The 72,089-nt window shown below is 37.1% G+C and overlaps 1 long non-coding RNA gene across 1 annotated transcript; it reads left to right on the top strand.

The window, feature by feature from the left end:
- The first annotated feature begins 33,087 nt into the window (after window positions 1–33,087).
- LOC128743970 (uncharacterized) lies at window positions 33,088–51,331 on the top strand. Its single transcript, XR_008412344.1, has 3 exons — window positions 33,088–33,142; window positions 43,600–43,669; window positions 51,262–51,331. It is a non-coding gene; the product is annotated as an uncharacterized LOC128743970 (long non-coding RNA).
- Window positions 51,332–72,089: the final 20,758 nt, after the last annotated feature.

The following is a 72,089-nucleotide window of genomic DNA, read 5'->3' as shown; positions in this document are numbered from 1 at the left end:
ATGCTCAGTTTGTACAGCACATGTGTGGCTATCATCTTGCGAAAATTTCGTTTTTAAAATCCGTGCCAGAGCTGAATTATTTGAGTTTTTCTAAGAAATTTCGAGCTCGTTCAAATATTTGATGTGTTTATCTTTACAATTACGTGTCCAAACATGTCAAATACATCACTGAAGTTATGCTCAGTTTATGCAGCATATCTGTGGCTATCATCCTGTGAAAATTTCGCTTCAAAAATCCGTGCCAGAGCTGAGTTATTCGAGTTTTCTAAGAAATTTCGAGCTCGTTCAAATATTTGATGTCTTTATCTTTACAATTACGTATCCAAACATGTCAAATACGTCACTGAAGTTATGCTCAGTTTGTGCAGCACATCTGTGGCTATCATCCTGCGAAAATTTCGCTTCAAAAATCCGTGCCAGAGCTGAGTTATTCGAGTTTTTCTAAGAAATTTCGAGCTCGTTCAAAAATTTGATGTCTTTATCTTTACAACTACGTGTCCAAACATGTCAAATACGTCACTGAAGTTATGCTCAGTTTGTGCAGCACATCTGTGGCTATCTTCGTGCGAAAATTTCGCTTCATAAATCCGTGCCAGAGCTGAGTTATTCGAGTTTTTCTAAGAAATTTCGAGCTCGTTCAAAAATTTGATGTCTTTATCTTTACAATTTCGTGTCCAAACATGTCAAATACGTCACTGAAGTTATGCTCAGTTTGTGCAGCACATCTGTGGCTATCTTCGTGCGAAAATTTCGCTTCAAAAATCCGTGCCAGAGCTGAGTTATTCGAGTTTTCTAAGAAATTTCGAGCTCGTTCAAATATTTGATGTCTTTATCTTTACAATTACGTGTCCAAACATGTCAAATACATCACTGAAGTTATGCTCAGTTTATGCAGCATATCTGTGGCTATCATCCTGCGAAAATTTCGCTTCAAAATTCCGTGCCAGAGCTGAGTTATTCGAGTTTTTCTGAGAAATTCGAGCTCGTTCAAATATTTGATGTCTTTATCTTTACAATTTCGTGTCCAAACATGTCAAATACGTCACTGAAGTTATGCTCAGTTTGTGCAGCACATCTGTGGCTATCTTCGTGCGAAAATTTCGCTTCAAAAATCCGTGCCAGAGCTGAGTTATTCGAGTTTTTCTAAGAAATTTCGAGCTCGTTCAAATATTTGATGTCTTTATCTTTACAATTACGTGTCCAAACATGTCAAATACATCACTGAAGTTATGCTCAGTTTGTGCAGCACATCTGTGGCTATCATCCTGTGAAAATTTCGCTTCAAAATTCCGTGCCAGAGCTGAATTATTCGAGTTTTTCTAAGAAATTTCGAGCTCGTTCAAATATTTGATGTGTTTATCTTTACAATTTCGTGTCCAAACATGTCAAATACGTCACTGAAGTTATGCTCAGTTTGTGCAGCACATCTGTGGCTATCTTCGTGCGAAAATTTCGCTTCAAAAATCCGTGCCAGAGCTGAGTTATTCGAGTTTTTCTACTAAATTTCGAGCTCGTTCAAATATTTGATGTCTTTATCATTACAATTACGTGTCCAAACATGTCAAATACGTCACTGAATTTATGCTCAGTTTGTGCAACACATCTGTGGCCATCATCCTGCGAAAATTTCGCTTCAAAAATCCGTGCCAGAGCTGAGTTATTCGAGTTTTTCTGAGAAATTTCGAGCTCGTTCAAATATTTGATGTCTTTATTTTTACAATTACGTGTCCAAACATGTCAAATACGTCACCGAAGTTATGCTCAGTTTGTGCAGCACATCTGTGGCCATCATTCTGCAAAAATTTCGCTTCAAAAATCCGTGCCAGAGCTGAGTTATTCGAGTTTTTCTAAGAAGTTTCGAGCTCGTTCAAATATTTGATGTCTATCTTTACAATTACGTGTCCAAACATGTCAAATACGTCACTGAAGTTATGCTCAGTTTGTGCAGCACATCTGTGGCTATCATCCTGCGAAAATTTCGCTTCAAAAATCCGTGCCAGAGCTGAGTTATTCGAGTTTTTCTAAGAAATTTCGATCTCGTTCAAATATTTGATGTCTTTATCATTACAATTACGTGTCCAAACATGTCAAATACGTCACTGAATTTATGCTCAGTTTGTGCAACACATCTGTGGCCATCATCCTGCGAAAATTTCGCTTCAAAAATCCGTGCCAGAGCTGAGTTATTCGAGTTTTTCTAAGAAATTTCGAGCTCGTTCAAATATTTGATGTCTTTATCTTTACAATTACGTGTCCAAACATGTCAAATACGTCACTGAAGTTATGCTCAGTTTGTGCAGCACATCTGTGGCTATCATCCTGCGAAAATTTCGCTTCAAAAATCCATGCCATGCCATGCCTTTACAATTACGTGTCCAAACATGTCAAATACGTCACTGAATTTATGCCAGTTTATGCAGCACATCTGTGGCTATCCTGCGAAAATTTCGCTTCAAAAATCCGTGCCAGAGCTGAGTTATTCGAGTTTTTCTAAGAAATTTCGAGCTCGTTAAAATATTTGATGTCTTTATCTTTACAATTACGTGTCCAAACATGTCAAATACGTCACTAAAGTTATGCTCAGTTTGTGCAGCACATCTGTGGCTATCATCCTGCGAAAATTTCGCGTCAGAAATCCGTGCCAGAGCTGAGTTATTCGAGTTTTTCTAAGAAATTTCGAGCTCGTTCAAATATTTGATGGCTTTATCTTTACAATTACGTGTCCAAACATGTCAAATACGTCACTGAATTTATGCTCAGTTTGTGCAGCATATCTGTGGCTATCATCCTGCGAAAATTTCGCTTCAAAAATCCGTGCCAGAGCTGAGTTACTCGAGTTTTTCTAAGAAATTTCGAGCTCGTTCAAATATTTGATGTCTTTATCTTTACAATTACGTGTCCAAACACGTCACTGAAGTTATGCTCAGTTTGTGCAGCATATCTGTGGCTATCATCCTGCGAAAATTTCGCTTCAAAAATCCGTGCCAGAGCTGAGTTATTCGAGTTTTTGTACTAAATTTCGAGCTCGTTCAAATATTTGATGTCTTTATCTTTACAATTACGTGTCCAAACATGTCAAATACGTTACTGAATTTATGCTCAGTTTGTGCAGCATATCTGTGGCTATCATCCTGCGAAAATTTCGCTTCAAAAATCCGTGCCAGAGCTGAGTTATTCGAGGTTTTCTATGAAATTTCGAGCTCGTTCAAATATTTGATGTCTTTATCTTTACAAATACGTGTCCAAACATGTCAAATACGTCACTGAATTTATGCTCAGTTTGTGCAGCACATCTGTGGCCATCATCCTGTGAAAGTTTCGCTTCAAAAATCCGTGCCAGAGCTGAGTTATTCGAGTTTTTCTAAGAAATTTCGAGCTCGTTCAAATATTTGATGTCTATCTTTATAATTACGCGTCCAAACCAGTCAAATACGTCACTGAAGTTATGCTCAGTTTGTGCAGTACATCTGTGGCTATCATCCTGCGAAGATTTCGCTTCAAAAATCCGTGCCAGAGCTGTGTTATTCGAGTTTTTCTAAGAAATTTTGAGCTCGTTCAAATATTTGATGTCTTTATCTTTACAATTACGTGTCCAAACATGTTGAATACGTCACTGAAGTTATGCTCAGTTTGTGCAGCACATCTGTGGCTATCATCCTGCGAAAATTTCGCTTCAAAAATCCGTGCCAGAGCTGAGTTATTCGAGTTTTTCTAAAAAATTTCGAGCTCGTTCAAATATTTGATGTCTTTATCTTTACAATTACGTGTCCAAACATGTCAAATACGTCACTGAAGTTATGCTCAGTTTGTACAGCACATGTGTGGCTATCATCTTGTGAAAATTTCGTTTTTAAAATCCGTGCCAGAGCTGAGTTATTCGAGGTTTTCTATGAAATTCCGAGCTCGTTCAAATATTTGATGTCTTTATTTTTACAAATACGTGTCCAAACATGTCAAATACGTCACTGAATTTATGCTCAGTTTGTGCAGCACATCTGTGGCCATCATCCTGCGAAAATTTCGCTTCAAAAATCCGTGCCAGAGCTGAGTTGTTCGAGTTTTTCTGAGAAATTTCGAGCTCGTTCAAATATTTGATGTCTTTATTTTTACAGTTACGTGTCCAAACATGTCAAATACGTCACCGAAGTTATGCTCAGTTTGTGCAGCACATCTGTGGCCATCATCCTGCGAAAATTTCGCTTCAAAAATCCGTGCCAGAGCTGAGTTATTCGAGTTTTTCTAAGAAGTTTCGAGCTCGTTCAAATATTTGATGTCTTTATCTTTACAATTACGTGTCCAAACATGTTGAATACGTCACTGAAGTTATGCTCAGTTTGTGCAGCACATCTGTGGCTATCATCCTGCGAAAATTTCGCTTCAAAAATCCGTGCCAGAGCTGAGTTATTCGAGTTTTTCTAAAAAATTTCGAGCTCGTTCAAATATTTGATGTCTTTATCTTTACAATTACGTGTCCAAACATGTCAAATACGTCACTGAAGTTATGCTCAGTTTGTACAGCACATGTGTGGCTATCATCTTGCGAAAATTTCGTTTTTAAAATCCGTGCCAGAGCTGAGTTATTCGAGGTTTTCTATGAAATTCCGAGCTCGTTCAAATATTTGATGTCTTTATTTTTCCAAATACGTGTCCAAACATGTCAAATACGTCACTGAATTTATGCTCAGTTTGTGCAGCACATCTGTGGCCATCATCCTGCGAAAATTTCGCTTCAAAAATCCGTGCCAGAGCTGAGTTGTTCGAGTTTTTCTGAGAAATTTCGAGCTCGTTCAAATATTTGATGTCTTTATTTTTACAGTTACGTGTCCAAACATGTCAAATACGTCACCGAAGTTATGCTCAGTTTGTGCAGCACATCTGTGGCCATCATCCTGCGAAAATTTCGCTTCAAAAATCCGTGCCAGAGCTGAGTTATTCGAGTTTTTCTAAGAAGTTTCGAGCTCGTTCAAATATTTGATGTCTTTATCTTTACAATTACGTGTCCAAACATGTTGAATACGTCACTGAAGTTATGCTCAGTTTGTGCAGCACATCTGTGGCTATCATCCTGCGAAAATTTCGCTTCAAAAATCCGTGCCAGAGCTGAGTTATTCGAGTTTTTCTAAGAAATTTCGAGCTCGTTCAAATATTTGATGTCTTTATCTTTATAATTACGCGTCCAAACCAGTCAAATACGTCACTGAAGTTATGCTCAGTTTGTGCAGCACATCTGTGGCCATCATCCTGTGAAAGTTTCGCTTCAAAAATCCGTGCCAGAGCTGAGTTATTCGAGTTTTTCTAAGAAATTTCGAGCTCGTTCAAATATTTGATGTCTTTATCTTTATAATTACGCGTCCAAACCAGTCAAATACGTCACTGAATTTATGCTCAGTTTGTGCAGCACATCTGTGGCCATCATCCTGCGAAAATTTCGCTTCAAAAATCCGTGCCAGAGCTGAGTTGTTCGAGTTTTTCTGAGAAATTTCGAGCTCGTTCAAATATTTGATGTCTTTATTTTTACAATTACGTGTCCAAACATGTCAAATACGTCACCGAAGTTATGCTCAGTTTGTGCAGCACATCTGTGGCCATCATCCTGTGAAAGTTTCGCTTCAAAAATCCGTGCCAGAGCTGAGTTATTCGAGTTTTTCTAAGAAATTTCGAGCTCGTTAAAATATTTGATGTCTTTATCTTTACAATTACGTGTCCAAACATGTCAAATACGTCACTAAAGTTATGCTCAGTTTGTGCAGCACATCTGTGGCTATCATCCTGCGAAAATTTCGCGTCAGAAATCCGTGCCAGAGCTGAGTTATTCGAGTTTTTCTAAGAAATTTCGAGCTCGTTCAAATATTTGATGGCTTTATCTTTACAATTACGTGTCCAAACATGTCAAATACGTCACTGAATTTATGCTCAGTTTGTGCAGCATATCTGTGGCTATCATCCTGCGAAAATTTCGCTTCAAAAATCCGTGCCAGAGCTGAGTTACTCGAGTTTTTCTAAGAAATTTCGAGCTCGTTCAAATATTTGATGTCTTTATCTTTACAATTACGTGTCCAAACACGTCACTGAAGTTATGCTCAGTTTGTGCAGCATATCTGTGGCTATCATCCTGCGAAAATTTCGCTTCAAAAATCCGTGCCAGAGCTGAGTTATTCGAGTTTTTCTACTAAATTTCGAGCTCGTTCAAATATTTGATGTCTTTATTTTTACAATTACGTGTCCAAACATGTCAAATACGTCACCGAAGTTATGCTCAGTTTGTGCAGCACATCTGTGGCCATCATCCTGTGAAAGTTTCGCTTCAAAAATCCGTGCCAGAGCTGAGTTGTTCGAGTTTTTCTGAGAAATTTCGAGCTCGTTCAAATATTTGATGTCTTTATTTTTACAATTACGTGTCCAAACATGTCAAATACGTCACTGAAGTTATGCTCAGTTTGTGCAGCACATCTGTGGCTATCTTCGTGCGAAAATTTCGCTTCAAAAATCCGTGCCAGAGCTGAGTTATTCGAGTTTTCTAAGAAATTTCGAGCTCGTTCAAATATTTGATGTCTTTATCTTTACAATTACGTGTCCAAACATGTCAAATACATCACTGAAGTTATGCTCAGTTTATGCAGCATATCTGTGGCTATCATCCTGTGAAAATTTCGCTTCAAAAATCCGTGCCAGAGCTGAGTTATTCGAGTTTTCTAAGAAATTTCGAGCTCGTTCAAATATTTGATGTCTTTATCTTTACAATTACGTATCCAAACATGTCAAATACGTCACTGAAGTTATGCTCAGTTTGTGCAGCACATCTGTGGCTATCATCCTGCGAAAATTTCGCTTCAAAAATCCGTGCCAGAGCTGAGTTATTCGAGTTTTTCTAAGAAATTTCGAGCTCGTTCAAAAATTTGATGTCTTTATCTTTACAATTACGTGTCCAAACATGTCAAATACGTCACTGAAGTTATGCTCAGTTTGTGCAGCACATCTGTGGCTATCTTCGTGCGAAAATTTCGCTTCAAAAATCCGTGCCAGAGCTGAGTTATTCGAGTTTTCTAAGAAATTTCGAGCTCGTTCAAATATTTGATGTCTTTATCTTTTCAATTACGTGTCCAAACATGTCAAATACGTCACTGAAGTTATGCTCAGTTTGTGCAGCACATATGTGGCTATCATCCTGCGAATATTTCGTTTTTAAAATCCGTGCCAGAGCTGAATTATTCGATTTTTTCTAAGAAATTTCGAGCTCGTTCAAATATTTGATGTTTTTATCTTTACAATTACGTGTCTAAACATGTCAAATACGTCACTGAAGTTATGCTCAGTTTGTGCAGCACATCTGTGGCTATCATCCTGCGAAAATTTCGCTTCAAAAATCCGTGCCAGAGCTGAGTTATTCGAGTTTTTCTAAGAAATTTCGAGCTCGTTCAAAAATTTGATGTCTTTATCTTTACAATTACGTGTCCAAACATGTCAAATACGTCACTGAAGTTATGCTCAGTTTGTGCAGCACATCTGTGGCTATCTTCGTGCGAAAATTTCGCTGCAAAAATCCGTGCCAGAGCTGAGTTATTCGAGTTTTTCTAAGAAATTTCGAGCTCGTTCAAATATTTGATGTCTTTATCTTTACAATTACGTGTCCAAACATGTCAAATACGTCACTGAAGTTATGCTCAGTTTGTACAGCACATGTGTGGCTATCATCTTGCGAAAATTTCGTTTTTAAAATCCGTGCCAGAGCTGAATTATTCAAGTTTTTCTAAGAAATTTCGAGCTCGTTCAAATATTTGATGTTTTTATCTTTACAATTACGTGTCCAAACATGTCAAATACGTCACTGAAGTTATGCTCAGTTTGTGCAGCACATCTGTGGCTATCATCCTGCGAAAATTTCGCTTCAAAAATCCGTGCCAGAGCTGAGTTATTCGAGTTTTTCTAAGAAATTTCGAGCTCGTTCAAATATTTGATGTCTTTATCTTTACAATTACGTGTCCAAACATGTCAAATACGTCACTGAAGTTATGCTCAGTTTGTACAGCACATGTGTGGCTATCATCTTGCGAAAATTTCGTTTTTAAAATCCGTGCCAGAGCTGAATTATTCGAGTTTTTCTAAGAAATTTCGAGCTCGTTCAAATATTTGATGTTTTTATCTTTACAATTACGTGTCTAAACATGTCAAATACGTCACTGAAGTTATGCTCAGTTTGTGCAGCACATCTGTGGCTATCATCCTGCGAAAATTTCGCTTCAAAAATCCGTGCCAGAGCTGAGTTATTCGAGTTTTTCTAAGAAATTTCGAGCTCGTTCAAATATTTGATGTCTTTATCTTTACAATTACGTGTCCAAACATGTCAAATACGTCACTGAAGTTATGCTCAGTTTGTGCAGCACATCTGTGGCTATCATCCTGCAAAAATTTCGTTTCAAAAATCCGTGCCAGAGCTGAGTTATTCGAGTTTTTCTAAGAAATTTTGAGCTCGTTCGAATATTTGATGTCTTTATCTTTACAATTACGTGTCCAAACATGTCAAATACGTCACTGAAGTTATGCTCAGTTTATGCACACTCAAAATAATCCACACGTCCTTTCCACGTGAAAAATCACGTAAATTTCTCTACAGGGATTTACGTGACTTTCAGATGATTGTTATTGGAAAAAATAATAACATCTATCTGATTTTCACGTTAACGCATTAGTATGCGTGCGAACTACCTGAAAATCACGTAAATAGTACAAGAAAAGCTGGGTGGAAAATATTCACATAACTTTTCAGGTAACTTCGACGTGAAATATATTTTGAGTGCAGCACATCTGTGGCTATCATCCTGCGGAAATTTCGCTTCAAAATTCCGTGCCAGAGCTGAGTTATTCGAGTTTTTCTGAGAAATTTCGAGCTCGTTCAAATATTTGATGTCTTTATCTTTACAATTTCGTGTCCAAACATGTCAAATACGTCACTGAAGTTATGCTCAGTTTGTGCAGCACATCTGTGGCTATCATCCTGCGAAAATTTGCATCAAAATTCCGTGCCAGAGCTGAGTTATTCGAGTTTTTCTGAGAAATTTCGAGCTCGTTCAAATATTTAATGTCTTTATCTTTACAATTACGTGTCCATACATGTCAAATACGTCACTGAAGTTATGCTCAGTTTGTGCAGCACATCTGTGGCTACCATCCTGCGAAAATTTCGCTTCAAAATTCCGTGCCAGAGCTGAGTTATTCGAGTTTTTCTGAGAAATTTCGAGCTCGTTCAAAAATTTGATGTCTTTATCTTTACAACTACGTGTCCAAACATGTCAAATACGTCACTGAAGTTATGCTCAGTTTGTGCAGCACATCTGTGGCTATCTTCGTGCGAAAATTTCGCTTCAAAAATCCGTGCCAGAGCTGAGTTATTCAAGTTTTTCTAAGAAATTTCGAGCTCGTTCAAAAATTTGATGTCTTTATCTTTACAATTTCGTGTCCAAACATGTCAAATACGTCACTGAAGTTATGCTCAGTTTGTGCAGCACATCTGTGGCTATCTTCGTGCGAAAATTTCGCTTCAAAAATCCGTGCCAGAGCTGAGTTATTCGAGTTTTCTAAGAAATTTCGAGCTCGTTCAAATATTTGATGTCTTTATCTTTACAATTACGTGTCCAAACATGTCAAATACATCACTGAAGTTATGCTCAGTTTATGCAGCATATCTGTGGCTATCATCCTGTGAAAATTTCGCTTCAAAATTCCGTGCCAGAGCTGAGTTATTCGAGTTTTTCTGAGAAATTCGAGCTCGTTCAAATATTTGATGTCTTTATCTTTACAATTTCGTGTCCAAACATGTCAAATACGTCACTGAAGTAATGCTCAGTTTGTGCAGCACATCTGTGGCTATCATCCTGCGAAAATTTCGCTTCAAAATTCCGTGCCAGAGCTGAGTTATTCGAGTTTTTCTGAGAAATTTCGAGCTCGTTCAAAAATTTGATGTCTTTATCTTTACAATTACGTGTCCAAACATGTCAAATACGTCACTGAAGTTATGCTCAGTTTGTGCAGCACATCTGTGGCCATCATCCTGTGAAAGTTTCGCTTCAAAAATCCGTGCCAGAGCTGAGTTATTCGAGTTTTTCTAAGAAATTTCGAGCTCGTTCAAATATTTGATGTCTTTATCTTTACAATTACGTGTCCAAACATGTCAAATATATCACTGAAGTTATGCTCAGTTTGTGCAGCACATTTGTGGCTATCTTCGTGCGAAAATTTCGCTTCAAAAATCCGTGCCAGAGCTGAGTTATTCGAGTTTTTCTACTAAATTTCGAGCTCGTTCAAATATTTGATGTCTTTATCTTTACAATTTCGTGTCCAAACATGTCAAATACGTCACTGAATTTATGCTCAGTTTGTGCAGCACATCTGTGGCCATCATCCTGCAAAAATTTCGCTTAAAAAATCCGTGCCAGAGCTGAGTTGTTCGAGTTTTTCTGAGAAATTTCGAGCTCGTTCAAATATTTGATGTCTTTATTTTTACAATTACGTGTCCAAACATGTCAAATACGTCACCGAAGTTATGCTCAGTTTGTGCAGCACATCTGTGGCCATCATCCTGCAAAAATTTCACTTCAAAAATCCGTGCCAGAGCTGAGTTATTCGAGTTTTTCTAAGAAGTTTCGAGCTCGTTCAAATACTTGATGTCTATCTTTACAATTCCGTGTCCAAACATGTCAAATACGTCACTGAAGTTATGCTCAGTTTGTGCAGCACATCTGTGGTTATCATCCTGCGAAAATTTCGCTTCAAAAATCCGTGCCAGAGCTGAGTTATTCGAGTTTTTCTAAGAAATTTCGATCTCGTTCAAATATTTGATGTCTTTATCATTACAATTACGTGTCCAAACATGTCAAATACGTCACTGAATTTATGCTCAGTTTGTGCAACACATCTGTGGCCATCATCCTGCGAAAATTTTGCTTCAAAAATCCGTGCCAGAGCTGAGTTATTCGAGTTTTTCTAAGAAATTTCGAGCTCGTTCAAATATTTGATGTCTTTATCTTTACAATTACGTGTCCAAACATGTCAAATACGTCACTGAAGTTATGCTCAGTTTGTGCAGCACATCTGTGGCTATCATCCTGCGAAAATTTCGCTTCAAAAATCCATGCCATGCCATGCCTTTACAATTACGTGTCCAAACATGTCAAATACGTCACTGAATTTATGCTCAGTTTGTGCAGCATATCTGTGGCTATCATCCTGCGAAAATTTCGCTTCAAAAATCCGTGCCAGAGCTGAGTTACTCGAGTTTTTCTAAGAAATTTCGAGCTCGTTCAAATATTTGATGTCTTTATCTTTACAATTACGTGTCCAAACACGTCACTAAAGTTATGCTCAGTTTGTGCAGCATATCTGTGGCTATCATCCTGCGAAAATTTCGCTTCAAAAATCCGTGCCAGAGCTGAGTTATTCGAGTTTTTCTACTAAATTTCGAGCTCGTTAAAATATTTGATGTCTTTATCTTTACAATTACGTGTCCAAACATGTCAAATACGTCACTGAATTTATGCTCAGTTTGTGCAGCATATCTGTGGCTATCATCCTGCGAAAATTTCGCTTCAAAAATCCGTGCCAGAGCTAAGTTATTCGAGGTTTTTTATGAAATTTCGAGCTCGTTCAAATATTTGATGTCTTTATCTTTACAAATACGTGTCCAAACATGTCAAATACGTCACTGAATTTATGCTCAGTTTGTGCAGCACATCTGTGGCCATCATCCTGTGAAAATTTCGCTTCAAAAATCCGTGCCAGAGCTGAGTTATTCGAGTTTTTCTAAGAAATTTCGAGCTCGTTCAAATATTTGATGTCTATCTTTATAATTACGCGTCCAAACCAGTCAAATACGTCACTGAAGTTATGCTCAGTTTGTGCAGTACATCTGTGGCCATCATCCTGCGAAAATTTCGCTTCAAAAATCCGTGCCAGAGCTGAGTTATTCGAGTTTTTCTAAGAAGTTTCGAGCTCGTTCAAATATTTGATGTCTTTATCTTTACAATTACGTGTCCAAACATGTTGAATACGTCACTGAAGTTATGCTCAGTTTGTGCAGCACATCTGTGGCTATCATCCTGCGAAAATTTCGCTTCAAAAATCCGTGCCAGAGCTGAGGTATTCGAGTTTTTCTAAAAAATTTCGAGCTCGTTCAAATATTTGATGTCTTTATCTTTACAATTACGTGTCCAAACATGTCAAATACGTCACTGAAGTTATGCTCAGTTTGTACAGCACATGTGTGGCTATCATCTTGCGAAAATTTCGTTTTTAAAATCCGTGCCAGAGCTGAGTTATTCGAGGTTTTCTATGAAATTCCGAGCTCGTTCAAATATTTGATGTCTTTATTTTTACAAATACGTGTCCAAACATGTCAAATACGTCACTGAATTTATGCTCAGTTTGTGCAGCACATCTGTGGCCATCATCCTGCGAAAATTTCGCTTCAAAAATCCGTGCCAGAGCTGAGTTGTTCGAGTTTTTCTGAGAAATTTCGAGCTCGTTCAAATATTTGATGTCTTTATTTTTACAATTACGTGTCCAAACATGTCAAATACGTCACCGAAGTTATGCTCAGTTTGTGCAGTACATCTGTGGCCATCATCCTGCGAAAATTTCGCTTCAAAAATCCGTGCCAGAGCTGAGTTATTCGAGTTTTTCTAAGAAGTTTCGAGCTCGTTCAAATATTTGATGTCTTTATCTTTACAATTACGTGTCCAAACATGTTGAATACGTCACTGAAGTTATGCTCAGTTTGTGCAGTACATCTGTGGCTATCATCCTGCGAAAATTTCGCTTCAAAAATCCGTGCCAGAGCTGAGTTATTCGAGTTTTTCTAAAAAATTTCGAGCTCGTTCAAATATTTGATGTCTTTATCTTTACAATTACGTGTCCAAACATGTCAAATACGTCACTGAAGTTATGCTCAGTTTGTACAGCACATGTGTGGCTATCATCTTGCGAAAATTTCGTTTTTAAAATCCGTGCCAGAGCTGAGTTATTCGAGGTTTTCTATGAAATTCCGAGCTCGTTCAAATATTTGATGTCTTTATTTTTACAAATACGTGTCCAAACATGTCAAATACGTCACTGAATTTATGCTCAGTTTGTGCAGCACATCTGTGGCCATCATCCTGCGAAAATTTCGCTTCAAAAATCCGTGCCAGAGCTGAGTTGTTCGAGTTTTTCTGAGAAATTTCGAGCTCGTTCAAATATTTGATGTCTTTATTTTTACAATTACGTGTCCAAACATGTCAAATACGTCACCGAAGTTATGCTCAGTTTGTGCAGCACATCTGTGGCCATCATCCTGTGAAAGTTTCGCTTCAAAAATCCGTGCCAGAGCTGAGTTATTCGAGTTTTTCTAAGAAATTTCGAGCTCGTTCAAATATTTGATGTCTTTATCTTTATAATTACGCGTCCAAACCAGTCAAATACGTCAATGAAGTTATGCTCAGTTTGTGCAGCACATCTGTGGCTATCATCCTGCGAAGATTTCGCTTCAAAAATCCGTGCCAGAGCTGTGTTATTCGAGTTTTTCTAAGAAATTTTGAGCTCGTTCAAATATTTGATGTCTTTATCTTTACAATTACGTGTCCAAACATGTTGAATACGTCACTGAAGTTATGCTCAGTTTGTGCAGCACATCTGTGGCTATCATCCTGCGAAAATTTCGCTTCAAAAATCCGTGCCAGAGCTGAGTTATTCGAGTTTTTCTAAAAAATTTCGAGCTCGTTCAAATATTTGATGTCTTTATCTTTACAATTACGTGTCCAAACATGTCAAATACGTCACTGAAGTTATGCTCAGTTTGTACAGCACATGTGTGGCTATCATCTTGCGAAAATTTCGTTTTTAAAATCCGTGCCAGAGCTGAGTTATTCGAGGTTTTCTATGAAATTCCGAGCTCGTTCAAATATTTGATGTCTTTATCTTTACAAATACGTGTCCAAACATGTCAAATACGTCACTGAATTTATGCTCAGTTTGTGCAGCACATCTGTGGCCATCATCCTGCGAAAATTTCGCTTCAAAAATCCGTGCCAGAGCTGAGTTGTTCGAGTTTTTCTGAGAAATTTCGAGCTCGTTCAAATATTTGATGTCTTTATTTTTACAATTACGTGTCCAAACATGTCAAATACGTCACCGAAGTTATGCTCAGTTTGTGCAGCACATCTGTGGCCATCATCCTGCAAAAATTTCGCTTCAAAAATCCGTGCCAGAGCTGAGTTATTCGAGTTTTTCTAAGAAGTTTCGAGCTCGTTCAAATATTTGATGTCTATCTTTACAATTACGTGTCCAAACATGTCAAATACGTCACTGAAGTTATGCTCAGTTTGTGCAGCACATCTGTGGCTATCATCCTGCGAAAATTTCGCTTCAAAAATCCGTGCCAGAGCTGAGTTATTCGAGTTTTTCTAAGAAATTTCGATCTCGTTCAAATATTTGATGTCTTTATCATTACAATTACGTGTCCAAACATGTCAAATACGTCACTGAATTTATGCTCAGTTTGTGCAACACATCTGTGGCTATCATCCTGCGAAAATTTCGCTTCAAAAATCCGTGCCAGAGCTGAGTTATTCGAGTTTTTCTAAGAAATTTCGAGCTCGTTCAAATATTTGATGTCTTTATCTTTACAATTACGTGCCAAACATGTCAAATACGTCACTGAAGTTATGCTCAGTTTGTGCAGCACATCTGTGGCTATCATCCTGCGAAAATTTCGCTTCAAAAATCCGTGCCAGAGCTGAGTTATTCGAGTTTTTCTACTAAATTTCGAGCTCGTTAAAATATTTGATGTCTTTATCTTTACAATTACGTGTCCAAACATGTCAAATACGTCACTGAATTTATGCTCAGTTTGTGCAGCATATCTGTGGCTATCATCCTGCGAAAATTTCGCTTCAAAAATCCGTGCCAGAGCTGAGTTATTCGAGTTTTTCTACTAAATTTCGAGCTCGTTAAAATATTTGATGTCTTTATCTTTACAATTACGTGTCCAAACATGTCAAATACGTCACTGAATTTATGCCAGTTTATACAGCACATCTGTGGCTATCCTGCGAAAATTTCGCTTCAAAAATCCGTGCCAGAGCTGAGTTATTCGAGTTTTTCTAAGAAATTTCGAGCTCGTTAAAATATTTGATGTCTTTATCTTTACAATTACGTGTCCAAACATGTCAAATACGTCACTGAATTTATGCTCAGTTTGTGCAGCATATCTGTGGCTATCATCCTGCGAAAATTTCGCTTAAAAAATCCGTGCCAGAGCTGAGTTATTCGAGTTTTTCTACTAAATTTCGAGCTCGTTAAAATATTTGATGTCTTTATCTTTACAATTACGTGTCCAAACATGTCAAATACGTCACTGAATTTATGCTCAGTTTGTGCAGCATATCTGTGGCTATCATCCTGCGAAAATTTCGCTTCAAAAATCCGTGCCAGAGCTGAGTTATTCGAGTTTTTCTAAGAAATTTCGAGCTCGTTAAAATATTTGATGTCTTTATCTTTACAATTACGTGTCCAAACATGTCAAATACGTCACTGAATTTATGCCAGTTTATGCAGCACATCTGTGGGTATCCTGCGAAAATTTCGCTTCAAAAATCCGTGCCAGAGCTGAGTTATTCGAGTTTTTCTAAGAAATTTCGAGCTCGTTAAAATATTTGATGTCTTTATCTTTACAATTACGTGTCCAAACATGTCAAATACGTCACTAAAGTTATGCTCAGTTTGTGCAGCACATCTGTGGCTATCATCCTGCGAAAATTTCGCTTCAAAAATCCGTGCCAGAGCTGAGTTATTCGAGTTTTTCTACTAAATTTCGAGCTCGTTAAAATATTTGATGTCTTTATCTTTACAATTACGTGTCCAAACATGTCAAATACGTCACTGAATTTATGCTCAGTTTGTGCAGCATATCTGTGGCTATCATCCTGCGAAAATTTCGCTTCAAAAATCCGTGCCAGAGCTGAGTTATTCGAGGTTTTCTAAGAAATTTCGAGCTCGTTCAAATATTTGATGTCTTTATCTTTACAAATACGTGTCCAAACATGTCAAATACGTCACTGAATTTATGCTCAGTTTGTGCAGCACATCTGTGGCCATCATCCTGTGAAAGTTTCGCTTCAAAAATCCGTGCCAGAGCTGAGTTATTCGAGTTTTTCTAAGAAATTTCGAGCTCGTTCAAATATTTGATGTCTTTATCTTTATAATTACGCGTCCAAACCAGTCAAATACGTCACTGAAGTTATGCTCAGTTTGTGCAGTACATCTGTGGCTATCATCCTGCGAAGATTTCGCTTCAAAAATCCGTGCCAGAGCTGTGTTATTCGAGTTTTTCTAAGAAATTTTGAGCTCGTTCAAATATTTGATGTCTTTATCTTTACAATTACGTGTCCAAACATGTTGAATACGTCACTGAAGTTATGCTCAGTTTGTGCAGCACATCTGTGGCTATCATCCTGCGAAAATTTCGCTTCAAAAATCCGTGCCAGAGCTGAGTTATTCGAGTTTTACTAAAAAATTTCGAGCTCGTTCAAATATTTGATGTCTTTATCTTTACAATTACGTGTCCAAACATGTCAAATACGTCACTGAAGTTATGCTCAGTTTGTACAGCACATGTGTGGCTATCATCTTGCGAAAATTTCGTTTTTAAAATTCGTGCCAGAGCTGAGTTATTCGAGGTTTTCTATGAAATTCCGAGCTCGTTCAAATATTTGATGTCTTTATTTTTACAAATACGTGTCCAAACATGTCAAATACGTCACTGAATTTATGCTCAGTTTGTGCAGCACATCTGTGGCCATCATCCTGCGAAAATTTCGCTTCAAAAATCCGTGCCAGAGCTGAGTTGTTCGAGTTTTTCTGAGAAATTTCGAGCTCGTTCAAATATTTGATGTCTTTATTTTTACAATTACGTGTCCAAACATGTCAAATACGTCACCGAAGTTATGCTCAGTTTGTGCAGCACATCTGTGGCCATCATCCTGCAAAAATTTCGCTTCAAAAATCCGTGCCAGAGCTGAGTTATTCGAGTTTTTCTAAGAAGTTTCGAGCTCGTTCAAATATTTGATGTCTATCTTTACAATTACGTGTCCAAACATGTCAAATACGTCACTGAAGTTATGCTCAGTTTGTGCAGCACATCTGTGGCTATCATCCTGCGAAAATTTCGCTTCAAAAATCCGTGCCAGAGCTGAGTTATTCGAGTTTTTCTAAGAAATTTCGATCTCGTTCAAATATTTGATGTCTTTATCATTACAATTACGTGTCCAAACATGTCAAATACGTCACTGAATTTATGCTCAGTTTGTGCAACACATCTGTGGCCATCATCCTGCGAAAATTTCGCTTCAAAAATCCGTGCCAGAGCTGAGTTATTCGAGTTTTTCTAAGAAATTTCGAGCTCGTTCAAATATTTGATGTCTTTATCTTTACAATTACGTGTCCAAACATGTCAAATACGTCACTGAAGTTATGCTCAGTTTGTGCAGCACATCTGTGGCTATCATCCTGCGAAAATTTCGCTTCAAAAATCCGTGCCAGAGCTGAGTTATTCGAGTTTTTCTAAGAAATTTCGAGCTCGTTCAAAAATTTGATGTCTTTATCTTTACAATTACGTGTCCAAACATGTCAAATACGTCACTGAAGTTATGCTCAGTTTGTGCAGCACATCTGTGGCTATCTTCGTGCGAAAATTTCGCTGCAAAAATCCGTGCCAGAGCTGAGTTATTCGAGTTTTTCTAAGAAATTTCGAGCTCGTTCAAATATTTGATGTCTTTATCTTTACAATTACGTGTCCAAACATGTCAAATACGTCACTGAAGTTATGCTCAGTTTGTACAGCACATGTGTGGCTATCATCTTGCGAAAATTTCGTTTTTAAAATCCGTGCCAGAGCTGAATTATTCAAGTTTTTCTAAGAAATTTCGAGCTCGTTCAAATATTTGATGTTTTTATCTTTACAATTACGTGTCCAAACATGTCAAATACGTCACTGAAGTTATGCTCAGTTTGTGCAGCACATCTGTGGCTATCATCCTGCGAAAATTTCGCTTCAAAAATCCGTGCCAGAGCTGAGTTATTCGAGTTTTTCTAAGAAATTTCGAGCTCGTTCAAATATTTGATGTCTTTATCTTTACAATTACGTGTCCAAACATGTCAAATACGTCACTGAAGTTATGCTCAGTTTGTACAGCACATGTGTGGCTATCATCTTGCGAAAATTTCGTTTTTAAAATCCGTGCCAGAGCTGAATTATTCGAGTTTTTCTAAGAAATTTCGAGCTCGTTCAAATATTTGATGTTTTTATCTTTACAATTACGTGTCTAAACATGTCAAATACGTCACTGAAGTTATGCTCAGTTTGTGCAGCACATCTGTGGCTATCATCCTGCGAAAATTTCGCTTCAAAAATCCGTGCCAGAGCTGAGTTATTCGAGTTTTTCTAAGAAATTTCGAGCTCGTTCAAATATTTGATGTCTTTATCTTTACAATTACGTGTCCAAACATGTCAAATACGTCACTGAAGTTATGCTCAGTTTGTGCAGCACATCTGTGGCTATCATCCTGCAAAAATTTCGTTTCAAAAATCCGTGCCAGAGCTGAGTTATTCGAGTTTTTCTAAGAAATTTTGAGCTCGTTCGAATATTTGATGTCTTTATCTTTACAATTACGTGTCCAAACATGTCAAATACGTCACTGAAGTTATGCTCAGTTTATGCACACTCAAAATAATCCACACGTCCTTTCCACGTGAAAAATCACGTAAATTTCTCTACAGGGATTTACGTGACTTTCAGATGATTGTTATTGGAAAAAATAATAACATCTATCTGATTTTCACGTTAACGCATTAGTATGCGTGCGAACTACCTGAAAATCACGTAAATAGTACAAGAAAAGCTGGGTGGAAAATATTCACATAACTTTTCAGGTAACTTCGACGTGAAATATATTTTGAGTGCAGCACATCTGTGGCTATCATCCTGCGGAAATTTCGCTTCAAAATTCCGTGCCAGAGCTGAGTTATTCGAGTTTTTCTGAGAAATTTCGAGCTCGTTCAAATATTTGATGTCTTTATCTTTACAATTTCGTGTCCAAACATGTCAAATACGTCACTGAAGTTATGCTCAGTTTGTGCAGCACATCTGTGGCTATCATCCTGCGAAAATTTGCATCAAAATTCCGTGCCAGAGCTGAGTTATTCGAGTTTTTCTGAGAAATTTCGAGCTCGTTCAAATATTTAATGTCTTTATCTTTACAATTACGTGTCCATACATGTCAAATACGTCACTGAAGTTATGCTCAGTTTGTGCAGCACATCTGTGGCTACCATCCTGCGAAAATTTCGCTTCAAAATTCCGTGCCAGAGCTGAGTTATTCGAGTTTTTCTGAGAAATTTCGAGCTCGTTCAAAAATTTGATGTCTTTATCTTTACAACTACGTGTCCAAACATGTCAAATACGTCACTGAAGTTATGCTCAGTTTGTGCAGCACATCTGTGGCTATCTTCGTGCGAAAATTTCGCTTCAAAAATCCGTGCCAGAGCTGAGTTATTCAAGTTTTTCTAAGAAATTTCGAGCTCGTTCAAAAATTTGATGTCTTTATCTTTACAATTTCGTGTCCAAACATGTCAAATACGTCACTGAAGTTATGCTCAGTTTGTGCAGCACATCTGTGGCTATCTTCGTGCGAAAATTTCGCTTCAAAAATCCGTGCCAGAGCTGAGTTATTCGAGTTTTCTAAGAAATTTCGAGCTCGTTCAAATATTTGATGTCTTTATCTTTACAATTACGTGTCCAAACATGTCAAATACATCACTGAAGTTATGCTCAGTTTATGCAGCATATCTGTGGCTATCATCCTGTGAAAATTTCGCTTCAAAATTCCGTGCCAGAGCTGAGTTATTCGAGTTTTTCTGAGAAATTCGAGCTCGTTCAAATATTTGATGTCTTTATCTTTACAATTTCGTGTCCAAACATGTCAAATACGTCACTGAAGTAATGCTCAGTTTGTGCAGCACATCTGTGGCTATCATCCTGCGAAAATTTCGCTTCAAAATTCCGTGCCAGAGCTGAGTTATTCGAGTTTTTCTGAGAAATTTCGAGCTCGTTCAAAAATTTGATGTCTTTATCTTTACAATTACGTGTCCAAACATGTCAAATACGTCACTGAAGTTATGCTCAGTTTGTGCAGCACATCTGTGGCTATCTTCGTGCGAAAATTTTGCTTCAAAAATCCGTGCCAGAGCTGAGTTATTCGAGTTTTTCTAAGAAATTTCGAGCTCGTTCAAATATTTGATGTCTTTATCTTTACAATTACGTGTCCAAACATGTCAAATATATCACTGAAGTTATGCTCAGTTTGTGCAGCACATTTGTGGCTATCTTCGTGCGAAAATTTCGCTTCAAAAATCCGTGCCAGAGCTGAGTTATTCGAGTTTTTCTAAGAAATTTCGAGCTCGTTCAAATATTTGATGTCTTTATCTTTACAATTACGTGTCCAAACATGTCAAATACGTCACTGAAGTTATGCTCAGTTTGTACAGCACATATGTGGCTATTATCCTGCGAATATTTCGTTTTTAAAATCCGTGCCAGAGCTGAATTATTCGAGTTTTTCTAAGAAATTTCGAGCTCGTTCAAATATTTGATGTTTTTATCTTTACAATTACGTGTCCAAACATGTCAAATACGTCACTGAAGTTATGCTCAGTTTGTGCAGCACATCTGTGGCTATCTTCGTGCGAAAATTTCGCTTCAAAAATCCGTGCCAGAGCTGAGTTATTCGAGTTTTTCTGAGAAATTTCGAGCTCGTTCAAATATTTGATGTCTTTATCTTTACAATTACGTGTCCAAACATGTCAAATACATCACTGAAGTTATGCTCAGTTTATGCAGCATATCTGTGGCTATCATCCTGTGAAAATTTCGCTTCAAAATTCCGTGCCAGAGCTGAATTATTCGAGTTTTTCTAAGAAATTTCGAGCTCGTTCAAATATTTGATGTGTTTATCTTTACAATTTCGTGTCCAAACATGTCAAATACGTCACTGAAGTTATGCTCAGTTTGTGCAGCACATCTGTGGCTATCTTCGTGCGAAAATTTCGCTTCAAAAATCCGTGCCAGAGCTGAGTTATTCGAGTTTTTCTACTAAATTTCGAGCTCGTTCAAATATTTGATGTCTTTATCTTTACAATTTCGTGTCCAAACATGTCAAATACGTCACTGAATTTATGCTCAGTTTGTGCAGCACATCTGTGGCCATCATCCTGCAAAAATTTCGCTTAAAAAATCCGTGCCAGAGCTGAGTTGTTCGAGTTTTTCTGAGAAATTTCGAGCTCGTTCAAATATTTGATGTCTTTATTTTTACAATTACGTGTCCAAACATGTCAAATACGTCACCGAAGTTATGCTCAGTTTGTGCAGCACATCTGTGGCCATCATCCTGCAAAAATTTCACTTCAAAAATCCGTGCCAGAGCTGAGTTATTCGAGTTTTTCTAAGAAGTTTCGAGCTCGTTCAAATACTTGATGTCTATCTTTACAATTCCGTGTCCAAACATGTCAAATACGTCACTGAAGTTATGCTCAGTTTGTGCAGCACATCTGTGGTTATCATCCTGCGAAAATTTCGCTTCAAAAATCCGTGCCAGAGCTGAGTTATTCGAGTTTTTCTAAGAAATTTCGATCTCGTTCAAATATTTGATGTCTTTATCATTACAATTACGTGTCCAAACATGTCAAATACGTCACTGAATTTATGCTCAGTTTGTGCAACACATCTGTGGCCATCATCCTGCGAAAATTTTGCTTCAAAAATCCGTGCCAGAGCTGAGTTATTCGAGTTTTTCTAAGAAATTTCGAGCTCGTTCAAATATTTGATGTCTTTATCTTTACAATTACGTGTCCAAACATGTCAAATACGTCACTGAAGTTATGCTCAGTTTGTGCAGCACATCTGTGGCTATCATCCTGCGAAAATTTCGCTTCAAAAATCCATGCCATGCCATGCCTTTACAATTACGTGTCCAAACATGTCAAATACGTCACTGAATTTATGCTCAGTTTGTGCAGCATATCTGTGGCTATCATCCTGCGAAAATTTCGCTTCAAAAATCCGTGCCAGAGCTGAGTTACTCGAGTTTTTCTAAGAAATTTCGAGCTCGTTCAAATATTTGATGTCTTTATCTTTACAATTACGTGTCCAAACACGTCACTAAAGTTATGCTCAGTTTGTGCAGCATATCTGTGGCTATCATCCTGCGAAAATTTCGCTTCAAAAATCCGTGCCAGAGCTGAGTTATTCGAGTTTTTCTACTAAATTTCGAGCTCGTTAAAATATTTGATGTCTTTATCTTTACAATTACGTGTCCAAACATGTCAAATACGTCACTGAATTTATGCTCAGTTTGTGCAGCATATCTGTGGCTATCATCCTGCGAAAATTTCGCTTCAAAAATCCGTGCCAGAGCTAAGTTATTCGAGGTTTTTTATGAAATTTCGAGCTCGTTCAAATATTTGATGTCTTTATCTTTACAAATACGTGTCCAAACATGTCAAATACGTCACTGAATTTATGCTCAGTTTGTGCAGCACATCTGTGGCCATCATCCTGTGAAAATTTCGCTTCAAAAATCCGTGCCAGAGCTGAGTTATTCGAGTTTTTCTAAGAAATTTCGAGCTCGTTCAAATATTTGATGTCTATCTTTATAATTACGCGTCCAAACCAGTCAAATACGTCACTGAAGTTATGCTCAGTTTGTGCAGTACATCTGTGGCCATCATCCTGCGAAAATTTCGCTTCAAAAATCCGTGCCAGAGCTGAGTTATTCGAGTTTTTCTAAGAAGTTTCGAGCTCGTTCAAATATTTGATGTCTTTATCTTTACAATTACGTGTCCAAACATGTTGAATACGTCACTGAAGTTATGCTCAGTTTGTGCAGCACATCTGTGGCTATCATCCTGCGAAAATTTCGCTTCAAAAATCCGTGCCAGAGCTGAGGTATTCGAGTTTTTCTAAAAAATTTCGAGCTCGTTCAAATATTTGATGTCTTTATCTTTACAATTACGTGTCCAAACATGTCAAATACGTCACTGAAGTTATGCTCAGTTTGTACAGCACATGTGTGGCTATCATCTTGCGAAAATTTCGTTTTTAAAATCCGTGCCAGAGCTGAGTTATTCGAGGTTTTCTATGAAATTCCGAGCTCGTTCAAATATTTGATGTCTTTATTTTTACAAATACGTGTCCAAACATGTCAAATACGTCACTGAATTTATGCTCAGTTTGTGCAGCACATCTGTGGCCATCATCCTGCGAAAATTTCGCTTCAAAAATCCGTGCCAGAGCTGAGTTGTTCGAGTTTTTCTGAGAAATTTCGAGCTCGTTCAAATATTTGATGTCTTTATTTTTACAATTACGTGTCCAAACATGTCAAATACGTCACCGAAGTTATGCTCAGTTTGTGCAGTACATCTGTGGCCATCATCCTGCGAAAATTTCGCTTCAAAAATCCGTGCCAGAGCTGAGTTATTCGAGTTTTTCTAAGAAGTTTCGAGCTCGTTCAAATATTTGATGTCTTTATCTTTACAATTACGTGTCCAAACATGTTGAATACGTCACTGAAGTTATGCTCAGTTTGTGCAGTACATCTGTGGCTATCATCCTGCGAAAATTTCGCTTCAAAAATCCGTGCCAGAGCTGAGTTATTCGAGTTTTTCTAAAAAATTTCGAGCTCGTTCAAATATTTGATGTCTTTATCTTTACAATTACGTGTCCAAACATGTCAAATACGTCACTGAAGTTATGCTCAGTTTGTACAGCACATGTGTGGCTATCATCTTGCGAAAATTTCGTTTTTAAAATCCGTGCCAGAGCTGAGTTATTCGAGGTTTTCTATGAAATTCCGAGCTCGTTCAAATATTTGATGTCTTTATTTTTACAAATACGTGTCCAAACATGTCAAATACGTCACTGAATTTATGCTCAGTTTGTGCAGCACATCTGTGGCCATCATCCTGCGAAAATTTCGCTTCAAAAATCCGTGCCAGAGCTGAGTTGTTCGAGTTTTTCTGAGAAATTTCGAGCTCGTTCAAATATTTGATGTCTTTATTTTTACAATTACGTGTCCAAACATGTCAAATACGTCACCGAAGTTATGCTCAGTTTGTGCAGCACATCTGTGGCCATCATCCTGTGAAAGTTTCGCTTCAAAAATCCGTGCCAGAGCTGAGTTATTCGAGTTTTTCTAAGAAATTTCGAGCTCGTTCAAATATTTGATGTCTTTATCTTTATAATTACGCGTCCAAACCAGTCAAATACGTCAATGAAGTTATGCTCAGTTTGTGCAGCACATCTGTGGCTATCATCCTGCGAAGATTTCGCTTCAAAAATCCGTGCCAGAGCTGTGTTATTCGAGTTTTTCTAAGAAATTTTGAGCTCGTTCAAATATTTGATGTCTTTATCTTTACAATTACGTGTCCAAACATGTTGAATACGTCACTGAAGTTATGCTCAGTTTGTGCAGCACATCTGTGGCTATCATCCTGCGAAAATTTCGCTTCAAAAATCCGTGCCAGAGCTGAGTTATTCGAGTTTTTCTAAAAAATTTCGAGCTCGTTCAAATATTTGATGTCTTTATCTTTACAATTACGTGTCCAAACATGTCAAATACGTCACTGAAGTTATGCTCAGTTTGTACAGCACATGTGTGGCTATCATCTTGCGAAAATTTCGTTTTTAAAATCCGTGCCAGAGCTGAGTTATTCGAGGTTTTCTATGAAATTCCGAGCTCGTTCAAATATTTGATGTCTTTATCTTTACAAATACGTGTCCAAACATGTCAAATACGTCACTGAATTTATGCTCAGTTTGTGCAGCACATCTGTGGCCATCATCCTGCGAAAATTTCGCTTCAAAAATCCGTGCCAGAGCTGAGTTGTTCGAGTTTTTCTGAGAAATTTCGAGCTCGTTCAAATATTTGATGTCTTTATTTTTACAATTACGTGTCCAAACATGTCAAATACGTCACCGAAGTTATGCTCAGTTTGTGCAGCACATCTGTGGCCATCATCCTGCAAAAATTTCGCTTCAAAAATCCGTGCCAGAGCTGAGTTATTCGAGTTTTTCTAAGAAGTTTCGAGCTCGTTCAAATATTTGATGTCTATCTTTACAATTACGTGTCCAAACATGTCAAATACGTCACTGAAGTTATGCTCAGTTTGTGCAGCACATCTGTGGCTATCATCCTGCGAAAATTTCGCTTCAAAAATCCGTGCCAGAGCTGAGTTATTCGAGTTTTTCTAAGAAATTTCGATCTCGTTCAAATATTTGATGTCTTTATCATTACAATTACGTGTCCAAACATGTCAAATACGTCACTGAATTTATGCTCAGTTTGTGCAACACATCTGTGGCTATCATCCTGCGAAAATTTCGCTTCAAAAATCCGTGCCAGAGCTGAGTTATTCGAGTTTTTCTAAGAAATTTCGAGCTCGTTCAAATATTTGATGTCTTTATCTTTACAATTACGTGCCAAACATGTCAAATACGTCACTGAAGTTATGCTCAGTTTGTGCAGCACATCTGTGGCTATCATCCTGCGAAAATTTCGCTTCAAAAATCCGTGCCAGAGCTGAGTTATTCGAGTTTTTCTACTAAATTTCGAGCTCGTTAAAATATTTGATGTCTTTATCTTTACAATTACGTGTCCAAACATGTCAAATACGTCACTGAATTTATGCTCAGTTTGTGCAGCATATCTGTGGCTATCATCCTGCGAAAATTTCGCTTCAAAAATCCGTGCCAGAGCTGAGTTATTCGAGTTTTTCTACTAAATTTCGAGCTCGTTAAAATATTTGATGTCTTTATCTTTACAATTACGTGTCCAAACATGTCAAATACGTCACTGAATTTATGCCAGTTTATACAGCACATCTGTGGCTATCCTGCGAAAATTTCGCTTCAAAAATCCGTGCCAGAGCTGAGTTATTCGAGTTTTTCTAAGAAATTTCGAGCTCGTTAAAATATTTGATGTCTTTATCTTTACAATTACGTGTCCAAACATGTCAAATACGTCACTGAATTTATGCTCAGTTTGTGCAGCATATCTGTGGCTATCATCCTGCGAAAATTTCGCTTAAAAAATCCGTGCCAGAGCTGAGTTATTCGAGTTTTTCTACTAAATTTCGAGCTCGTTAAAATATTTGATGTCTTTATCTTTACAATTACGTGTCCAAACATGTCAAATACGTCACTGAATTTATGCTCAGTTTGTGCAGCATATCTGTGGCTATCATCCTGCGAAAATTTCGCTTCAAAAATCCGTGCCAGAGCTGAGTTATTCGAGTTTTTCTAAGAAATTTCGAGCTCGTTAAAATATTTGATGTCTTTATCTTTACAATTACGTGTCCAAACATGTCAAATACGTCACTGAATTTATGCCAGTTTATGCAGCACATCTGTGGGTATCCTGCGAAAATTTCGCTTCAAAAATCCGTGCCAGAGCTGAGTTATTCGAGTTTTTCTAAGAAATTTCGAGCTCGTTAAAATATTTGATGTCTTTATCTTTACAATTACGTGTCCAAACATGTCAAATACGTCACTAAAGTTATGCTCAGTTTGTGCAGCACATCTGTGGCTATCATCCTGCGAAAATTTCGCTTCAAAAATCCGTGCCAGAGCTGAGTTATTCGAGTTTTTCTACTAAATTTCGAGCTCGTTAAAATATTTGATGTCTTTATCTTTACAATTACGTGTCCAAACATGTCAAATACGTCACTGAATTTATGCTCAGTTTGTGCAGCATATCTGTGGCTATCATCCTGCGAAAATTTCGCTTCAAAAATCCGTGCCAGAGCTGAGTTATTCGAGGTTTTCTAAGAAATTTCGAGCTCGTTCAAATATTTGATGTCTTTATCTTTACAAATACGTGTCCAAACATGTCAAATACGTCACTGAATTTATGCTCAGTTTGTGCAGCACATCTGTGGCCATCATCCTGTGAAAGTTTCGCTTCAAAAATCCGTGCCAGAGCTGAGTTATTCGAGTTTTTCTAAGAAATTTCGAGCTCGTTCAAATATTTGATGTCTTTATCTTTATAATTACGCGTCCAAACCAGTCAAATACGTCACTGAAGTTATGCTCAGTTTGTGCAGTACATCTGTGGCTATCATCCTGCGAAGATTTCGCTTCAAAAATCCGTGCCAGAGCTGTGTTATTCGAGTTTTTCTAAGAAATTTTGAGCTCGTTCAAATATTTGATGTCTTTATCTTTACAATTACGTGTCCAAACATGTTGAATACGTCACTGAAGTTATGCTCAGTTTGTGCAGCACATCTGTGGCTATCATCCTGCGAAAATTTCGCTTCAAAAATCCGTGCCAGAGCTGAGTTATTCGAGTTTTACTAAAAAATTTCGAGCTCGTTCAAATATTTGATGTCTTTATCTTTACAATTACGTGTCCAAACATGTCAAATACGTCACTGAAGTTATGCTCAGTTTGTACAGCACATGTGTGGCTATCATCTTGCGAAAATTTCGTTTTTAAAATTCGTGCCAGAGCTGAGTTATTCGAGGTTTTCTATGAAATTCCGAGCTCGTTCAAATATTTGATGTCTTTATTTTTACAAATACGTGTCCAAACATGTCAAATACGTCACTGAATTTATGCTCAGTTTGTGCAGCACATCTGTGGCCATCATCCTGCGAAAATTTCGCTTCAAAAATCCGTGCCAGAGCTGAGTTGTTCGAGTTTTTCTGAGAAATTTCGAGCTCGTTCAAATATTTGATGTCTTTATTTTTACAATTACGTGTCCAAACATGTCAAATACGTCACCGAAGTTATGCTCAGTTTGTGCAGCACATCTGTGGCCATCATCCTGCAAAAATTTCGCTTCAAAAATCCGTGCCAGAGCTGAGTTATTCGAGTTTTTCTAAGAAGTTTCGAGCTCGTTCAAATATTTGATGTCTATCTTTACAATTACGTGTCCAAACATGTCAAATACGTCACTGAAGTTATGCTCAGTTTGTGCAGCACATCTGTGGCTATCATCCTGCGAAAATTTCGCTTCAAAAATCCGTGCCAGAGCTGAGTTATTCGAGTTTTTCTAAGAAATTTCGATCTCGTTCAAATATTTGATGTCTTTATCATTACAATTACGTGTCCAAACATGTCAAATACGTCACTGAATTTATGCTCAGTTTGTGCAACACATCTGTGGCCATCATCCTGCGAAAATTTCGCTTCAAAAATCCGTGCCAGAGCTGAGTTATTCGAGTTTTTCTAAGAAATTTCGAGCTCGTTCAAATATTTGATGTCTTTATCTTTACAATTACGTGTCCAAACATGTCAAATACGTCACTGAAGTTATGCTCAGTTTGTGCAGCACATCTGTGGCTATCATCCTGCGAAAATTTCGCTTCAAAAATCCATGCCATGCCATGCCTTTACAATTACGTGTCCAAACATGTCAAATACGTCACTGAATTTATGCCAGTTTATGCAGCACATCTGTGGCTATCCTGCGAAAATTTCGCTTCGAAAATCCGTGCCAGAGCTGAGTTATTCGAGTTTTTCTAAGAAATTTCGAGCTCGTTCAAATATTTGATGTCTTTATCTTTACAATTACGTGTCCAAACATGTCAAATACGTCACTAAAGTTATGCTCATTTTGTGCAGCACATCTGTGGCTATCATCCTGCGAAAATTTCGCTTCAAAAATCCGTGCCAGAGCTGAGTTATTCGAGTTTTTCTAAGAAATTTCGAGCTCGTTCAAATATTTGATGTCTTTATCTTTACAATTACGTGTCCAAACATGTCAAATACGTCACTGAATTTATGCTAAGTTTGTGCAGCACATCTGCGGCTATCATCCTGCGAAAACTTCGCTTCAAAAATCCGTGCCAGAGCTGAGTTATTCGAGTTTTTCTAAGAAATTTCGAGCTCGTTCAAAAATTTGATGTCTTTATCTTTACAATTACGTGTCCAAACATGTCAAATACGTCACTGAAGTTATGCTCAGTTTGTGCAGCACATCTGTGGCTATCTTCGTGCGAAAATTTCGCTTCAAAAATCCGTGCCAGAGCTGAGTTATTCGAGTTTTTCTAAGAAATTTCGAGCTCGTTCAAATATTTGATGTCTTTATCTTTACAATTACGTGTCCAAACATGTCAAATACGTCACTGAAGTTATGCTCAGTTTGTGCAGCACATCTGTGGCTATCATCCTGCGAAAATTTCGCTTCAAAAATCCGTGCCAGAGCTGAGTTATTCGAGTTTTTCTAAGAAATTTCGAGCTCGTTCAAAAATTTGATGTCTTTATCTTTACAATTACGTGTCCAAACATGTCAAATACATCACTGAAGTTATGCTCAGTTTATGCAGCATATCTGTGGCTATCATGCTGTGAAAATTTCGCTTCAAAAATCCGTGCCAGAGCTGAGTTATTCGAGTTTTCTAAGAAATTTCGAGCTCGTTCAAATATTTGATGTCTTTATCTTTACAATTACGTGTCCAAACATGTCAAATACGTCACTGAAGTTATGCTCAGTTTGTGCAGCACATCTGTGGCTATCATCCTGCAAAAATTTCGTTTCAAAAATCCGTGCCAGAGCTGAGTTATTCGAGTTTTTCTAAGAAATTTCGAGCTCGTTCAAATATTTGATGTCTTTATCTTTTCAATTACGTGTCCAAACATGTCAAATACGTCACTGAAGTTATGCTCAGTTTGTACAGCACCTATGTGGCTATCATCCTGCGAAAATTTTGCTTCAAAAATCCGTGCTAGAGCTGAGTTATTCGAGTTTTTCTAAGAAATTTCGAGCTCGTTCAAATATTTGATGTCTTTATCTTTACAATTACGTGTCCAAACATGTCAAATACGTCACTGAAGTTATGCTCAGTTTGTGCAGCACATCTGTGGCTATCATCCTGCGAAAATTTCGCTTCAAAATTCCGTGCCAGAGCTGAGTTATTCGAGTTTTTCTGAGAAATTTCGAGCTCGTTCAAAAATTTGATGTCTTTATCTTTACAATTACGTGTCCAAACATGTCAAATACGTCACTGAAGTTATGCTCAGTTTGTGCAGCACATCTGTGGCTATCATCCTGCGGAAATTTCGCTTCAAAATTCCGTGCCAGAGCTGAGTTATTCGAGTTTTTCTGAGAAATTTCGAGCTCGTTCAAAAATTTGATGTCTTTATCTTTACAATTACGTGTCCAAACATGTCAAATACGTCACTGAAGTTATGCTCAGTTTGTGCAGCACATCTGTGGCTATCATCCTGCGAAAATTTGCATCAAAATTCTGTGCCAGAGCTGAGTTATTCGAGTTTTTCTGAGAAATTTCGAGCTCGTTCAAATATTTAATGTCTTTATCTTTATAATTACGTGTCCAAACATGTCAAATACGTCACTGAAGTTATGCTCAGTTTGTGCAGCATATCTGTGGCTATCATCCTGCGAAAATTTCGCTTCAAAATTCCGTGCCAGAGCTGAGTTATTCGAGTTTTTCTGAGAAATTTCGAGCTCGTTCAAAAATTTGATGTCTTTATCTTTACAATTACGTGTCCAAACATGTCAATTACGTCACTGAAGTTATGCTCAGTTTGTGCAGCACATCTGTGGCTATCATCCTGCGGAAATTTCGCTTCAAAATTCCGTGCCAGAGCTGAGTTATTCGAGTTTTTCTGAGAAATTTCGAGCTCGTTCAAAAATTTGATGTCTTTATCTTTACAATTACGTGTCCAAACATGTCAAATACGTCACTGAAGTTATGCTCAGTTTGTGCAGCACATCTGTGGCTATCTTCGTGCGAAAATTTTGCTTCAAAATTCCGTGCCAGAGCTGAGTTATTCGAGTTTTTCTAAGAAATTTCGAGCTCGTTCAAATATTTGATGTCTTTATCTTTTCAATTACGTGTCCAAACATGTCAAATACGTCACTGAAGTTATGCTCAGTTTGTGCAGCACATCTGTGGCTATCATCCTGCGAAAATTTCGCTTCAAAATTCCGTGCCAGAGCTGAGTTATTCGAGTTTTTCTAAGAAATTTCGAGCTCGTTCAACTATTTGATGTCTTTATCTTTTCAATTACGTGTCCAAACATGTCAAATACGTCACTGAAGTTATGCTCAGTTTGTGCAGCACATCTGTGGCTATCATCCTGTGAAAATTTCGCTTCAAAAATCCGTGCCAGAGCTGAGTTATTCGAGTTTTTCTAAGAAATTTCGAGCTCGTTCAAATATTTGATGTCTTTATCTTTACAATTACGTGTCCAAACATGTCAAATACGTCACTGAAGTTATGCTCAGTTTGTGCAGCACATCTGTGGCTATCATCCTGTGAAAATTTCGCTTCAAAAATCCGTGCCAGAGCTGAGTTATTCGAGTTTTTCTAAGAAATTTCGAGCTCGTTCAAATATTTGATGTCTTTATCTTTTCAATTACGTGTCCAAACATGTCAAATACGTCACTGAAGTTATGCTCAGTTTGTGCAGCACATCTGTGGCTATCATCCTGCAAAAATTTCGCTTCAAAAATCCGTGCCAGAGCTGAATTATTCGAGTTTTTCTAAGAAATTTCGAGCTCGTTCAAATCTTGGATGTCTTTATCTTTACAATTACGTGTCCAAACATGTCAAATACGTCACTGAAGTTATGTTCAGTTTGTGCAGCACATCTGTGGCTATCATCCTGCGAAAATTTCGCTTCAAAAATCCGTGCCAGAGCTGAGTTATTCGAGTTTTTCTAAGAAATTTCGAGCTCGTTCAAATATTTGATGTCTTTATCTTTACAATTACGTGTCCAAACATGTCAAATACGTCACTGATGTTATGCTCAGTTTGTGCAGCACATCTGTGGCTATCATCCTGCGAAAATTTCGCTTCAAAAATCCGTGCCAGAGCTGAGTTATTCGAGTTTTTCTAAGAAATTTCGAGCTCGTTCAAATATTTGATGTCTTTATCTTTTCAATTACGTGTCCAAACATGTCAAATACGTCACTGAATTTATGCTAAGTTTGTGCAGCACATCTGCGGCTATCATCCTGCGAAAATTTCGCTTCAAAAATCCGTGCCAGAGCTGAGTTATTCGAGTTTTTCTAAGAAATTTCGAGCTCGTTCAAATATTTGATGTCTTTATCTTTACAATTACGTGTCCAAACATGTCAAATACGTCACTGAATTTATGCTCAGTTTGTGCAGCACATCTGTGGCTATCATCCTGCGAGAATTTCGCTTCAAAAATCCGTGCCAGAGCTGAGTTATTCGAGTTTTTCTAAGAAATTTGGAGCTCGTTCAAATATTTGATGTCTATCTTTACAATTACGTGTCCAAACATGTCAAATACCGCCAACCGGGGTGAGATTGTGCCACGGGGGTGAGATTGTGCCAAAAACCAAAAATGTTTATTTGTGATAGTGTATAGTGTTTGGCAAGAACTGCAGCACGGCAGTATATATGCAAGTGGGTCGATCTTTCTGTCTCGTTTGCGTAGGGATCCTCGCTGAACTGTAACTCCGGCACAGGCGGCATGAAATGATCGTGTGCATCATGTCAACATTACTGAATCTACGGCAGAATCCGCCAAACAAATCTCACAATTCATGTTCACAAAACTAAACTGTAAATCTAGCACAAACAAAACGAACAAAATTAATACGTGTCAAGCGCGAAAAGTAACGCGAGCAAATTTAAATACGTCTACACTGTTCAACGACTGGACTTTCCCGTACACATAACGGTTAATGTCTTTTTAGCTTTAGTTTTTAACTTGTACTTTGTCTTTTTCCTTTTAAGCTGACACCATACTTTTTAATGTCCTTTTAGCTTTAGATTGTCTTATATTCCCGACTTTTCTGACACAACACAATGCCACTATTATAGTCTTCCACCGTTTATAACAATTATCAAGTTACTTAACCGTCGCGCACAGATTCTTTACTATTGAGCACAATATTTTGACAGATTAGATTGCATCATCCATTTTGGAGCAAACAGCATCATAGGTCTGCTAAATAATTTAAACTAATTTTTACTTTTTCTCTGGAATTTTCAGATACTTGGAATAAACACTCTAATATAAGACGAATATATTATACCGTGTATAAACTGCCAGTTTTAAGAAGGTAAGGAAGTAATGGTTACTTTTGTTAAATGATCAAATGGGTATGCCACCTTAGGATACACCCCTTCATATATCTCCCCCTTGTTAACCCTAGAAACGATACTGGCTATATAAAGGCTGTCCATTGACAACGAACTCGTTTTTAGTTATTTCACAGCTCTCCGGGTTATTTTCGTTCATACTTTTTGTATGATGCGTTGTTTTTGGCCGACCCCCTGCCCCTAATAGTCCACTAAGTTCATGGACGGCCCCATATGAACTGCTTTATACTGATATTTATGTGTATTGTTTATAAACATGCTCATGTTCACTGTTTAGGTTTTTAGCCTAACTTTAAGTTTTTGGCACAATGTCACCCCCTAGAAGGGGTGAGATTGTGCCAAAGTTCATGCACTTCCAGTAAAATTAGGTTTCATTGTAACTAAACCATCTCTACGGTAGTTGTTAATGGAACAATTTAGTATATATTGACAGGTTTGAAATCAACTTAGTTCCTAAATTGTGTGTATACTGAGCTAAAGAAAAAACCCGATTTAATCCACCTAGTGGTGAAAGGAACCTTTGTTATACGGTCTTACTTGCTATTTGAGATAGAAATCGACACGTCTTCGGAGTATAATTCATCTATTGGTTAACGTTACGTACTGCGTTACTTTACATAAAATTTTTGAAAATTGAATAAGTTTACAAAATGTGAACAAAATATGACCACTTATAAATTTTGATAGATCCTTTTTACCTTTGTTATACAATATAACAAAGGTTTAGGAATTGGTCGAAAAACACGAAGTCGATCTGAGGCCCGGAGGGCCGTGTCACATATACCAATCGATCAGGTTCGACGAATGAGCAATGTCTGTGTGTGTGTGTGTGTGTGTGTGTGTGTGTGTGTGTGTGTGTGTGTGTGTGTGTGTGTGTGTGTGTGTGTGTGTGTGTGTGTGTGTGTGTGTGTGTGTGTGTGTGTGTGTGTGTGTGTGTGTGTGTGTGTGTGTGTGTGTGTGTGTGTGTGTGTGTGTGTGTGTGTGTGTGTGTGTGTGTGTGTGTGTGTGTGTGTGTGTGTGTGTGTGTGTGTGTGTGTGTGTGTGTGTGTGTGTGTGTGTGTGTGTGTGTGTGTGTGTGTGTGTGTGTGTGTGTGTGTGTGTATGTGTGTATGTGTGTGCGCTTCAATTTTCAATCGCCTATTTCTCGGAGATGGATGAACCGATCCGTCTGCTATAACTTTTATTTGAAAGGTATTTTTACCTAGTATATCACTATTAAATGGTTTCGTGGTCTGACTTTTAGTTTAAAAGTTATAAGCAAAAATGTGAAAATTACGTGACACGATTTTCTCCGGAACCACATAAACGATTTCATCGATCTTAGTACCAAATAAAAGCTCTTACTATTGCTAAACTTCACGCCAATTTTTATTGAAAACAAACAAGTGGTTTAAAAGTTATACTTAAAAAACCAGTTTTGACAAGGTTCAAATGATCGCCTGTTTCTCAGAGATCGCCAAACCGATTTACGTGCTATTAGTTTCATTTGGCAGGTAATATAGCCGGATAGATCACTATTGAATGAAAAGAAAAATAACCTAATTTCAATTATTTTAATATCAAACGAGACGTTTTCACACTACGAATATATATGCAAAATTTCATAAGAATTGGTTTTACCGGTCAAAAGATATTAACCCTCGAACACTCGCGCCAACTTTTATAACACAGTTACTCGCGCGCACAATAGCCCAAAACCAAAGAAAACGTGCGCACTAGAGTTTTGACTAGGAAAACTTGGTTTTAAGTTTATCGAACCTTTGGAAGAGTTTCTTGAAATTGAAAGCTCTATCGTCTGGTAGAATTTGAATTTTGATTAATCCCCCTAAAAGTGAAATAAAAAAATTATTTTCCTTCAGTTTCTATATAACACATTGATGTGTTCTGCAAAGTTATAGAGCATATTATTACAAGAAATTTTGCTGAAGACAGTAACCTTCTATCTCTTCAACGAAGAGATCTTATTTATTGTATATGAATTTGAAAAATCAGTTTTTCTATTTTAGTTCTTTTTGTAATTGTTGTATGACTTTTTCATGTATTACAAAGTTGTATAAATAATAAAAATAGACAATTTTGCTGAACATAGTATACCTCTATGTTTCCTTGTTTACGAACTGTAGAACTTCGATTATAAAAATACCCTGGTTTTGACCCCGAATTACTCGACAACCAACAGACGGATACATTTTAAACATTTTACATTTGCTGGTAGTTTTGCTGCACACAGACACCATTTTTCCATATGAAGAAACGAAAGAAATTTCCAGTTGTGGCTAATTGCGGTACACCTCACATGCTACTTGCTTCGTTTCTGTGATGTCGGTTTATGCTAATTTGTTTTCCTAACAATTTAAAGTAATAATGCATTGAATAATTCTGACATTTTGCTCATAACAAGTTTATTGAAGAATATACGTTAGTATATACGTAATATACGATTTGTAACTATATAACAATATGGCATTCAAAAACCTATATGGTGTACAAAATACAACAACGTGAATAACCGAAGGTTCATAAAAATTGATGAAATTTATTCAAGAGAACTTTATTGTTGTGAATCAAACAGAATGGCGTTACAGGAAATTATGCATAGTTCAAAAACCTTTTAACTAGACGTTTACTACGCAATGTATATGTTAAAGAATAATATTTCGTCTTACAACTTACTTTTACTTGCACTTACCCTCATTAGTAACAACTTACGCCGCAATTTCATGAGAAAAGGAACTATCAAAATTTATAAGTGCTTCTATTTTGTTCAAATTTTGTACAAACTTATTCAATTTCCAAAAATTTCATGTAAACCAAACGTGTCGATTTCTATCTCAAATTGCAAGTAAGACGGTATAACAAAGGTTCCTTTCACCACTAGGTGGATTAAATCAGGTTTTCATGAAAGTGCTGAGTAAGGATAAGTAAGTTGTTAATAATTTGAGTAAGTGCAAGTAAAAGTAAGTTGTAAGAGCAAATATTATTCTTTAACATATACATTGCGTAGTAAAGGTCTAGTTTATAGATTTTTGAACTATGCATAATTTCCTGTAATGCCTATTTGATTCACACCAATAAAGTTTTCCAGAATAAATTTCATCAATTTTTATTAACCTTCGGCTACTCACGCTGTTGTATTTTGTATAACACGTGTAGGTTTTTGAACGCCACATTGTTATAAAGTTACTATTCGTTGTGTAACTAACGTATATTCTTCAATAAACTTGTTATGAGCAAAATGTCATAATTATTCAATGCATTAATACTTTAAATTGTTGGGAAAATAGATCAGCATAAACTGACATCACAGAAATGAAGCATCAGTATATGAGGTGTACCGGAATTGGCCCAACTGGAATTTTCTCTCGTTTCTTCATATGGAAAAATGGTGTCTATATGCATCAAAACAATCAGCAATAATGTAAAATATTTAACATGTATCCGTCTGTTGGTAGTCGAGTAATTCGGGGTCAAAATTATGGTATTTTTTATAATCAAAGTTCTACAGTTCCTAAACAAGCAAACGTAGAGGTATACTATATTCAGAAAAGTTATGTATTTTTATTATTTGTGCAACTTTGTAATACATGAAAAAGTCATACAACAATTACGAAAAGAGCTAAAATAAAAAACTGATTTCACTAATTCATATACAATAAATAAGATTTTTCTAGCTTCGCTGAAGAGATAGAGGGTTACTGTTTTCAGCAAAATTTCTTGTAATAATATGCTCTAAAACTTTACAGAACACATCATGGTGTTATATTGAAACTGAAGAAAAATATTTTTTTTATTTCACTTTTAGGGGGATTAATCAAAATTTAAATTACACCAGACGATAGAATTTTCAATTTCAAGAAATTCTTCCAAAGGTTCGATAAATCTAAAACAGTGGCGACTCGTCCGCATGTTCAACCTGTTCATAGGACAGACAACAAAATTCAGCCCGACAAAATTGTTTTCATCACTCGTCCATAATTTAGTTTGCACTGACGCATATGCTATACAAATTTATTTTAGTTACGAAGCTGATTAGCAAAACGTTCAGCACGACGTTTGAACGTTGCTTTAGAGATTAGCACCAGGAACAATGTGTTGGAACGATGGAGATTTGAAAATGAGCGCGGTTGGCATGCATTATTCGCAAAATTTTCTCATTAACTCGTTCATCTTTAGCATTGAACAACTTACGCATATTGCTTGTGGTGCGTGTGGTGTGGGCTTATGCGTGCATCGCAGTAAAGTGGTTATTCTTGAATTAGGTCCAATAGGTAAATTGAACGAAAAATTTTCGGTTCGTAGTTAAAATTCGAAGACGAGTTTGCTGGTAAAGTACGTTCACGTAGCGCTTGCTATGTTGCGTATACGGAGTATTGCGTATTTATACTGCCGCTACTCGCATAACAGTTCCATCTCCATAGAAACCGGAACTGCAATGCGAATTGCGGCTATATATACACGAAATATACCGTTTACGCAACATACCAAGCGCTACGTGAATACCCCTAATGTTTGATATATGATTAAAATATAGAAATGCGATAATAAAAAGGCTGCGTATTAATTTGTATTTTTCGCTGGTTGAACAGGTAAGTTAAACCCCCACGAGTCGCCAAGTCAAAACTCTAGTGCGCATGTCTTTTTGGCTTTGGGCCATTGTGCGCGTGAGTAACCGTATTACAAAAGTTGGCGCGAGTGTTGGAGGGTTAATATCTTTTGATCGGCAAAACCAATTCTTCTGAAATTTTGCAGATATATTTGCAGCATTAAAATCTCTAATTTGATGCAAAAATAATTCAAACTAGATAAATCATCCTAGATGAAATAGTTATAAATTATTGTAAATTTTAATGTGTTGTATTCAATTGCTCATAACTTTCAAATTAAACGTCCAATCAAAAAACAAATCAATAGTGATCTATTAGGCTATGTTACCTTTCAAATGAGACTAATAGCGCCTAAGTCAGTTTAGCCATCTTTAAGAAACAGGCGATAATTATTACCTTGTCAAAACAGGTTTTTTAGGATAACTTTTAAACTACTTGTTTGTTTTCAATAAAATTTACCCGAAAAATTTAGCATTAACAAGAGCTTTCATTCGATACCAAGATCGTTGAAATCAGTCATTTGGTTCCGGAGAAAATCGTGTCACGTAATTTTCACGTTTTTACTTATAACTTTTAAACGAAATGTCGGACCTCGAAACAATTCAATAGTGATATACTAGGCAATAATACCTTTCAAACAAAAGTAATAGCGAACAAATCGGTTCAGCCATCTCCGAGAAACAGGCGTAGAAAAGTTGCGCCCCGCACATACATACACACATACACACACACACAGACATTGCTCAGTTCGTCGAACCCTATCGTAATGATTACTTTTGTTAAATGATCAAATGGGTATGCCACCTTAGGATACACCCCTTCATATATCTCCCCCTTGTTAACCCTAGAAACGATACTGGCTATATAAAGGCTGTCCATTGACAACGAACACGTTTTTAGTTATTTCACAGCTCTCCGGGTTATTTTCGTTCATACTTGATGATATGCGTATGATGCGTTGTTTTTGGCCGACCCCCTGCCCCTAATAGTCCACTTAGTTCATGGACGGCCCCATATGAACTGCTTTATACTGATATTTATGTGTATTGTTTATAAACATGCTCATGTTCACTGTTTAGGTTTTTAGCCTAACTTTTAGTTTTTGGCACAATGTCACCCCCTAGAAGGGGTGAGATTGTGCCAAAGTTCATGCACTTCCAGTAAAATTAGGTTTCATTGTAACTAAACCATCTCTACGGTAGTTGTTAATTGAACAATTTAGTATATATTGACAGGTTTGAAATCAACTTAGTTCCTAAATTGTGTGTATACTGAGCTAAAGAAAAAAACCTGATTTAATCCACCTAGTGGTGAAAGGAACCTTTGTTATACGGTCTTACTTGCTATTTGAGATAGAAATCGACATGTCTTCTGAACATTATTCATCTATTAGTTAACGTTGCATTGTGCGTTGGTTTACATAAAATTTTTGGAAATTGAAAAGCTTACAAAATTTGAACAAAATAGAAGCACTTACAAATTTTGATAGTTCTTTTTCTCATGAAATTGCTGAGTAAGTTGTTACTAATGTGGGTAAGTGCAAGTAAAAGTAAGTTGTAAGTAGAAATGTTATTCTTTAACATATACATTGCGTAGTAAAGGTCTAGTTTATAGGTTTTTGAACTATGCATAATTTCCTGTAATGCCATTCTATTCGATTCGCATCAATAAAGTTTTCTTGAAAAAATTTCATCAATTTTTATTAACCTTCGGTTACTCACGCTGTTGTATTCTGAACAACATGTGTAGGTTTTTGAATGCCATATTTACCAATCGTTGTTTAACTAACGTATATTCTTCAATAAACTTGTTATGAGCAAAATGTCTGAATTATTCAAAGTAATAATACTTTAAATTTGTTAGGAAAATAGATCAGCATAAACCGACAGCACAGAAACGAAGCAAGCAGCATGTGAGGTGTATCGCTATTTGCCCCAACTGGAATTTTTTCACGTTACTTCATATGGCAAAATGCCGTCTGTATGTAGCAAAACTATCAGCAAATGTAAAATGTTTAAAATGTATCCGTCAGTTGGTAGTCGAGTAATTCGGGGTTAAAATCAGGGTATTTTTATAATCAAAGTTCTACAGTTCCTAAACAAGCAAACATAGAGGTATACTATTTTCAGCAAAGTTGTGTATTTTTACTATTTGTATAACTTTGTAACACATGAAAAAGTCATACTAGTGCGCACGTTTTCTTTGGTTTTGGGCTATTGTGCGCGCGAGTAACTGTGTTGCAAAAGTTGGCGCGAGCGTTCGAGGATTGATATCTTTTGACCGGTAAAACCAATTCTTATGAAATTTTGCATATATATTCGTAGTGTCAAAACCTCTCGTTTGATATTAAAACAATTGAAATTAGGTAAATTATCTTGGTTAAATCCTTATAAATTATTGTTAATTTTGGTGTGGTGTATACGATTGCTCATAACTTTCAAATTAAACGTCCAATCCAAAAACCATTCAATAGTGATCTATCCGGCTATATTACCTGCCAAATAAAACTTATAGCGCATAAATCGGTTTGGCCATCTCTGAGAAACAGGCGATCATTTGAACCTTATCAAAAATGTTTTTTTAAGGCTAACTTTTAAACTGCTTGTCCGTTTTCAATAAAACTTGGTAAAAAGTTTAGTAACAGCAAGAGCTTTCGTTTGGTACTAAGATCGTTAAAATTGGTTGCGTAGTTCAGGAGAAGCGCGTGTCACGTATTTTTCACATTTTTGCTTATAACTTTTAAACGAAACGTCGGACCGCAGAGCAATTCAATAGTGATATACTAGACAATAATACCTTTCAAACAAAAGTAAAAGCGATCAAATCGGTTCAGCCATCTTCGAGAAACAGGCGATAGAAAATGAGCTGCACACACACATACACACATACACACATACACACATACATACATACACACACACACAGACATTGCTCAGTTCGTCGAGCTCTATCGATTGGTATGTGTGATTCGGCCCTACGGGCCTCGGATCAATTTCGTGTTTTTCGACCAATTTCTAAACCTTTGTTATATAGTATAACAAAGGTAAAAATATATGCTTTTTTGGCACAATTTCGCCCTGGATGAAGGTACGTTACTGAAGTTATGCTCAGTTTGTGCAGCACATCTGTGGCTATCATCCTGCGAGAATTTCGTTTCAAAAACCCGTGCCAGAGCTGAGTTATTCGAGTTTTTTTTAGAAATTTCGAGCTCGTTCAAATATTTGATGTCTTTATCTTTACAATTACGTGTCCAAACATGTCAAATACGTCACTGAATTTATGCTCAGTTTGTGCAGCACATCTGTGGCCATCATCCTGCGAATATTTCGCTTCAAAAATCCGTGCCAGAGCTGAGTTATTCGAGTTTTTCTAAGAAATTTCGAGCTCGTTCAAATATTTGATGTCTTTATCTTTACAATTACGTGTCCAAACATGTCAAATACGTCACTGAATTTATGCTCAGTTTGTGCAGCATATCTGTGGCTATTATCCTGCGAAAATTTCGCTTCAAAAATCCGTGCCACAGCTGAGTTATACAAGTTTTTCTAAGAAATTTTGAGCTCGTTCAAATATTTGATGTCTTTATCGTTACAATTACGTGTCCAAACATGTCAAATACGCCACTGAATTTATGCTCAGTTTGTGCAGCACATCTGTGGCTATCATCCTGCGGAAATTTCGCGTCAAAAATCCGTGCCAGAGCTGAGTTATTCGAGTTTTTTTTAGAAATTTCGAGCTCGTTCAAATATTTGATGTCTTTATCTTTACAATTACGTGTCCAAACATGTCAAATACGTCACTGAATTTATGCTCAGTTTGTGCAACACATCTGTGGCCATCATCCTGCGAAAATTTCGCTTCAAAAATCCGTGCCAGAGCTGAGTTATTCGAGTTTTTCTAAGAAATTTCGAGCTCGTTCAAATATTTGATGTCTTTATCTTTACAATTACGTGTCCAAACATGTCAAATACGTCACTGAAGTTATGCTCAGTTTGTGCAGCACATCTGTGGCTATCATCCTGCGGAAATTTCGCGTCAAAAATCCGTGCCAGAGCTGAGTTATTCGAGTTTTTCTAAGAAATTTCGAGCTCGTTCAAATATTTGATGTCTTTATCTTTACAATTACGTGTCCAAACATGTCAAATACGTCACTGAAGTTATGCTCAGTTTATGCAGCACATCTGTGGCTATCATCCTGCGAGAATTTCGCTTCAAAAATCCGTGCCAGAGCTGAGTTATTCGAGTTTTTCTAAGCAATTTTGAGCTCGTTCAAATATTTGATGTCTTTATCTTTACAATTACGTGTCCAAACATGTCAAATACGTCACTGAAGTTATGCTCAGTTTGTGCAGCACATCTGTGGCTATCATCCTGCGAAAATTTCGCTTCAAAAATCCGTGCCAGAGCTGATTTATTTGAGTTTTTCTAAGAAATTTCGAGCTCGTTCAAATATTTGATGTCTTTATCTTTGCAATTACGTGTCCAAACATGTCAAATACGCCACTGAATTTATGCTCAGTTTATGCAGCACATCTGTGGCTATCATCCTGCGGAAATTTCGCGTCAATAATCCGTGCCAGAGCTGAGTTATTCGAGTTTTTCTAAGAAATTTCGAGCTCGTTCAAATATTTGATGTCTTTATCTTTACAATTACGTGTCCAAACATGTCAAATACGTCACTGAATTTATGCTCAGTTTGTGCAGCACATCTGTGGCCATCATCCTGCGGAAATTTCGCGTCAAAAATCCGTGCCAGAGCTGAGCTATTCGAGTTTTTCTAGAAATTTCGAGCTCGTTCAAATATTTGATGTCTTTATCTTTACAATTACGTGTCCAAACATGTCAAATACGTCACTGAATTTATGCTCAGTTTGTGCAGCACATCTGTGGCTATCATCCTGCGAAAATTTCGCCTGAAAAATCCGTGCCAGAGCTGAGTTATTCGAGTTTTTCTAAGAAATTTTGAGCTCGTTTAAATATTTGATATCTTTATCGTTTCAATTACGTGTCCAAACATGTCAAATACGTCACTGAATTTATGCTCAGTTTATGCAGCACATCTGTGGCTATCATCCTGCGAAAATTTCGCTTCAAAAATCCGTGCCAGAGCTGAGTTATTCGAGTTTTTCTAAGAAATTTCGAGCTCGTTCAAATATTTGATGTCTATCTTTACAATTACGTGTCCAAACATGTCACATACCCCCAACCGGGGTGAGATTGTGCCACGGGGGTGAGATTGTGCCAAAAACCAAAAATGTTTATTTGTGAAAATTTATTATATCTATAGAACCTGGTGACCTAAATTCAAAATGATGATAAACATAACATATTTATTATAACTTAGAATGGAACACAGATAATATTAGCGAACTATTTAGCCTAAACAGGGCTTCAAAGTTCGCGATCAAAAATACGCGGAAATAACGCTTGTGAAAAATGTCCCGCATAAACCAACCCGAACAGGAAATCGCATCAACTTGCTATTTTGAAGGTGTATAAACTAATCATTTATGATGCATTGAAAGGTTATTATGCGTTGGATTTGTTTTGATTACGAAAATATTATTTTTCGAAACTTTGTACTTTTCGAGCTTCATGGGGGTGAGATTGTGCCAAGCCATAATGATCGATGCAATTTGTGGATTTCACATACACAACAAAAACACGTCAGTATACACCAGCACACTCACATTCTTTACTATTGAGCACAATATTTTGACAGATTAGATTGCATCATCCATTTTGGAGCAAACAGCATCATAGGTCTGCTAAATAATTTAAACTAATTTTTACTTTTTCTCTGGAAATTTCAGATACTTGGAATAAACACTCTAATATAAGACGAATATATTATACCGTGTATAAACTGCCAGTTTTAAGGAGGTAAGGAAGTATGGGTTACTTTTGTTAAATGATCAAATGGGTATGCCACCTTAGGATACACCCCTTCATATATCTCCCCCTTGTTAACCCTAGAAACGATACTGGCTATATAAAGGCTGTCCATTGACAACGAACTCGTTTTTAGTTATTTCACAGCTCTCCGGGTTATTTTCGTTCATACTTTTTGTATGATGCGTTGTTTTTGGCCGACCCCCTGCCCCTAATAGTCCACTTAGTTCATGGACGGCCCCATATGAACTACTTTATACTGATATTTATGTGTATTGTTTATAAACATGCTCATGTTCACTGTTTAGGTTTTTAGCCAAACTTTAAGTTTTTGGCACAATGTCACCCCCTAAAAGGGGTGAGATTGTGCCAAAGTTCATGCACTTCCAGTAAAATTAGGTTTCATTGTAACTAAACCATCTCTACGGTAGTTGTTAATTGAACAATTTAGTATATATTGACAGTTTTAAATCAACTTAGTTCCTAAATTGTGTGTATACTGAGCTAAAGAAAAAAAAAATGCTTTTTTGACACAATTTCGCCCTGGATGACGGTACGTTACTGAAGTTATGCTCAGTTTGTGCAGCACATCTGTGGCTATCATCCTGCGAGAATTTCGTTTCAAAAATCCGTGCCAGAGCTGAGTTATTCGAGTTTTTCTAAGAAATTTCGAGCTCGTTCAAATATTTGATGTCTTTATCTTTACAATTACGTGTCCAAACATGTCAAATACGTCACTGAATTTATGCTCAGTTTGTGCAGCACATCTGTGGCCATCATCCTGCGAAAATTTCGCTTCAAAAATCCGTGCCAGAGCTGAGTTATTCGAGTTTTTCTAAGAAATTTCGAGCTCGTTCAAATATTTGATGTCTTTATCTTTACAATTACGTGTCCAAACATGTCAAATACGTCACTGAATTTATGCTCAGTTTGTGCAGCATATCTGTGGCTATCATCCTGCGAAAATTTCGCTTCAAAAATCCGTGCCAGAGCTGAGTTATTCAAGTTTGTCTAAGAAATTTTGAGCTCGTTCAAATATTTGATGTCTTTATCGTTACAATTACGTGTCCAAACATGTCAAATACGCCACTGAATTTATGCTCAGTTTGTGCAGCACATCTGTGGCTATCATCCTGCGGAAATTTCGCGTCAAAAATCCGTGCCAGAGCTGAGTTATTCGAGTTTTTTTTAGAAATATCGAGCTCGTTCAAATATTTGATGTCTTTATCTTTACAATTACGTGTCCAAACATGTCAAATACGTCACTGAATTTATGCTCAGTTTGTGCAGCACATCTGTGGCTATCATCCTGCGAAAATTTCGCTTCAAAAATCCGTGCCAGAGCTGATTTATTTGAGTTTTTCTAAGAAATTTCGAGCTCGTTCAAATATTTGATGTCTTTATCTTTGCAATTACGTGTCCAAACATGTCAAATACGCCACTGAATTTATGCTCAGTTTGTGCAGCACATCTGTGGCTATCATCCTGCGGAAATTTCGCGTCAAAAATCAGTGCCAGAGCTGAGTTATTCGAGTTTTTCTAAGAAATTTCGAGCTCGTTCAAATATTTGATGTCTTTATCTTTACAATTACGTGTCTAAACATGTCAAATACGTCACTGAATTTATGCTCAGTTTGTGCAGCACATCTGTGGCTATCATCCTGCGGAAATTTCGCTTCAAAAATCCGTGCCAGAGCTGAGTTATTCGAGTTTTTCTAGAAATTTCGAGCTCGTTCAAATATTTGATGTCTTTATCTTTACAATTACGTGTCCAAACATGTCAAATACGTCACTGAATTTATGCTCAGTTTGTGCAGCACATCTGTGGCTATCATCCTGCGAAAATTTTGCCTCAAAAATCCGTGCCAGAGCTGAGTTATTCGAGTTTTTCTAAGAAATTTCGAGCTCGTTTAAATATTTGATATCTTTATCGTTTCAATTACGTGTCCAAACATGTCAAATACGCCACTGAATTTATGCTCAGTTTGTGCAGCACATCTGTGGCTATCATCCTGCGGAAATTTCGCTTCAAAAATCCGTGCCAGAACTGAGTTATTCGAGTTTTTTTTAAAAATTTCGAGCTCGTTCAAATATTTGATGTCTTTATCTTTACAATTACGTGTCCAAACATGTCAAATACGTCACTGAATTTATGCTCAGTTTGTGCAGCACATCTGTGGCCATCATTCTGCGAAACTTTCGCTTCAAAAATCCGTGCCAGAGCTGAGTTATTCGAGTTTTTCTAAGAAATTTCGAGCTCGTTCAAATATTTGATGTCTTTATCTTTACAATTACGTGTCCAAACATGTCAAATACGTCACTGAATTTATGCTCAGTTTGTGCAGCATATCTGTGGCTATCATCCTGCGAAAATTTCGCTTCAAAAATCCGTGCCAGAGCTGAGTTATTCAAGTTTTTCTAAGAAATTTTGAGCTCGTTCAAATATTTGATGTCTTTATTGTTACAATTACGTGTCCAAACATGTCAAATACGCCACTGAATTTATGCTCAGTTTGTGCAGCACATCTGTGGCTATCATCCTGCGGAAATTTCGCGTCAAAAATCCGTGCCAGAGCCCAGAGGTGAGTTATTCGAGTTTTTTTTTGAAATTTCGAGCTCGTTGAAATATTTGATGTCTTTATCTTTACAATTACGTGTCCAAACATGTCAAATACGTCACTGAATTTATGCTCAGTTTGTGCAACACATCTGTGGCCATCATCCTGCGAGAACTTCGCTTCAAAAATCCGTGCCAGAGCTGAGTTATTCGAGTTTTTCTAAGAAATTTCGAGCTCGTTCAAATATTTGATGTCTTTATCTTTACAATTACGTGTCCAAACATGTCAAATACGCCACTGAATTTATGCTCAGTTTGTGCAGCACATCTGTGGCTATCATCCTGCGGAAATTTCGCGTCAAAAATCCGTGCCAGAGCTGAGTTATTCAAGTTTTTCTAAGAAATTTCGAGCTCGTTCAAATATTTGATGTTTTATCTTTACAATTACGTGTCTAAACATGTCAAATACGTCACTGAATTTATGCTCAGTTTGTGCAGCACATCTGTGGCTATCATCCTGCGGAAATTTCGCTTCAAAAATCCGTGCCAGAGCTGAGTTATTCGAGTTTTTCTAGAAATTTCGAGCTCGTTCAAATATTTGATGTCTTTATCTTTACAATTACGTGTCCAAACATGTCAAATACGTCACTGAATTTATGCTCAGTTTGTGCAGCACATCTGTGGCTATCATCCTGCGAAAATGTTGCCTCAAAAATCCGTGCCAGAGCTGAGTTATTCGAGTTTTTCTAAGAAATTTCGAGCTCGTTTAAATATTTGATATCTTTATCGTTTCAATTACGTGTCCAAACATGTCAAATACGCCACTGAATTTATGCTCAGTTTGTGCAGCACATCTGTGGCTATCATCCTGCGGAAATTTCGCGTCAAAAATCCGTGCCAGAGCTGAGTTATTCGAGTTTTTTTTAGAAATTCCGAGCTCGTTCAAATATTTGATGTCTTTATCTTTACAATTACGTGTCCAAACATGTCAAATACGTCACTGAATTTATGCTCAGTTTGTGCAGCACATCTGTGGCCATCATCCTGCGAAACTTTCGCTTCAAAAATCCGTGCCAGAGCTGAGTTATTCGAGTTTTTCTAAGAAATTTCGAGCTCGTTCAAATATTTGATGTCTTTATCTTTACAATTACGTGTCCGAAAATACCGAAAATACCGGTTTTTGGTCTTGGAAAAACCGGTAATTCGGTATTGGAAAATAGCCCGGTAATACCGGTAAAACCGGTTTCGGTAAAACCGGTATAGCATCCCTAGCCAGAGGTGAGTTATTCGAGTTTTTTTTAGAAATTTCGAGCTCGTTCAAATATTTGATGTCTTTATCTTTACAATTACGTGTCCAAACATGTCAAATACGTCACTGAATTTATGCTCAGTTTGTGCAACACATCTGTGGCCATCATCCTGCGAGAACTTCGCTTCAAAAATCCGTGCCAGAGCTGAGTTATTCGAGTTTTTCTAAGAAATTTCGAGCTCGTTCAAATATTTGATGTCTTTATCTTTACAATTACGTGTCCAAACATGTCAAATACGCCACTGAATTTATGCTCAGTTTGTGCAGCACATCTGTGGCTATCATCCTGCGGAAATTTCGCGTCAAAAATCCGTGCCAGAGCTGAGTTATTCAAGTTTTTCTAAGAAATTTCGAGCTCGTTCAAATATTTGATGTCTTTATCTTTACAATTACGTGTCCAAACATGTCAAATACGTCACTGAATTTATGCTCAGTTTGTGCAGCACAGCTGTGGCCATCATCCTGCTGAAATTTCGCGTCAAAAATCCGTGCCAGAGCTGAGTTATTCGAGTTTGTCTAGAAATTTCGAGCTCGTTCAAATATTTGATGTCTTTATCTTTACAATTACGTGTCCAAACATGTCAAATACGTCACTGAATTTATGCTCAGTTTGTGCAGCACATGTGTGGCTATCATCATGCGAAAATTTCGCCTGAAAAATCCGTGCCAGAGCTGAGTTATTCGAGTTTTTCTAAGAAATTTTGAGCTCGTTTAAATATTTGATATCTTTATCGTTTCAATTACGTGTCCAAACATGTCAAATACGTCACTGAATTTATGCTCAGTTTGTGCAGCACATCTGTGGCTATCATCCTGCGAAAATTTCGCTTCAAAAATCCGTGCCAGAGCTGAGTTATTCGAGTTTTTCTAAGAAATTTCGAGCTCGTTCAAATATTTGATGTCTATCTTTACAATTACGTGTCCAAACATGTCAAATACGTCACTGAATTTATGCTCAGTTTGTGCAGCACATCTGTGGCTATCATCCTGCGGAAATTTCGCGTCAAAAATCCGTGCCAGAGGTGAGTTATTCGAGTTTTTTTTAGAAATTTCGAGCTCGTTCAAATATTTGATGTCTTTATCTTTACAATTACGTGTCCAAACATGTCAAATACGTCACTGAATTTATGCTCAGTTTGTGCAACACATCTGTGGCCATCATCCTGCGAGAACTTCGCGTCAAAAATCCGTGCCAGAGCTGAGTTATTCGAGTTTTTCTAGAAATTTCGAGCTCGTTCAAATATTTGATGTCTTTATCTTTACAATTACGTGTCCAAACATGTCAAATACGTCACTGAATTTATGCTCAGTTTGTGCAGCACATCTGTGGCTATCATCCTGCGAAAATTTCGCCTGAAAAATCCGTGCCAGAGCTGAGTTATTCGAGTTTTTCTAAGAAATTTTGAGCTCGTTTAAATATTTGATATCTTTATCGTTTCAATTACGTGTCCAAACATGTCAAATACGTCACTGAATTTATGCTCAGTTTGTGCAGTACATCTGTGGCTATCATCCTGCGAAAATTTCGCTTCAAAAATCCGTGCCAGAGCTGAGTTATTCGAGTTTTTCTAAGAAATTTCGAGCTCGTTCAAATATTTGATGTCTATCTTTACAATTACGTGTCCAAACATGTCAAATACCGCCAACCGCCAACGTGCCAAAGTTCATGCACTTCCAGTAAAATTAGGTTTCATTGTAACTAAACCATCTCTACGGTAGTTGTTAAGGGGGCATAGTACATTTTACACCATATTTTTTGCCTAATTTCAAATATTTTATTCTCGATAACGCGAAAAGCGAATCGATTCGGGTTTTTTGCATTCCAAACATTGCACTTTATGCTAATATTTACAATTTTGTTTGCATATGTGAACCCCTTCCCCTCTCCCCTACGGCTCCTTGAATATGATCGTTCGAAAAAAACATGATTTGCGGTACCATGGATTGGCGCTGGGGGTCTTATCCGAATTGCAAAATTCCAAAACGACATGAACGTATATTAAATTATCTCGTGTTTGACCCATCCTTTTTTTAAAATTTGAACGCATAACAAAATGGCGGACATTCAAACATAAAAGTAAGGTTTTTAGTCGAAAAAATTGACTTTAAACATTTCTAAAAAATACAAAAATAGTAATATCAAAAAAAGGATGGGTCAAACACTAGATAATTTTGTTGGCTTTAAAACAAAAAAAGAATCATGAGAATTGCTTGAGCCATTCTTGAGATATCTATGGTACCGACTTTCAAAGCCTGGTTTCGAGAAAAACGACGTTGAACTTTTTATTCGCCGTGTAATCGCTCCAGACATGCGCGGTACAAATAGCTGTAACTTTGTCAATTTTTGGATTTCATTGAAATGATTTGAAACACATATGGTCAAAATGTTAATCTATCGAAATAATCATTAAAAAAAATTCGATTTTTTTAAGTTGAAAAAGTACTATGCCCCCTTAATTGAACAATTTAGTATATATTGACAGGTTTGAATTCAACTTAGTTCCTAAATTGTGTGTATACTGAGCTAAAGAAAAAAAAATATGCTTTTTTGGCACAATTTCGCCCTGGATGACGGTACGTTACTGAAGTTATGCTCAGTTTGTGCAGCACATCTGTGGCTATCATCCTGCGAGAATTTCGTTTCAAAAATCCGTGCCAGAGCTGAGTTATTCGAGTTTTTCTAAGAAATTTCGAGCTCGTTCAAATATTTGATGTCTTTATCTTTACAATTACGTGTCCAAACATGTCAAATACGTCACTGAATTTATGCTCAGTTTGTGCAGCACATCTGTGGCCATCATCCTGCGAAAATTTCGCTTCAAAAATCCGTGCCAGAGCTGAGTTATTCGAGTTTTTCTAAGAAATTTCGAGCTCGTTCAAATATTTGATGTCTTTATCTTTACAATTACGTGTCCAAACATGTCAAATACGTCACTGAATTTATGCTCAGTTTGTGCAGCACATCTGTGGCTATCATCCTGCGAAAATTTCGCTTCAAAAATCCGTGCCAGAGCTGAGTTATTCGAGTTTTTCTAAGAAATTTCGAGCTCGTTCAAATATTTGATGTCTATCTTTACAATTACGTGTCCAAACATGTCAAATACCGCCAACCGGGGTGAGATTGTGCCACGGGGGTGAGATTGTGCCAAAAACCAAAAATGTTTATTTGTGAAAATTTATTATATCTATAGAACCTGGTGACCTAAATTCAAAATGATGATGAACATAACATATTTATTATAACTTAGAATGGAACACAGATAATATTAGCGAACTATTTAGCCTAAACAGGGCTTCAAAGTTCGCGATCAAAAATACGCGGAAATAACGCTTGTGAAAAATGTCCCGCATAAACCAACCCGAACAGGAAATCGCATCAACTTGCTATTTTGAAGGTGTATAAACTAATCATTTATAATGCATTGAAAGGTTATTATGCGTTGGATTAGTTTTGATTACGAAAATATTATTTTTCGAAACTTTGTACTTTTCGAGCTTCATGGGGGTGAGATTGTGCCAAGCCATAATGATCGATGCAATTTGTGGATTTCACATACACAACAAAAACACGTCAGTATACACCAGCACACTCACATTCTTTACTATTGAGCACAATATTTTGACAGATTAGATTGCATCATCCATTTTGGAGCAAACAGCATCATAGGTCTGCTAAATAATTTAAACTAATTTTTACTTTTTCTCTGGAAATTTCAGATACTTGGAATAAACACTCTAATATAAGACGAATATATTATACCGTGTATAAACTGCCAGTTTTAAGGAGGTAAGGAAGTAATGGTTACTTTTGTTAAATGATCAAATGGGTATGCCACCTTAGGATACATCCCTTCATATATCTCCCCCTTGTTAACCCTAGAAACGATACTGGCTATATAAAGGCTGTCCATTGACAACGAACTCGTTTTTAGTTATTTCACAGCTCTCCGGGTTATTTTCGTTCATACTTTTTGTATGATGCGTTGTTTTTGGCCGACCCCCTGCCCCTAATAGTCCACTTAGTTCATGGACGGCCCCATATGAACTACTTTATACTGATATTTATGTGTATTGTTTATAAACATGCTCATGTTCACTGTTTAGGTTTTTAGCCTAACTTTAAGTTTTTGGCACAATGTCACCCCCTAGAAAGGGTGAGATTGTGCCAAAGTTCATGCACTTCCAGTAAAATTAGGTTTCATTGTAACTAAACCATCTCTACGGTAGTTGTTAAGGGGGCATAGTACATTTTACACCATATTTTTTGCCTAATTTCAAATATTTTATTCTCGATAACGCGAAAAGCGAATCGATTCGGGTTTTTTGCATTCCAAACATTGCACTTTATGCTAATATTTACAATTTTGTTTGCATATGTGAACCCCTTCCCCTCTCCCCTACGGCTCCTTGAATATGATCGTTCGAAAAAAACATGATTTGCGGTACCATGGATTGGCGCTGGGGGTCTTATCCGAATTGCAAAATTCCAAAACGACATGAACGTATATTAAATTATCTCGTGTTTGACCCATCCTTTTTTTAAAATTTGAACGCATAACAAAATGGCGGACATTCAAACATAAAAGTAAGGTTTTTAGTCGAAAAAATTGACTTTAAACATTTCTAAAAAATACAAAAATAGTAATATCAAAAAAAGGATGGGTCAAACACTAGATAATTTTGTTGGCTTTAAAACAAAAAAAGAATCATGAGAATTGCTTGAGCCATTCTTGAGATATCTATGGTACCGACTTTCAAAGCCTGGTTTCGAGAAAAACGACGTTGAACTTTTTATTCGCCGTGTAATCGCTCCAGACATGCGCGGTACAAATAGCTGTAACTTTGTCAATTTTTGGATTTCATTGAAATGATTTGAAACACATATGGTCAAAATGTTAATCTATCGAAATAATCATTAAAAAAAATTCGATTTTTTTAAGTTGAAAAAGTACTATGCCCCCTTAATTGAACAATTTAGTATATATTGACAGGTTTGAATTCAACTTAGTTCCTAAATTGTGTGTATACTAAGCTAAAGAAAAAAAAAATGCTTTTTTGGCACAATTTCGCCCTGGATGACGGTACGTTACTGAAGTTATGCTCAGTTTGTGCAGCACATCTGTGGCTATCATCCTGCGAGAATTTCGTTTCAAAAATCCGTGCCAGAGCTGAGTTATTCGAGTTTTTCTAAGAAATTTCGAGCTCGTTCAAATATTTGATGTCTTTATCTTTACAATTACGTGTCCAAACATGTCAAATACGTCACTGAATTTATGCTCAGTTTGTGCAGCACATCTGTGGCCATCATCCTGCGAAAATTTCGCTTCAAAAATCCGTGCCAGAGCTGAGTTATTCGAGTTTTTCTAAGAAATTTCGAGCTCGTTCAAATATTTGATGTCTTTATCTTTACAATTACGTGTCCAAACATGTCAAATACGTCACTGAATTTATGCTCAGTTTGTGCAGCACATCTGTGGCTATCATCCTGCGAAAATTTCGCTTCAAAAATCCGTGCCAGAGCTGAGTTATTCGAGTTTTTCTAAGAAATTTCGAGCTCGTTCAAATATTTGATGTCTATCTTTACAATTACGTGTCCAAACATGTCAAATACCGCCAACCGGGGTGAGATTGTGCCACGGGGGTGAGATTGTGCCAAAAACCAAAAATGTTTATTTGTGAAAATTTATTATATCTATAGAACCTGGTGACCTAAATTCAAAATGATGATGAACATAACATATTTATTATAACTTAGAATGGAACACAGATAATATTAGCGAACTATTTAGCCTAAACAGGGCTTCAAAGTTCGCGATCAAAAATACGCGGAAATAACGCTTGTGAAAAATGTCCCGCATAAACCACCCGAACAGGAAATCGCATCAACTTGCTATTTTGAAGGTGTATAAACTAATCATTTATAATGCATTGAAAGGTTATTATGCGTTGGATTAGTTTTGATTACGAAAATATTATTTTTCGAAACTTTGTACTTTTCGAGCTTCATGGGGGTGAGATTGTGCCAAGCCATAATGATCGATGCAATTTGTGGATTTCACATACACAACAAAAACACGTCAGTATACACCAGCACACTCACATTCTTTACTATTGAGCACAATATTTTGACAGATTAGATTGCATCATCCATTTTGGAGCAAACAGCATCATAGGTCTGCTAAATAATTTAAACTAATTTTTACTTTTTCTCTGGAAATTTCAGATACTTGGAATAAACACTCTAATATAAGACGAATATATTATACCGTGTATAAACTGCCAGTTTTAAGGAGGTAAGGAAGTAATGGTTACTTTTGTTAAATGATCAAATGGGTATGCCACCTTAGGATACACCCCTTCATATATCTCCCCCTTGTTAACCCTAGAAACGATACTGGCTATATAAAGGCTGTCCATTGACAACGAACTCGTTTTTAGTTATTTCACAGCTCTCCGGGTTATTTTCGTTCATACTTTTTGTATGATGCGTTGTTTTTGGCCGACCCCCTGCCCCTAATAGTCCACTTAGTTCATGGACGGCCCCATATGAACTACTTTATACTGATATTTATGTGTATTGTTTATAAACATGCTCATGTTCACTGTTTAGGTTTTTAGCCTAACTTTAAGTTTTTGGCACAATGTCACCCCCTAGAAGGGGTGAGATTGTGCCAAAGTTCATGCACTTCCAGTAAAATTAGGTTTCATTGTAACTAAACCATCTCTACGGTAGTTGTTAATTGAACAATTTAGTATATATTGACAGGTTTGAAATCAACTTAGTTCCTAAATTGTGTGTATACTGAGCTAAAGAAAAAAAATATATGCTTTTTTGGCACAATTTCGCCCTGGATGACGGTACGTTACTGAAGTTATGCTCAGTTTGTGCAGCACATCTGTGGCCATCATCCTGCGAAAATTTCGCTTCAAAAATCCGTGCCAGAGCTGAGTTATTCGAGTTTTTCTAAGAAATTTCGAGCTCGTTCAAATATTTGATGTCTATCTTTACAATTACGTGTCCAAACATGTCAAATACCGCCAACCGGGGTGAGATTGTGCCACGGGGGTGAGATTGTGCCAAAAACCAAAAATGTTTATTTGTGAAAATTTATTATATCTATAGAACCTGGTGACCTAAATTCAAAATGATGATGAACATAACATATTTATTATAACTTAGAATGGAACACAGATAATATTAGCGAACTATTTAGCCTAAACAGGGCTTCAAAGTTCGCGATCAAAAATACGCGGAAATAACGCTTGTGAAAAATGTCCCGCATAAACCACCCGAACAGGAAATCGCATCAACTTGCTATTTTGAAGGTGTATAAACTAATCATTTATAATGCATTGAAAGGTTATTATGCGTTGGATTAGTTTTGATTACGAAAATATTATTTTTCGAAACTTTGTACTTTTCGAGCTTCATGGGGGTGAGATTGTGCCAAGCCATAATGATCGATGCAATTTGTGGATTTCACATACACAACAAAAACACGTCAGTATATACCAGCACACTCACATTCTTTACTATTGAGCACAATATTTTGACAGATTAGATTGCATCATCCATTTTGGAGCAAACAGCATCATAGGTCTGCTAAATAATTTAAACTAATTTTTACTTTTTCTCTGGAAATTTCAGATACTTGGAATAAACACTCTAATATAAGACGAATATATTATACCGTGTATAAACTGCCAGTTTTAAGGAGGTAAGGAAGTAATGGTTACTTTTGTTAAATGATCAAATGGGTATGCCACCTTAGGATACACCCCTTCATATATCTCCCCCTTGTTAACCCTAGAAACGATACTGGCTATATAAAGGCTGTCCATTGACAACGAACTCGTTTTTAGTTATTTCACAGCTCTCCGGGTTATTTTCGTTCATACTTTTTGTATGATGCGTTGTTTTTGGCCGACCCCCTGCCCCTAATAGTCCACTTAGTTCATGGACGGCCCCATATGAACTACTTTATACTGATATTTATGTGTATTGTTTATAAACATGCTCATGTTCACTGTTTAGGTTTTTAGCCTAACTTTAAGTTTTTGGCACAATGTCACCCCCTAGAAGGGGTGAGATTGTGCCAAAGTTCATGCACTTCCAGTAAAATTAGGTTTCATTGTAACTAAACCATCTCTACGGTAGTTGTTAATTGAACAATTTAGTATATATTGACAGGTTTGAAATCAACTTAGTTCCTAAATTGTGTGTATACTGAGCTAAAGAAACAAAATATATGCTTTTTTGGCACAATTTCGTCCTGGATGACGGTACGTTACTGAAGTTATGCTCAGTTTGTGCAGCACATCTGTGGCTATCATCCTGCGAGAATTTCGTTTCAAAAATCCGTGCCAGAGCTGAGTTATTCGAGTTTTTCTAAGAAATTTCGAGCTCGTTCAAATATTTGATGTCTTTATCTTTACAATTACGTGTCCAAACATGTCAAATACGTCACTGAATTTATGCTCAGTTTGTGCAGCACATCTGTGGCCATCATCCTGCGAAAATTTCGCTTCAAAAATCCGTGCCAGAGCTGAGTTATTCGAGTTTTTCTAAGAAATTTCGAGCTCGTTCAAATATTTGATGTCTTTATCTTTACAATTACGTGTCCAAACATGTCAAATACGTCACTGAATTTATGCACAGTTTGTGCAGCATATCTGTGGCTATCATCCTGCGAAAATTTCGCTTCAAAAATCCGTGCCAGAGCTGAGTTATTCAAGTTTTTCTAAGAAATTTTGAGCTCGTTCAAATATTTGATGTCTTTATCGTTACAATTACGTATCCAAACATGTCTAATACGCCACTGAATTTATGCTCAGTTTGTGCAGCACATCTGTGGCCAACATCCTGCGAAAATTTCGCTACAAAAATCCGTGCCAGAGCTGAGTTATTCGAGTTTTTCTAAGAAATTTCGAGCTCGTTCAAATATTTGATGTCTATCTTTACAATTACGTGTCCAAACATGTCAAATTCCGCCAACCGGGGTGAGATTGTGCCACAGGGGTGAGATTGTGCCAAAAACCAAAAATGTTTATTTGTGAAAATTTATTATATCTATAGAACCTGGTGACCTAAATTCAAAATGATGATGAACATAACATATTTATTATAACTTAGAATGGAACACAGATAATATTAGCGAACTATTTAGCCTAAACAGGGCTTCAAAGTTCGCGATCAAAAATACGCGGATATAACGCTTGTGAAAAATGTCCCGCATAAACCAACCCGAACAGGAAGTTAATCGCATCAACTTGCTATTTTGAAGGTGTATAAACTAATCATTTATAATGCATTGAAAGGTTATTATGCGTTGGATTAGTTTTGATTACGAAAATATTATTTTTCGAAACTTTGTACTTTTCGAGCTTCATGGGGGTGAGATTGTGCCAAGCCATAATGATCGATGTAATTTGTGGATTTCACATACACAACAAAAACACGTCAGTATACACCAGCACACTCACATTCTTTACTATTGAGCACAATATTTTGACAGATTAGATTGCATCATCCATTTTGGAGCAAACAGCATCATAGGTCTGCTAAATAATTTAAACTAATTTTTACTTTTTCTCTGGAAATTTCAGATACTTGGAATAAACACTCTAATATAAGACGAATATATTATACCGTGTATAAACTGCCAGTTTTAAGGAGGTAAGGAAGTAATGGTTACTTTTGTTAAATCATCAAATGGGTATGCCACCTTAGGATACACCCCTTCATATATCTCCCCCTTGTTAACCCTAGAAACGATACTGGCTATATAAAGGCTGTCCATTGACAACGAACTCGTTTTTAGTTATTTCACAGCTCTCCGGGTTATTTTCGTTCATACTTTTTGTATGATGCGTTGTTTTTGGCCGACCCCCTGCCCCTAATAGTCCACTTAGTTCATGGACGGCCCCATATGAACTACTTTATACTGATATTTATGTGTATTGTTTATAAACATGCTCATGTTCACTGTTTAGGTTTTTAGCCTAACTTTAAGTTTTTGGCACAATGTCACCCCCTAGAAGGGGTGAGATTGTGCCAAAGTTCATGCACTTCCAGTAAAATTAGGTTTCATTGTAACTAAACCATCTCTACGGTAGTTGTTAATTGAACAATTTAGTATATATTGACAGGTTTGAAATCAACTTAGTTCCTAAATTGTGTGTATACTGAGCTAAAGAAACAAAATAAATGCTTTTTTGGCACAATTTCGTCCTGGATGACGGTACGTTACTGAAGTTATGCTCAGTTTGTGCAGCACATCTGTGGCTATCATCCTGCGAGAATTTCGTTTCAAAAATCCGTGCCAGAGCTGAGTTATTCGAGTTTTTCTAAGAAATTTCGAGCTCGTTCAAATATTTGATGTCTTTATCTTTACAATTACGTGTCCAAACATGTCAAATACGTCACTGAATTTATGCTCAGTTTGTGCAGCACATCTGTGGCCATCATCATGCGAAAATTTCGCTTCAAAAATCCGTGCCAGAGCTGAGTTATTCGACTTTTTCTAAGAAATTTTGAGCTCGTTCAAATATTTGATGTCTTTATCGTTACAATTACGTGTCCAAACATGTCAAATACGCCACTGAATTTATGCTCAGTTTGTGCAGCACATCTGTGGCTATCATCCTGCGGAAATTTCGCGTCAAAAATCCGTGCCAGAGCTGAGTTATTCGAGTTTTTTTTTAGAAATATCGAGCTCGTTCAAATATTTGATGTCTTTATCTTTACAATTACGTGTCCAAACATGTCAAATACGTCACTGAATTTATGCTCAGTTTGTGCAGCACATCTGTGGCTATCATCCTGCGAAAATATCGCTTCAAAAATCCGTGCCAGAGCTGATTTATTTGAGTTTTTCTAAGAAATTTCGAGCTCGTTCAAATATTTGATGTCTTTATCTTTGCAATTACGTGTCCAAACATGTCAAATACGCCACTGAATTTATGCTCAGTTTGTGCAGCACATCTGTGGCTATCATCCTGCGAGAATTTCGTTTCAAAAATCAGTGCCAGAGCTGAGTTATTCGAGTTTTTCTAAGAAATTTCGAGCTCGTTCAAATATTTGATGTCTTTATCTTTACAATTACGTATCCAAACATGTCAAATACGTCACTGAAGTTATGCTCAGTTTGTGCAGCACATCTGTGGCTATCATCCTGCGAAAATTTCGCTTCAAAATTCCCTGCCAGAGTTGAGTTATTAGGATTTTTCTGAGAAATTTCGAGCTCGTTCAAAAATTTGATGTCTTTATCTTTAAAATTACGTGTCCAAACATGTCAAGTACGTCACTGAATTTATGCTCAGTTTGTGCAGCACATCTGTGGCTATCATCCTGCGAAAATTTTGCCTCAAAAATCCGTGCCAGAGCTGAGTTATTCGAGTTTTTCTAAGAAATTTCGAGCTCGTTTAAATATTTGATATCTTTATCGTTTCAATTACGTGTCCAAACATGTCAAATACGCCACGGAATTTATGCTCAGTTTGTGCAGCACATCTGTGGCTATCATCCTGCGGAAATTTCGCGTCAAAAATCCGTGCCAGAGCTGAGTTATTCGAGTTTTTTTTAGAAATTTCGAGCTCGTTCAAATATTTGATGTCTTTATCTTTACAATTACGTGTCCAAACATGTCAAATACGTCACTGAATTTATGCTCAGTTTGTGCAGCACATCTGTGGCCATCATCCTGCGAAAATTTCGCGTCAAAAATCCGTGCCAGAGCTGAGTTATTCGAGTTTTTCTAGAAATTTCGAGCTCGTTCAAATATTTGATGTCTTTATCTTTACAATTACGTGTCCAAACATGTCAAATACGCCACTGAATTTATGCTCAGTTTGTGCAGCACATCTGTGGCCATCATCCTGCGGAAATTTCGCGTCAAAAATCCGTGCCAGAGCTGAGTTATTCGAGTTGTTCTAAGCAATTTTGAGCTCGTTCAAATATTTGATGTCTTTATCTTTACAATTACGTGTCCAAACATGTCAAATACGTCACTGAAGTTATGCTCAGTTTCTGCAGCACATCTGTGGCTATCATCCTGTGAAAATTTCGCTTCAAAAATCCGTGCCAGAGCTGATTTATTTGAGTTTTTCTAAGAAATTTCGAGCTCGTTCAAATATTTGATGTCTTTATCTTTTCAATTACGTGTCCAAACATGTCAAATACGCCACTGAATTTATGCTCAGTTTGTGCAGCACATCTGTGGCTATCATCCTGCGGAAATTTCGCGTCAAAAATCCGTGCCAGAGCTGAGTTATTCGAGTTTTTTTTAGAAATTTCGAGCTCGTTCAAATATTTGATGTCTTTATCTTTACAATTACGTGTCCAAACATGTCAAATACGTCACTGAATTTATGCTCAGTTTGTGCAACACATCTGTGGCCATCATCCTGCGAAAATTTCGCTACAAAAATCCGTACCAGAGCTGAGTTATTCGAGTTTTTCTAAGAAATTTCGAGCTCGTTCAAATATTTGATGTCTATCTTTACAATTACGTGTCCAAACATGTCAAATTCCGCCAACCGGGGTGAGATTGTGCCACAGGGGTGAGATTGTGCCAAAAACCAAAAATGTTTATTTGTGAAAATTTATTATATCTATAGAACCTGGTGACCTAAATTCAAAATGATGATGAACATAACATATTTATTATAACTTAGAATGGAACACAGATAATATTAGCGAACTATTTAGCCTAAACAGGGCTTCAAAGTTCGCGATCAAAAATACGCGGAAATAACGCTTGTGAAAAATGTCCCGCATAAACCAACCCGAACAGGAAATCGCATCAACTTGCTATTTTGAAGGTGTATAAACTAATCATTTATAATGCATTGAAAGGTTATTATGCGTTGGATTAGTTTTGATTACGAAAATATTATTTTTCGAAACTTTGTACTTTTCGAGCTTCATGGGGGTGAGATTGTGCCAAGCCATAATGATCGATGTGATTTGTGGATTTCACATACACAACAAAAACACGTCAGTATACACCAGCACACTCACATTCTTTACTATTGAGCACAATATTTTGACAGATTAGATTGCATCATCCATTTTGGAGCAAACAGCATCATAGGTCTGCTAAATAATTTAAACTAATTTTTACTTTTTCTCTGGAAATTTCAGATACTTGGAATAAACACTCTAATATAAGACGAATATATTATACCGTGTATAAACTGCCAGTTTTAAGGAGGTAAGGAAGTAATGGTTACTTTTGTTAAATGATCAAATGGGTATGCCACCTTAGGATACACCCCTTCATATATCTCCCCCTTGTTAACCCTAGAAACGATACTGGCTATATAAAGGCTGTCCATTGACAACGAACTCGTTTTTAGTTATTTCACAGCTCTCCGGGTTATTTTCGTTCATACTTTTTGTATGATGCGTTGTTTTTGGCCGACCCCCTGCCCCTAATAGTCCACTTAGTTCATGGACGGCCCCATATGAACTACTTTATACTGATATTTATGTGTATTGTTTATAAACATGCTCATGTTCACTGTTTAGGTTTTTAGCCTAACTTTAAGTTTTTGGCACAATGTCACCCCCTAGAAGGGGTGAGATTGTGCCAAAGTTCATGCACTTCCAGTAAAATTAGGTTTCATTGTAACTAAACCATCTCTACGGTAGTTGTTAATTGAACAATTTAGTATATATTGACAGGTTTGAAATCAACTTAGTTCCTAAATTGTGTGTATACTGAGCTAAAGAAAAAAAAATATATGCTTTTTTGGCACAATTTCGTCCTGGATGACGGTACGTTACTGAAGTTATGCTCAGTTTGTGCAGCACATCTGTGGCTATCATCCTGCGAGAATTTCGTTTCAAAAATCCGTGCCAGAGCTGAGTTATTCGAGTTTTTCTAAGAAATTTCGAGCTCGTTCAAATATTTGATGTCTTTATCTTTACAATTACGTGTCCAAACATGTCAAATACGTCACTGAATTTATGCTCAGTTTGTGCAGCACATCTGTGGCCATCATCATGCGAAAATTTCGCTTCAAAAATCCGTGCCAGAGCTGAGTTATTCGAGTTTTTCTAAGAAATTTTGAGCTCGTTCAAATATTTGATGTCTTTATCGTTACAATTACGTGTCCAAACATGTCAAATACGCCACTGAATTTATGCTCAGTTTGTGCAGCACATCTGTGGCTATCATCCTGCGGAAATTTCGCGTCAAAAATCCGTGCCAGAGCTGAGTTATTCGAGTTTTTTTTTAGAAATATCGAGCTCGTTCAAATATTTGATGTCTTTATCTTTACAATTACGTGTCCAAACATGTCAAATACGTCACTGAATTTATGCTCAGTTTGTGCAGCACATCTGTGGCTATCATCCTGCGGAAATTTCGCTTCAAAAATCCGTGCCAGAGCTGATTTATTTGAGTTTTTCTAAGAAATTTCGAGCTCGTTCAAATATTTGATGTCTTTATCTTTGCAATTACGTGTCCAAACATGTCAAATACGCTACTGAATTTATGCTCAGTTTGTGCAGCACATCTGTGGCTATCATCCTGCGAGAATTTCGTTTCAAAAATCCGTGCCAGAGCTGAGTTATTCGAGTTTTTCTAAGAAATTTCGAGCTCGTTCAAAAATTTGATGTCTTTATCTTTACAATTACGTGTCCAAACATGTCAAATACGTCACTGAATTTATGCTCAGTTTGTGCAGCACATCTGTGGCTATCATCCTGCGAAAATTTTGCCTCAAAAATCCGTGCCAGAGCTGAGTTATTCGAGTTTTTCTAAGAAATTTCGAGCTCGTTTAAATATTTGATATCTTTATCGTTTCAATTACGTGTCCAAACATGTCAAATACGCCACGGAATTTATGCTCAGTTTGTGCAGCACATCTGTGGCTATCATCCTGCGGAAATTTCGCGTCAAAAATCCGTACCAGAGCTGAGTTATTCGAGTTTTTTTTAGAAATTTCGAGCTCGTTCAAATATTTGATGTCTTTATCTTTACAATTACGTGTCCAAACATGTCAAATACGTCACTGAATTTATGCTCAGTTTGTGCAGCACATCTGTGGCCATCATCCTGCGAAAATTTCGCTTCAAAAATCCGTGCCAGAGCTGAGTTATTCGAGTTTTTCTAAGAAATTTCGAGCTCGTTCAAATATTTGATGTCTTTATCTTTACAATTACGTGTCCAAACATGTCAAATACGTCACTGAATTTATGCTCAGTTTGTGCAGCACATCTGTGGCCATCATCCTGCGGAAATTTCGCGTCAAAAATCCGTGCCAGAGCTGAGTTATTCGAGTTTTTCTAGAAATTTCGAGCTCGTTCAAATATTTGATGTCTTTATCTTTACAATTACGTGTCCAAACATGTCAAATACGCCACTGAATTTATGCTCAGTTTGTGCAGCACATCTGTGGCCATCATCCTGCGGAAATTTCGCGTCAAAAATCCGTGCCAGAGCTGAGTTATTCGAGTTGTTCTAAGCAATTTTGAGCTCGTTCAAATATTTGATGTCTTTATCTTTACAATTACGTGTCCAAACATGTCAAATACGTCACTGAAGTTATGCTCAGTTTCTGCAGCACATCTGTGGCTATCATCCTGTGAAAATTTCGCTTCAAAAATCCGTGCCAGAGCTGATTTATTTGAGTTTTTCTAAGAAATTTCGAGCTCGTTCAAATATTTGATGTCTTTATCTTTTCAATTACGTGTCCAAACATGTCAAATACGCCACTGAATTTATGCTCAGTTTGTGCAGCACATCTGTGGCTATCATCCGGCGGAAATTTTGCGTGAAAAATCCGTGCCAGAGCTGAGTTATTCGAGTTTTTCTAAGAAATTTCGAGCTCGTTCAAATATTTGATGTCTTTATCTTTACAATTACGTGTCCAAACATGTCAAATACGTCACTGAATTTATGCTCAGTTTGTGCAGCACATCTGTGGCTATCATCCTGCGAAAATATCGCTTCAAAAATCCGTGCCAGAGCTGATTTATTTGAGTTTTTCTAAGAAATTTCGAGCTCGTTCAAATATTTGATGTCTTTATCTTTGCAATTACGTGTCCAAACATGTCAAATACGCCACTGAATTTATGCTCAGTTTGTGCAGCACACCTGTGGCTATCATCCTGCGAGAATTTCGTTTCAAAAATCAGTACCAGAGCTGAGTTATTCGAGTTTTTCTAAGAAATTTCGAGCTCGTTCAAATATTTGATGTCTTTATCTTTACAATTACGTGTCCAAACATGTCAAATACGTCACTGAAGTTATGCTCAGTTTGTGCAGCACATCTGTGGCTATCATCCTGCGAAAATTTCGCTTCAAAATTCCCTGCCAGAGTTGAGTTATTAGAGTTTTTCTGAGAAATTTCGAGCTCGTTCAAATATTTGATGTCTTTATCTTTACAATTACGTGTCCAAACATGTCAAATACGTCACTGAATTTATGCTCAGTTTGTGCAGCACATCTGTGGCCATCATCCTGCGGAAATTTCGCGTCAAAAATCCGTGCCAGAGCTGAGTTATTCGAGTTTTTCTAGAAATTTCGAGCTCGTTCAAATATTTGATGTCTTTATCATTACAATTACGTGTCCAAACATGTCAAATACGCCACTTTGTGCAGCACACCTGTGGCTGTCATCCTGCGAGAATTTCGTTTCAAAAATCAGTACCAGAGCTGAGTTATTCGAGTTTTTCTAAGAAATTTCGAGCTCGTTCAAATATTTGATGTCTTTATCTTTACAATTACGTGTCCAAACATGTCAAATACGTCACTGAAGTTATGCTCAGTTTGTGCAGCACATCTGTGGCTATCATCCTGCGAAAATTTCGCTTCAAAATTCCCTGCCAGAGTTGAGTTATTAGAGTTTTTCTGAGAAATTTCGAGCTCGTTCAAATATTTGATGTCTTTATCTTTACAATTACGTGTCCAAACATGTCAAATACGTCACTGAATTTATGCTCAGTTTGTGCAGCACATCTGTGGCTATCATCCTGCGAAAATTTTGCCTCAAAAATCCGTGCTAGAGCTGAGTTATTCGAGTTTTTCTAAGAAATTTCGAGCTCGTTTAAATATTTGATATCTTTATCGTTTCAATTACGTGTCCAAACATGTCAAATACGCCACGGAATTTATGCTCAGTTTGTGCAGCACATCTGTGGCTATCATCCTGCGGAAATTTCGCGTCAAAAATCCGTGCCAGAGCTGAGTTATTCGAGTTTTTTTTAGAAATTTCGAGCTCGTTCAAATATTTGATGTCTTTATCTTTACAATTACGTGTCCAAACATGTCAAATACGTCACTGAATTTATGCTCAGTTTGTGCAGCACATCTGTGGCCATCATCCTGCGAAAATTTCGCTTCAAAAATCCGTGCCAGAGCTGAGTTATTCGAGTTTTTCTAGAAATTTCGAGCTCGTTCAAATATTTGATGTCTTTATCTTTACAATTACGTGTCCAAACATGTCAAATACGCCACTGAATTTATGCTCAGTTTGTGCAGCACATCTGTGGCTATCATCCTGCGGAAATTTCGCGTCAAAAATCCGTGCCAGAGCTGAGTTATTCGAGTTGTTCTAAGCAATTTTGAGCTCGTTCAAATATTTGATGTCTTTATCTTTACAATTACGTGTCCAAACATGTCAAATACGTCACTGAAGTTATGCTCAGTTTCTGCAGCACATCTGTGGCTATCATCCTGTGAAAATTTCGCTTCAAAAATCCGTGCCAGAGCTGATTTATTTGAGTTTTTCTAAGAAATTTCGAGCTCGTTCAAATATTTGATGTCTTTATCTTTTCAATTACGTGTCCAAACATGTCAAATACGCCACTGAATTTATGCTCAGTTTGTGCAGCACATCTGTGGCTATCATCCTGCGAGAATTTCGTTCCAAAAATCAGTGCCAGAGCTGAGTTATTCGAGTTTTTCTAAGAAATTTCGAGCTCGTTCAAATATTTGATGTCTTTATCTTTACAATTACGTGTCCAAACATGTCAAATACGTCACTGAAGTTATGCTCAGTTTGTGCAGCACATCTGTGGCTATCATCCTGCGAAAATTTCGCTTCAAAATTCCCTGCCAGAGTTGAGTTATTAGAGTTTTTCTGAGAAATTTCGAGCTCGTTCAAAAATTTGATGTCTTTATCTTTACAATTACGTGTCCAAACATGTCAAATACGTCACTGAATTTATGCTCAGTTTGTGCAGCACATCTGTGGCTATCATCCTGCGAAAATTTTGCCTCAAAAATCCGTGCCAGAGCTGAGTTATTCGAGTTTTTCTAAGAAATTTCGAGCTCGTTTAAATATTTGATATCTTTATCGTTTCAATTACGTGTCCAAACATGTCAAATACGCCACGGAATTTATGCTCAGTTTGTGCAGCACATCTGTGGCCATCATCCTGCGAAAATTTCGCTTCAAAAATCCGTGCCAGAGCTGAGTTATTCGAGTTTTTCTAGAAATTTCGAGCTCGTTCAAATATTTGATGTCTTTATCTTTACAATTACGTGTCCAAACATGTCAAATACGCCACTGAATTTATGCTCAGTTTGTGCAGCACATCTGTGGCCATCATCCTGCGGAAATTTCGCGTCAAAAATCCGTGCCAGAGCTGAGTTATTCGAGTTGTTCTAAGCAATTTTGAGCTCGTTCAAATATTTGATGTCTTTATCTTTACAATTACGTGTCCAAACATGTCAAATACGTCACTGAAGTTATGCTCAGTTTCTGCAGCACATCTGTGGCTATCATCCTGTGAAAATTTCGCTTCAAAAATCCGTGCCAGAGCTGATTTATTTGAGTTTTTCTAAGAAATTTCGAGCTCGTTCAAATATTTGATGTCTTTATCTTTTCAAGACGTGTCCAAACATGTCAAATACGCCACTGAATTTATGCTCAGTTTGTGCAGCACATCTGTGGCTATCATCCGGCGGAAATTTTGCGTCAAAAATCCGTGCCAGAGCTGAGTTATTCGAGTTTTTTTTAGAAATTTCGAGCTCGTTCAAATATTTGATGTCTTTATCTTTACAATTACGTGTCCAAACATGTCAAATACGTCACTGAATTTATGCTCAGTTTGTGCAACACATCTGTGGCCATCATCCTGCGAAAATTTCGCTACAAAAATCCGTGCCAGAGCTGAGTTATTCGAGTTTTTCTAAGAAATTTCGAGCTCGTTCAAATATTTGATGTCTATCTTTACAATTACGTGTCCAAACATGTCAAATTCCGCCAACCGGGGTGAGATTGTGCCACAGGGGTGAGATTGTGCCAAAAACCAAAAATGTTTATTTGTGAAAATTTATTATATCTATAGAACCTGGTGACCTAAATTCAAAATGATGATGAACATAACATATTTATTATAACTTAGAATGGAACACAGATAATATTAGCGAACTATTTAGCCTAAACAGGGCTTCAAAGTTCGCGATCAAAAATACGCGGAAATAACGCTTGTGAAAAATGTCCCGCATAAACCAACCCGAACAGGAAATCGCATCAACTTGCTATTTTGAAGGTGTATAAACTAATCATTTATAATGCATTGAAAGGTTATTATGCGTTGGATTAGTTTTGATTACGAAAATATTATTTTTCGAAACTTTGTACTTTTCGAGCTTCATGGGGGTGAGATTGTGCCAAGCCATAATGATCGATGTAATTTGTGGATTTCACATACACAACAAAAACACGTCAGTATACACCAGCACACTCACATTCTTTACTATTGAGCACAATATTTTGACAGATTAGATTGCATCATCCATTTTGGAGCAAACAGCATCATAGGTCTGCTAAATAATTTAAACTAATTTTTACTTTTTCTCTGGAAATTTCAGATACTTGGAATAAACACTCTAATATAAGACGAATATATTATACCGTGTATAAACTGCCAGTTTTAAGGAGGTAAGGAAGTAATGGTTACTTTTGTTAAATGATCAAATGGGTATGCCACCTTAGGATACACCCCTTCATATATCTCCCCCTTGTTAACCCTAGAAACGATACTGGCTATATAAAGGCTGTCCATTGACAACGAACTCGTTTTTAGTTATTTCACAGCTCTCCGGGTTATTTTCGTTCATACTTTTTGTATGATGCGTTGTTTTTGGCCGACCCCCTGCCCCTAATAGTCCACTTAGTTCATGGACGGCCCCATATGAACTACTTTATACTGATATTTATGTGTATTGTTTATAAACATGCTCATGTTCACTGTTTAGGTTTTTAGCCTAACTTTAAGTTTTTGGCACAATGTCACCCCCTAGAAGGGGTGAGATTGTGCCAAAGTTCATGCACTTCCAGTAAAATTAGGTTTCATTGTAACTAAACCATCTCTACGGTAGTTGTTAATTGAACAATTTAGTATATATTGACAGGTTTGAAATCAACTTAGTTCCTAAATTGTGTGTATACTGAGCTAAAGAAAAAAAATATATGCTTTTTTGGCACAATTTCGTCCTGGATGACGGTACGTTACTGAAGTTATGCTCAGTTTGTGCAGCACATCTGTGGCTATCATCCTGCGAGAATTTCGTTTCAAAAATCCGTGCCAGAGCTGAGTTATTCGAGTTTTTCTAAGAAATTTCGAGCTCGTTCAAATATTTGATGTCTTTATCTTTACAATTACGTGTCCAAACATGTCAAATACGTCACTGAATTTATGCTCAGTTTGTGCAGCACATCTGTGGCCATCATCATGCGAAAATTTCGCTTCAAAAATCCGTGCCAGAGCTGAGTTATTCGAGTTTTTCTAAGAAATTTTGAGCTCGTTCAAATATTTGATGTCTTTATCGTTACAATTACGTGTCCAAACATGTCAAATACGCCACTGAATTTATGCTCAGTTTGTGCAGCACATCTGTGGCTATCATCCTGCGGAAATTTCGCGTCAAAAATCCGTGCCAGAGCTGAGTTATTCGAGTTTTTTTTTAGAAATATCGAGCTCGTTCAAATATTTGATGTCTTTATCTTTACAATTACGTGTCCAAACATGTCAAATACGTCACTGAATTTATGCTCAGTTTGTGCAGCACATCTGTGGCTATCATACTGCGAAAATTTCGCTTCAAAAATCCGTGCCAGAGCTGATTTATTTGAGTTTTTCTAAGAAATTTCGAGCTCGTTCAAATATTTGATGTCTTTATCTTTGCAATTACGTGTCCAAACATGTCAAATACGCCACTGAATTTATGCTCAGTTTGTGCAGCACATCTGTGGCTATCATCCTGCGAGAATTTCGTTTCAAAAATCAGTGCCAGAGCTGAGTTATTCGAGTTTTTCTAAGAAATTTCGAGCTCGTTCAAATATTTGATGTCTTTATCTTTACAATTACGTGTCCAAACATGTCAAATACGTCACTGAAGTTATGCTCAGTTTGTGCAGCACATCTGTGGCTATCATCCTGCGAAAATTTCGCTTCAAAATTCCCTGCCAGAGTTGAGTTATTAGAGTTTTTCTGAGAAATTTCGAGCTCGTTCAAAAATTTGATGTCTTTATCTTTACAATTACGTGTCCAAACATGTCAAATACGTCACTGAATTTATGCTCAGTTTGTGCAGCACATCTGTGGCTATCATCCTGCGAAAATTTCGCCTCAAAAATCCGTGCCAGAGCTGAGTTATTCGAGTTTTTCTAAGAAATTTCGAGCTCGTTTAAATATTTGATATCTTTATCGTTTCAATTACGTGTCCAAACATGTCAAATACGCCACGGAATTTATGCTCAGTTTGTGCAGCACATCTGTGGCTATCATCCTGCGGAAATTTCGCGTCAAAAATCCGTGCCAGAGCTGAGTTATTCGAGTTTTTTTTAGAAATTTCGAGCTCGTTCAAATATTTGATGTCTTTATCTTTACAATTACGTGTCCAAACATGTCAAATACGTCACTGAATTTATGCTCAGTTTGTGCAGCACATCTGTGGCCATCATCCTGCGAAAATTTCGCTTCAAAAATCCGTGCCAGAGCTGAGTTATTCGAGTTTTTCTAAGAAATTTCGAGCTCGTTCAAATATTTGATGTTTTTATCTTTACAATTACGTGTCCAAACATGTCAAATACGTCACTGAATTTATGCTCAGTTTGTGCAGCACATCTGTGGCCATCATCCTGCGGAAATTTCGCTTCAAAAATCCGTGCCAGAGCTGAGTTATTCGAGTTTTTCTAGAAATTTCGAGCTCGTTCAAATATTTGATGTCTTTATCTTTACAATTACGTGTCCAAACATGTCAAATACGTCACTGAATTTATGCTCAGTTTGTGCAACACATCTGTGGCTATCATCCTGCGAAAATTTTGCCTCAAAAATCCGTGCCAGAGCTGAGTTATTCGAGTTTTGACGTAGGACTACGTCTTACGGCAAGTTTTGAAATAGGGTGTCATTCCAAAAAATCGAAAAATGCGAGCGTCACGAAAAATGAAAGGTTTTGAGCGCTAATAGCTCAGCGGTTTTCCGATCGATTTTCAATATTCTTACACCAATCGATCGGTAAATCTTCTAAGAATTGACTCAAATGAAGAAAAGTATGGATTCTTCATGTTGAACTATTGAAAAATTGAAAATAATGAACCTATGTTTTACCAGAATTCTCGCTTCGTGATTGGTTGGAAGATTCTATATGATGATCTAAACCTATACCAATTTGATATCTGTGCTTGGGAAGTAAGCCAAAACAAGTGGCAAAGCTTTCTCATTTCAACAAGATTTCTTAACACCGCGGTTCAAGCTAGACCATTTTGATGTCCTTGCTTGGGAAGTACGCCAGAGAGAGTGACAAAGCCCCCTCGTGCCAACAGATTTCTTACGAACGCGATTAAACCTAGTCCAGTTTGATGTCTGTGTTAGGGAAGTGTTCCAGAAAAAATGACAAAAGCTCGTTCTCCCAATAGATCGCAAATTCTTTACTGCGAGATGATTAAACCTAGGCGATTTAGAAATCTGTGTTGGAAAAATGTGCTACAGCTATAGTGTTCGGTTACAATATGACTCTGTATGAATACGCATGCTTGTCGTTTCATTAGAAGTGTAGTGAAAAGATGTGCTGTTGATATAATTGGATTGAATTTGTAAAATCCCTTCAACGTGGGAAACCATGGATAATAAAAACAATCTTTAATTTCAGTAAGGTAGCAGGAAAGCCATAGTTTGTGTTCTTGATTTTGTTAAATTGTTTTCAAATGCACAATCTTTTGAGAATTGAACGTATGCAATGTTACTACTTTGATAAATGTTACATACAACGCATGTAGCATGTATATATGTTACATATAGCATGTATACATGAAGAATCGAATGATTACATGCATGAATACATGCTACTAGCACTATACAAAGAGACTTACGTAGTCCTGCGTCAGCTATATATGCGGTCGTGTCTTGTACACAACCCCTCTGATTTTTCTAAGAAATTTCGAGCTCGTTTAAATATTTGATATCTTTATCGTTTCAATTACGTGTCCAAACATGTCAAATACGCCACTGAATTTATGTTCAGTTTGTGCAGCACATCTGTGGCTATCAACCTGCGGAAATTTCGCGTCAAAAATCCGTGCCAGAGCTGAGTTATTCGAGTTTTTTTAGAAATTTCGAGCTCGTTCAAATATTTGATGTCTTTATCTTTACAATTACGTGTCCAAACATGTCAAATACGTCACTGAATTTATGCTCAGTTTGTGCAGCATATCTGTGGCTATCATCCTGCGAAAATTTCGCTTCAAAAATCCGTGCCAGAGCTGAGTTATTCAAGTTTTTCTAAGAAATTTCGAGCTCGTTCAAATATTTGATGTCTTTATCTTTTCAATTACGTGTCCAAACATGTCAAATACGTCACTGAAGTTATGCTCAGTTTGTGCAGCACATCTGTGGCTATCATCCCGCGAGAATTTCGCTTCAAAAATCCGTGCCAGAGCTGAGTTATTCGAGTTTTTCTAAGCAATTTTGAGCTCGTTCAAATATTTGATGTCTTTATCTTTTCAATTACGTGTCCAAACATGTCAAATACGTCACTGAATTTATGCTCAGTTTGTGCAGCACATCTGTGGCTATCATCCTGCGAAAATTTCGCTTCAAAAATCCGTGCCAGAGCTGAGTTATTCGAGTTTTTCTAAGAAATTTCGAGCTCGTTCAAATATTTGATGTCTTTATCTTTGCAATTACGTGTCCAAACATGTCAAATACGCCACTGAATTTATGCTCAGTTTGTGCAGCACATCTGTGGCTATCATCCTGCGGAAATTTCGCGTCAAAAATCAGTGCAAGAGCTGAGTTATTCGAGTTTTTCTAAGAAATTTCGAGCTCGTTCAAATATTTGATGTCTTTATCTTTACAATTACGTGTCCAAACATGTCAAATACGTCACTGAATTTATGCTCAGTTTGTGCAGCACATCTGTGGCCATCATCCTGCGGAAATTTCGCTTCAAAAATCCGTGCCAGAGCTAAGTTATTCGAGTTTTTCTAAGAAATTTCGAGCTCGTTCAAATATTTGATGTCTTTATCTTTACAATTACGTGTCCAAACATGTCAAATACGTCACTGAATTTATGCTCAGT

Source organism: Sabethes cyaneus, chromosome 3 (assembly GCF_943734655.1).
Source record: "Sabethes cyaneus chromosome 3, idSabCyanKW18_F2, whole genome shotgun sequence".
NCBI classification, from domain to species: domain Eukaryota; kingdom Metazoa; phylum Arthropoda; class Insecta; order Diptera; family Culicidae; genus Sabethes; species Sabethes cyaneus.
This window is presented reverse-complemented; position numbering and strand designations above follow the sequence as displayed.